Consider the following 72,089-nt stretch of genomic DNA (forward strand, 5'->3'; position numbering starts at 1 on the left):
CTCATCCCATATTGACGGGATTGTCAAACTGGGAACCGTTGTCTGTGATGATCGAGGCGAGGATGCTATGCTGTCAGATGATTGACTTGCATATGAAATTGGTCGCATTTGACTCTGTTATCTTTGAGAATGGTTCTGCTTCCACCCACTTGGTGAAGTAATCGATTGCCACAGTGGTGAAGACTCGGCCGCCATGGCCGATTGGAAGCTTTCTGATGATGTCGATGAGTTCGAGTCAAATAGGCCCGAGAACTACGGAAGATTGTGGAACGATCCATTTGTTGGAATCGATCTAGGGTTTAAGAAAATAATTAACGCTTCGGGAAGCGGCGGAATTTTAAAAATTTTCTTTTTCAAGTAAAAACAGTTTTTACTAACCTAGACAAGTGCAAGTACATGTAATTAAAAACTAATATGAGCTAAGAAGTTTACTAACCTTTCTTGAAGCTTGAATTTTGAGAAGCTTTTGGAAAGTTGCAACGCTCGTCTCCCTCGCAGCACGTCTCTCTTCCTTTCATCGGCACCTCAAGCAACCACGAAAGTTTCTATCACTAAATCACTCGAAATAAAGGAATTAGTGAGTGGGCACTTTTAAACACGACGACTCGAGAACAAGTCTCAGAGTCGAAGAGCTAAAACCACTAGGTCAAATGAGGACCTAGGTGCCAAAACAAAAACCGAAAATAACTAGAGGGAGAGAGAGAGGATCGGCCACAAGGTCTAGAGAGAGAAGCTCTCAATCTCTAACTTATGTGGGATGACTAGAATGAGAGGAATGAGGCCTCTATTTATAGGGGAGGCATGAGAAAATCTTATTTCCTCTTTTCTACCCATGTTGGACGTTCATGACATGTCATGCAAGTCCTTGGATTTGTTTCCTCATTTGTTCTCTCTTAGTTGGCCGAAAATGCACTTTCCTTCTAAAGGAAATTTGTTTCCTCTTTTTCTTTTGGCAAGTATCTTCATACATCAATGCACAAAATAAACTCTCTTTCCCACTATGGCATGAACAAAATTCAGCCTTATTTTCCTTGGGTTGGACGAAATTTGAGCTTCTAGAAGGAGCTTCTAGATGTTTCTTCAATTGTTCATGACAACATAAGAAAAGCCCATTAAGAATTTTCAAGTAAAATTCTATGAAATGAAATTAATCCTCAAGGCCCAATTACACTAATATGGCTGAGTAATATTTATTTCATTTGTCATCATATGACAATGTCAAAAATAATTTATTGACATTCATTTCGTCCTATGTCCAAAAAGACTAAAATACCCTTTTGACAATTTTCGTAAAACTTGTCTCGTTTTTGTTTTGACTTAGCTTCTAGTTTAACTATTCCTAATCGATGTGATTCGTGACAGTGACCTCATGGATCCAAATGAACAAAGCTTGAGCTAAACACTTGGACTCAAAAGTTCACAAACCTTTTCCAAGTTTAGCTTAATGCCAACTGACTCCACTAAAGAGTTGACACTGAAAATCTCTCGGTTCAAATGAATTTATTTTCTACTCAAGAATTCAACCAAATTATGATGAGCGGATCCACTGAATATTATCTATGTTTACCCTTCATGAATGTCATCAGCTAGTCGGAATTTACTAAATTACCATTTTACCCTTCTAGCTGTTATTTCCTCAACTCCTTTGTCGCTTGTGAATAAGTTAGAAACAATGTATTGACGAGGAGCTAACAAGTCACATTGTTTCATCCAAAAGAGTCAGGACTCAATTTGGACACTGGCCAGTTCATTTATTCACACTCCAAGGAACAAAGCATGAGGTGACATACATTGCATTTCAGCAATCTTGTACATGAATTCCATATCTATGAGAACTTCACAAAGTTACTCATGACAGACTCACAACTTAGTACTTCACCAATAGGCCTTGTTCGGAATCACATAGTGAGTCCGAACTTTGACTTTCTCAAATGAGAATACTAAGGTGTGAAATGGCATGTCTCATTTCAGGATTAAGGTAAGCATGATGCAATTCATACATAGTGACTTCGAGACATAAGAGGTTAAATGGTTTGTTCTTATATTGTCTCTAGAAGTGCACTGGTCAATTCAGTACCTTCGGAAGATACCTAGAAGAACTATAGAGTCCCCAACTCTCAATGCCTCATAACTAGACATCATAGATTCTTCTAACAATCGTACTGAGGTCAATAGTCCTTTGACCCTAAGATTGCGAATATATCGTTTTAAGCAAACTACGAAGAGTTTGTTCATGCAAATCTACATTTGTCTCTTCGTAAGTTGTTAAGTTTGTTTATGGACTAAAAGACTAAGGTTTTATCATAAAGCTTCAAACAAAGAAGATTGAATGAACGTTTCAACTTTTTATTAATGAATAAGCAATTACAAGCAAGAGTCTTCGTAAGACTATATGACATCAAATGTACATAAATAGACACTACTACTCTTCTTGTGGGCACCATTGACAACAAACTCCCACTTGACTCAAAGAAGATGTGAGTAGTCCTACATGCCTAATCCCTCTCGAAGTTGGTCGAAGACCATGTTCGCTAGGGCCTTGGTGAATGGATCTTCCAGAGATCTACTTCACCTCCACGTCTCCGCGTTGCGCGATCTCTCGAATCAAATGGTATTTCCTCTCAATATGTTTAGAGCGCTTATGGCTTCTAGGTTCCTTTGAGTTAGCGACAGCCCCACTATTATCACAATAAAGGGTCATGGGCTCGTCGACGTTTGGAACAACTTCCAAATACTTAAGGAACTTTCTAAGCCATACAGCCTCTTTGGATGCTTCACAAGCAGCCACATATTCTGCTTCCATTGTGGAGCCAGCAATGCAAGATTGCTTAATACTTCTCCACACAACAGCTCCACCATTAAGGATGAACACAGATCCCGAAGTGGATTTCCTGGAATCCTTATCCGCTTGAAAATCGGAGTCGGTATATCCCGTCATAGTCAGGTCAGTACCTGAGTATGTAAGCATCAAGTTCCTAGTTCTTCGAAGATACTTAAGAACATGCTTAACAGCAATCCAGTGCTCGGGTCCAGGGTTGGATTGGAAACGGCTAACTACGCCAACGGCGAAACATATATCAGGTCTAGTGCAAAGCATAGCATACATGAGGCTTCCTACGGCAGAGGCGTAAGGAATCTTCCTCATGTCTTCAATCTCTTGTGCAGTCTTGGGAGACTGGTCCTTAGAGAGTGAAACTCCATGCCTAAAGGGTGTTTGACCCCTCTTGCAGTCTTGCATCGAGAAGCGATCCATCACCTTATCAATATAAGATGCTTGAGAGAGCGACAGGGTCCGGTTTTTCCTATCTCGAAAGATTTGGATTCCCAGAATGTATGCGGCTTCTCCTAGATCCTTCATATCGAATTGCTTTGCTAGCCAGACCTTAACCTCAGATAACTTACCCACGTCATTACCAATGAGTAGTATATCATCGACATATAGTACCAAAAACACAACTTTGCCTTCGTGTATTAACTTGTAAACACAAGGCTCATCTATTGACTGTTCAAAGCCGAAGGTCTTTACAGATTCATCGAATCTAATATTCCATGACCTAGATGCTTGCTTTAGTCCATAAATGGATTTAAGCAACTCACAAACCTTGGTCTCTTGACCTTTATCCACGAAACCGTCTGGTTGAGCCATGTAAATGCGCTCGTCAAGATTGCCATTCAGAAAGGCTGTCTTGACATCCATTTGCCAGATCTCATAGTCGAGAGCTGCAACTATGGATAGGAGTATGCGGATGGATTTAAGCATCGCGACTGGCGAGAAGGTTTCTTCATAGTCAATCCCTTCTTGTTGGGTATAACCCTTCGCCACAAGTCGTGCTTTGAACGTCTCAACGTTCCCATCAGGACCCATTTTCTTCTTGTATATCCACTTACACCCTACGGGTTTAATCCCTTCAGGAAGGTCTACAAGTTTCCAGACTTTGTTGACGTACATCGAGTGCATTTCAACTTTCATGGCGTCAAGCCAAAGGTTTGATTCAGAACAAGCCATCGCTTGGCTATAGGAAACAGGGTCATCCATGTCGGAGACGGCTACGAGAGAGTCTCCATAAGACATGTACCTGTCAGGCTTTTGAGTAGCCCTCCCACTACGTCTAAGTACTACTTGACGAGATTCTGATGAGTTAGGTTGTGTTTCAGTTGGGGTAAGAACAGTTCTTACAGATGAGGTAGAAGCTTCCTCACCCAACTTTTCTTCAAGCACAATTTTGCTTCTAGGTTTCGCATCCTTCATGAAGTCCTCCTCAAGGAAACGAGCATTCGTGCTAACGAAAGTCTTATCGTCCTCGGGACTATAGAAAATGAAACCTTTGGTTTCCTTTGGATATCCCACAAACAGGCACAATTCTGACCTACTAGCCAACTTGCTAGTCTTTTGCCTTAGCACATGTGCAGGGCAACCCCAAATTCGGATGTGGCCCAAACTTACTTTACGGCCAGTCCATCTTTCATAAGGAGTACCAGGAACCGTTTTAGACGGAACTTGGTTCAGAATGTAAGCGGCTGTTTCGAGGGCATATCCCCAAAAGGAAAGCGGGAGTGATGAGTAACTCATCATCGATCTAACCATCTCCATAAGAGTTCGGTTTCTTCTCTCTGACACTCCGTTTTGTTGAGGTGTGCCAGGTGCGGTAAGCTGAGAAGCGATACCTTCTTCTTTAAGAAAGTCATCGAACTCTCCAGACATATACTCACCACCTCGATCAGATCGAAGGGTTTTGATCACTTTGCCAGTTTGCTTTTCCACTAAAGCCCTAAAGACCTTAAATACGTTAAAGGTCTGGGATTTGTGTTTGAGCAAATAGACAAACCCATATCGTGAGTAATCATCAGTGAAGGTAACGAAGTATTCGTATCCTCCACGTGCCTGTTGGCTGAGCGGACCACATACATCAGAATGTATTAGTTCCAGCAACTCAGTGGCTCTTCGACCTTTATCAGAGAAAGGTCCCTTAGTCATTTTTCCTTCTATGCAGGATTCACAAGTAGGTAGTGAACCTATTGCAGAGGCTTGGAGTGGACCATCCCTCACAAGTCTCTTAATACTTTCTAGACTGATATGACCAAGTCTTAAGTGCCATAGGTGTGTTGATTTTGTTAGATCGGAGGATTCAGAAAGTTTGATCCTCTTTGGCTCCCTAATTAGATCATTATCTATTTTGGTGTCTAAAAGAGAAGGTTGAGTGGGATAGATGTAGAAAAGAGCATTCTTCATACATGCATCAGTGACAAAAGAATTATCAGGAAACGAAATACGAATTCCATTCTTAATGAACTTTTAAACAATAATCTTGCTCACGAAGACGAGCAACGGATATTAAGTTCTTCCCAAAGGTAGGAACAAAATAAACATTATTCAAGTTTAAAGTGCGGTCTTCAAAAGACAGCGTCACGGATCCCACAGCCTTTGTAGACACCAGGCTCCCATCACCCCATTTGAAATAGAACTCGCCTTCCTCTAAGCTTTTGGTTTTCTTGAAACCATTCAAGGAACAACAAATATGGTTAGTAGCAGCGGAGTCAAGAATCCACGTTGATACATTATCAGCTACTAAGCATGCTTCGGTAACTAGTACAATACTATGTTCCTTTGCTTTGAGATTGGCAGGACAGTTCTTTTTATCGGCCTTGTAAGGTCTCTTCACAGTTCCAGAGGCAGAGGCTTTTTGCTCAGTAGCATGTGCCTCTCCTTGATTCCTCTTTCTCTTAGTGAAACCTACAGCAGTGTGAAGTTCCTCCATAAGCTTGGTAACAGTGTACTCTAGCTTGTTAATGGAGTAGTTTATCTTGAAGGTATCAAGAGATGCGGGGAGAGTTTCTAAGATCACATCTATGACATTCTTCCCATCAATCTCAGATCCTAGGATTTCCATTTTACTCAGATGACTAATGATCAATATCATAAAGTCTCCAATAGGAGTCCTAGCCTGCATATGACAGTTCATAAACTGTCGGACTGCTTGTAGCCTTATTTGACGCCTTTGCCCTCCAAACATCTCAAGGAGATTGTAGAGCATGTCAGCGGCAGTCTCGAAGTCATGATGTTGCTCTTTCAGCATATTGTTCCTAGATGCCAAGATATAGCACCTCACAATCTCATCGGATCGAAGCCAGGCCGCTAAGGCGTCATTGTCCTCTTCAGTTGAATCATTATTCGTCAGAGGAGGACATGGGATGGTGAGTACCCATTTGTGCTTGTTAACGGTAGGTATTATGTCTAGGTTACGTTTCGAGTCTATGTAGTTTTCGTTTTCGAGTTTGTTCGAGGAAAGAATGAAAGAGAGAGAGTTGGGAGACATATTGCCTAGAAAAGTTGAAACAAGTTTATGATTAGTCTTTGGTTTAGGATTTAAGTTTGTTTAAGACTTTATAAAATCCAAAGGTGTTATAAACCAAACGATAATTTACTCCTTCGAGGGAAGGCCGCAAAAAATCTCCATTTATAAGTAAATGACACATCATTAATGCTTAGCCAAGATGTCAATACATCAACATTGACTAGCCACCTTGTAAATTGGTTTGATCACTCACATCCTTTCGCAGGGCCTCGAGGGAGGATTACTAGGGATTGAGTCTAAGTGTGTAACCAACCACTTAGTCCAAGAGATCGACTTTGAAAAACAATCCACCGAGGGGAGGCCTTGCCATCATCGTCTCACTCTCGGACGTAGCTCATTGAGCAATGATCAGAGCAAAGCGCCCTTGAGTACTCTCATTTAAGAGAGGGCCACGAGGGTGACTCTTAGTCCGGCGACACTTGCACTTTTCATTAGTGTTGGGGATCGTGGGTTACAAACAACGAATATAACCCTCCCACTTAGTTTTTGGAGTTGGTTCATCGACTCTTATAAGTTCGGAAACAAATTTCCTAGTTAGAGAGCGACAGAGCGGACAACTAGAAGAGAATCATAGATCGACATGTTCAGAGCAGTATTAGTGCATAAAGGCACAAGGTACATACTCGATCTTTTCCTATTTTCTATTTTGGGAAAGTGCATGAGGGAAGCGTGAACTTCAACTCACTCGAACACTTGAAAGTTTGAGATTACACATCTTTTTATTTTTTGGCTTGTCTACAAGGAGACCTCCCACTCAAATTTTCAAGAGCATATAGATTTTGAACATATGTGATATAGATATAGTTTTGAAAACATTTTGAAAATTTATTTGATTTGGATGACAAAATATTTTCAAGTTTGAAAGTGAAAACGGTTTTTCAAAAATCAAACTAGTTTTGTAAAAATTCAATTTCAATTAAACTTTCAAAAATCAAAACATTTTAATCTTACACATCATGTTTATAATCATATGAAAAACATTTTTGCTCAAGAAAATTTTCTCATTAGAGTTCTATAACTCATGGTAGTGGGGTTTGAAAATCCGGATTTCTAAAAACTGGAGTTTCAGACAGCCGCGTACCTAGGAGTAAAATCGCCATATTTGGCGGCTCCGATGTCCTTTTCAGCCGAAATCGGTGGCATTGGACAGAGGACAGACAGAGCTTTAATTTGATTCAAGAATCATTAAATTTCGATTTCGGAGCAGAGAGTTATGCCACTTTTTATGCGGGTTTACTCCAGCTCGAAAAAAAGAAATAAATTAAAACTTTGGTCCTTTTTAGGTGCGAAAAAGAATCATGTGTAACGGAACGTTTTAAGATGTTGTTTAAAGCTTTTATTTGTGTTTTATTAGCAGGGTAATAACATAGAATAAAAGAAATAACAACAAGCATAAAACGATTCAAGTAAAAATAAGAAACCAGCAAGATATCAAAACTAGTCAGAAAATTTTACTCGAAATTTCTCAAACCTTTAAAACACGTTTTTCAATATAAAAAATTAAAAACTTTTAGAACTGATTCTAATGTGTTTTAAAAACATCCCAAACTCATAGAAAATCAACATGCTTTTTAATTTAAAGACAAGAGCATTAAATTAAAAAAAAATCTAAGATTACAATTCTAACTTGTCACAAAATTAGTAAACTTTCGAAAACGATTTTCAAGCTCATAATTTTAAAAACATGTACATGCTAATCTTTGACCATAGCTCTGATACCATTTGTTGGAATCGATCTAGGGTTTAAGAAAATAATTAACGCTTCGGGAAGCGGCGGAATTTTAAAAATTTTCTTTTTCAAGTAAAAACAGTTTTTACTAACCTAGACAAGTGCAAGTACATGTAATTAAAAACTAATATGAGCTAAGAAGTTTACTAACCTTTCTTGAAGCTTGAATTTTGAGAAGCTTTTGGAAAGTTGCAACGCTCGTCTCCCTCGCAGCACGTCTCTCTTCCTTTCATCGGCACCTCGAGCAACCACGAAAGTTTCTATCACTAAATCACTCGAAATAAAGGAATTAGTGAGTGGGCACTTTTAAACACGACGACTCGAGAACAAGTCTCAGAGTCGAAGAGCTAAAACCACTAGGTCAAATGAGGACCTAGGTGCCAAAACAAAAACCGAAAATAACTAGAGGGAGAGAGAGAGGATCGGCCACAAGGTCTAGAGAGAGAAGCTCTCAATCTCTAACTTATGTGGGATGACTAGAATGAGAGGAATGAGGCCTCTATTTATAGGGGAGGCATGAGCAAATCTTATTTCCTCTTTTCTACCCATGTTGGACGTTCATGACATGTCATGCAAGTCATTGGATTTGTTTCCTCATTTGTTCTCTCTTAGTTGGCCGAAAATGCACTTTCCATCTAAAGGAAATTTGTTTCCTCTTTTTCTTTTGGCAAGTATCTTCATACATCAATGCACAAAATAAACTCTCTTTCCCACTATGGCATGAACGAAATTCAGCCTTATTTTCCTTGGGTTGGACGAAATTTGAGCTTCTAGAAGGAGCTTCTAGATGTTTCTTCAATTGTTCATGACAACATAAGAAAAGCCCATTAAGAATTTTCAAGTAAAATTCTATGAAATGAAATTAATCCTCAAGGCCCAATTACACTAATATGGCTGAGTAATATTTATTTCATTTGTCATCATATGACAATGTCAAAAATAATTTATTGACATTCATTTCGTCCTATGTCCAAAAAGACTAAAATACCCTTTTGACAATTTTCGTAAAACTTGTCTCGTTTTTGTTTTGACTTAGCTTCTAGTTTAACTATTCCTAATCGATGTGATTCGTGACAGTGACCTCATGGATCCAAATGAACAAAGCTTGAGCTAAACACTTGGACTCAAAAGTTCACAAACCTTTTCCAAGTTTAGCTTAATGCCAACTGACTCCACTAAAGAGTTGACACTGAAAATCTCTCGGTTCAAATGAATTTATTTTCTACTCAAGAATTCAACCAAATTATGATGAGCGGATCCACTGAATATTATCTATGTTTACCCTTCATGAATGTCATCAGCTAGTCGGGATTTACTAAATTACCATTTTACCCTTCTAGCTGTTATTTCCTCAACTCCTTTGTCGCTTGTGAATAAGTTAGAAATAATGTATTGACGAGGAGCTAACAAGTCACATTGTTTCATCCAAAAGAGTCAGGACTCAATTTGGACACTGGCCAGTTCATTTATTCACACTCCAAGGAACAAAGCATGAGGTGACATACATTGCATTTCAGCAATCTTGTACATGAATTCCATATCTATGAGAACTTCACAAAGTTACTCATGACAGACTCACAACTTAGTACTTCACCAATAGGCCTTGTTCTGAATCACATAGTGAGTCCGAACTTTGACTTTCTCAAATGAGAATACTAAGGTGTGAAATGGCATGTCTCATTTCAGGATTAAGGTAAGCATGATGCAATTCATACATAGTGACTTCGAGACATAAGAGGTTAAATGGTTTGTTCTTATATTGTCTCTAGAAGTGCACTGGTCAATTCAGTACCTTCGGAAGATACCTAGAAGAACTATAGAGTCCCCAACTCTCAATGCCTCATAACCAGACATCATAGATTCTTCTAACAATCGTACTGAGGTCAATAGTCCTTTGACCCTAAGATTGCGAATATATCGTTTTAAGCTAACTACGAAGAGTTTGTTCATGCAAATCTACATTTGTCTCTTCGTAAGTTGTTAAGTTTGTTTATGGACTAAAAGACTAAGGTTTTATCATAAAGCTTCAAACAAAGAAGATTGAATGAACGTTTCAACTTTTTATTAATGAATAAGCAATTACAAGCAAGAGTCTTCGTAAGACTATATGACATCAAATGTACATAAATAGACACTACTACTCTTCTTGTGGGCACCATTGACAACACCATTCATAAGTCAAGAATGAACCCTATCAAGCAGAACCTCGAAGAGAAGAGACGATGATAGGTCAAAGACTAGTCAAAACAAAATAAACATGTGTAAAACCAAAGCAAAATGCATACCTCAACGGTTAAAGCCGAGAATCCGAGGAATAACCACCCACTACTAAGAGTAGCGACAACAGTTATTAAGAAACCGTCTAGATCGTGGGATTGATCACCATACGAACCTCGACACCATGACCACAGACACGGCACGAGACGCCTATAAATAAGAGGAAGATCAAACAGAAGCAGGCAGATTCACACACACAAGCTCTAACCGTAATCTTCACTTATCATTCACCACCCTCATTTATCATCTTTCTCCTACAAAATTAGTCTGTAATTAGAAAAAGTCTTGCCTAGACACTCGGAATCCTCTAGACTGTGTTCTCGTTACCTTGTGTCTTTCGTAAGATATTGTTGTACTAATTTTTTAGGTCAACAATTCCACAATCTTAGAAAACAAGTCATCAGCGGTATTATAATTAGAAAAATACCACAAATACGCATTAATTTTCTTAATAATATCCTTGTTTCATAAGCTACTCTTAAAAAGCATTAATTTATTTTAATAAAAGAAAGAAGAGCCAAACAAAACCTTAACTTTGTCCAAACCAACACAATATGTTTTCAACGTGTCTTCGTCTTTTTTTTTTCCTCTCTCTCTTTTTTTTTTTTTTTTTTCCTATCGTGTCTCAGATTTTATCTATATATAAGCCTCTCCAGTCCCTCTCGTACCTCTTAACCCTCTCTGAATAACCAATTTTCACTTCTCTTTTTTTTTTTTTTTTTCCTCAGTATACAAAGTTAAAGGAAAAAAAGAGAGAGAAAAATTCACTGCAATAATGGTGAAGTTTTCGAAAGAGCTCGAAGCTCAGTTAATCCCAGAATGGAAAGAAGCTTTCGTTAACTATTGGCAGCTCAAGAAGCAGATAAAAAAGATAAAAGTTTCGATGGCTCCAAAAGAGACTTCACGTAGTGACAAAGAGAGAGACTTTGGTCGTTCGATATTCGACCCAATTCGTTTTGCCGTCAAAAGAATCGTCTCCGGTGAAAACTTCTTCGACGCCGATAATAATCAAACCGAGCTTCTACAGGTAATATATTAATTAGTGATCACGAGATTATGAATTGGTTTCTATGGTTCTAAACGCTATGTAGTTAGAATAAACATTTAAAAGTGGGACATGAGGTTCTCTTATGTTAATTTTACGAAGAAGTTTCGGGTGATTTCTCTTAAGGCGTCATTTACGCACAAACTCTCTTGCCTTTTTTTTTAAAAAAAATTTATATATAAAAGAAGTCCATGTGATCTTATATTCATTTTTTTTTACTAATTATAACCGAATGTTTGTCGTGCATGAGAGAGGTTCAAATTTCTAAGTAGCTTTTTGCTCTTAATACTTCGGCACACAAACACAATCCGCTATGCCGTGTATTAAGCCCATTACAATTCATAGACGTGTTTGCGTGGATTCCATGAATTCGCCTTGTTTTAATTTTCTTATTTATTTTTAATTATTTTCCTACGAATTGTCGACCTTTATCTTTTATACATATGCATACACAAAATCTATTTATATGGTACCTGTAAATAAGCGTGCATTGAATATGTTTTTGCCACTTAGAGGTGAGAATTAAGAAGCTTCAAGTTCAATAGTCATATATCAAAATGGAAAGGCCACGATACACCTACTAGCTAGGTAGTTTATATGTATTATATTTATTTAAATTTAAATTTTTTAGCTACCCAGTTTCTTATTTCTCATTAGATGGTTAGTTTCTCCGTACCATATATAATTAATAAATTAAATTAAACTAGCTACTCATGATTAAGAACAGTGCTTTCATTTACTTATTTAATGATTATTTTTACTTAATACTTTTTGGGCTAGTTTTTCATTCTCACGAAAGACATATTCGAGACGGTTGTGTGCGCACTCAGAATCACGAACCTATCGTGACAAAAAATAAAAAATAAAAATTACCGTAAAACGAACTAACCCAATGAATATCACGCGGCATAAGAAAGGGGGAAATATCACATATAATACGTCAGTTAATTTTTCCTGTGTGTTTTCCGTAGGGTTTTTTTTTTTTTATTTGTACTTGATTTTCTTGTTTAGGTAAAGCGTAAACCTATGGAGAAAGGTGACGAAGACGAGGAGATTTACGAAACTGAGCTAGCTCAATTATTTTCCGAAGAAGATGAGGTAACATAATATGTCTATATAACATTAAAAAACAAATTACTTTGTATATCATAATTCGATTAACACGCATGAGAAATATATACGTACATAGGTGAAGGTGTTTTTTGAGAGATTGGATGGAGAACTAAACAAGGTAAATCAATTTTATGGCATGAGAGAAGGGGAGTTTATGGAGAGAGGAGAGATTTTGAACAAACAACTTCAGATTTTGGTTGACCTAAAGCAAATACTCAAGGATAGAAGAAGGAAGAATTCCTCTTCAAAGCTCAACTCTCCAAGCCTTCCTTCTTCTTGGCCGTCTTCGCCAAGTTCCGATTATTACACTGGTACATATTTCTATATATATATATATATATATATATGTTTTTTTCTAGCAAGTTTTAGTGTGACTTTTGTTGGAACTAATTAGTTGATGGAGTCCATTTTGAATAATTATGCATGTGATTACTTTTATTCGATGACATGTCATGATGTGATTGGTATTTGCAACGAGATCTGTGCATGTTTTTATCCGCGGACGCAAGGGGTTTTTTTTTTTTTTTCCTTTGTATATTTATTAATTGCATCAATACGTGATAGTCATTTCTTCTTTGACTAAAAGTCTAAAACTATATGTAAAATCTATCTCAATATATATATATATATATATATATATATATATATATATATATATATATATCTATATATATATATATATAGTAACAATAAAATATGCAACTTATCATTATAGAATTTTATAACGAAAAAGACCTGATTAACTAAATTGTGGTGACTGGGGATGCGGTAGAAAGTCACCCCTTTGGTACTAATCCTTCTATAATTTTTAATTAATAAAACTAGTTTACGTAACATGCCCTAACATTACCTATTAAGTTAGCTCTTAAGATAGCAAAATACTATTAAACTTGCTGATATATATAATCAAAATGAAAAAAAATAATTAATAATAAGTAAAACAAAATATATAGTAACGGTAGTAATATATATGTATATAGTATGACTAGTACATTACTCATGGCACACGCTAGGGTAGCTTAAGTTGGATGGAATCTTTTAAGAATCAATTTGTTCAAATCATCAATAAATACTATACCATAGATAAATGAATCTACCTCCTTAATAATAAATTTCTTCGCAAATTGTTGAGCCTATGAATCCTCAGTAATCTGAATTTTCGTGTGTTGTCAACGGTAAAAACATAATTAATTAACAAACCTAATATAGTCAACATATATTTTCGCACAAGACTCGGTTTTATATAGCCGTGTAATCACTGCACTAGCTTGCTACGCTTTGCGATATGCAAATTGGACACGAACACTAAGGTGTGTCTGTTACATCAATTTATTTCATGAAATATCCTCTCAGAATTTATTGCTAGAGGAAATTTTGATACCTATAAATTTTTATTTCGGGTTGATTAGAAAATTACTATAATTTAATTCTCTAGCGCGTTCCCCTATATCTATTTGATTTAGGAAGTTCCAAAATCACATTAGTATTGCAAATGTATATTAAAAAAAATAATTAAACTTCGCAATTTGAACTAGATATTGATATGACTATATTTAACTTAATTTGTAGATAGCATAGTCGATGACTCCAACGATATTGAATCTCCGAGAGAGGCTTCAGAGACCGAAGAAGCCATTGCGGCGCTTGAGAAAAATGGATTAAGCGTAATGAATAAAGAATTGAGGAACAAATCAAAAAAAGGGAAGCCTAAGATGGCGATGAGGATCGATATTCCGGCCACAACTCCAACAAAAACGATATCTGCGGTCACTTCAATGCTCTGGGAGGACTTGGTCAACAATCCCAAAAAGGAAGGTCACGGAGAGTATATCAACAGGAAGAAGATCCAATGTGCTGAGAAGATGATTAGAGGAGCTTTTGTTGAGCTCTATAGAGGTCTTAGTTTGCTTAAAAATTATAGGTATATTTTTCTCTAACTAAACATCTTATATTATATTTTTTTAGTCAATAAATTTTTATTATTATTGTTCTTCATTTAAGTAAAACGTATATAAGAATTATTTATATTACGAACGGGATTTATTACTAAAATATATTCTTAAACAAATAATGTGAATACATAATTTATATAAGTTGGTGATGGTTATTGGTTACACTCTCCTAATCCTACCCATTTTACGATGAAAATATGGAGCAGATAAATCCCACGGGAGTACATGAAAAGAAGGAACTTAAATTTAAATTATACTAGAAGTTTGTCGTAAGGTGTAGCAAAGTAATCATTTCTCTAGAACTATGTTGTGCACTTATACTCGTGGTATCGGAATTATATCTAGATGTTAAAACGTTGAAGCTATAATCGTGTACTTTGTTTATTTTATTCGGTGCTTTATTACAAAAAATTGTGCGCTTGATTAAACAACCTATAGTAGTAGTATTCGTATTATATCTATCTAACTATAGTAAAACTCAAATTAATGCAATAACTAATGTTTTATAATTAGAAGAAAGCTATTGAATTTTCACTAGGAAAAAATATTTTATTGAATTTAATTTTTATGCAGTTACTACACAAAACTGATTTATATATTAGAAAAGTAGAAGATCTCGATTCTTGATCTAAAACCATTTCTCATCATAATTTTTTGTGATATTTTTCAAATTTCTCTGATCAAATGTGTTTGATATTTTTTTTTCCAGCTCGTTGAATATGGTGGCTTTTGTCAAAATTCTCAAGAAATTTGACAAGGTAATGATTCCCAACGATCAGTCGATTTTCGGCTTTTCAACAATGTTGTTGGTTTTTTTTTTTTTGTTTTTTGTTTTTTTTTTTTTTTTGTCAACAACGAAATCCAAGTCATATATGCAACAGCATGAACTTCTAATAATTAAAATTTGACAATACAAAACTTAAATAAATTTCTTAGAATAAATATGATATTGTAAATTAATGACACCTTTTGCCTAGATCCATGGAACATAACTTTTGTCGTTCAATTATCAAGTCATGTGAAGCGTATGAAACTCTAACAAACTCTTTCTTTATTCTTTTTTTCTTCACAGTATTAAAGAGATTTAGTTCGTTATAATTTAGCTTCTCCAACGTCATTGTGTAAATTATAACTGATTTTTTTAGCTAAAAATAAACTTTTTTTTCTTCTTAATTATTGACTATTACTCTTATAAACATGTAATATTGCAATCTCAGGTTTCTAACCAACAAGCATCATCAAGTTATCTTAGGGCTGTGAAGAGGTCCTACTTCATTAGTTCTGACAAGGTATTGTTACCAAAATAATTCAAACTTATTTACGATATTATACAAAAAGAAAGAAAAGAAAAGAAAAAAAAAACGACTGCTTAAAAAGCATGGGTTATAAGGATTGTCAAATCCATTTATTTATTTATTTTTTATTCCATTTAATCTATTTTGGTAACACAGCCCAACTAGAAAAAATATTGTCTGCCACCAAAATATTTATATTTATATATATGTTGAGCACCGTATTTAGTGAGACTATATGTTTGTTAATTGTTTTGACTATAATCTAGCTTATTTTATTTTGCTCTTTTGATCAGGTTGTTAGACTAATGGACGAAGTGGAATGCATATTCATAAAGCACTTCGCTAACAACGACAGAAAAAAGGCAATGAAGTTCTTAAGGCCTCAACAAAATAAAGATTCACACATGGTCACTTTCTTTGTTGGTAAATATTTCCCTCTTTTCCAACCACAAATTAAATGTAAATTAAATTATGATGATATCATATCACATGTAACAATGTTAATTTAAAAGTACAATATATATTTCCATAGTCGACTAGACAAAGTAAAAAGATACAAAGGGACAATTTCCACTTGACATTGCCTAAAAAAAGTACATTATTAATAGACGTAATATATTTAAAATGTTGAAACGGCATTCCCACCATAATTAGTGTTTTGTCCAATTTAGAGGGCTTTAAAAGGACCCCATCAACAAGTAATGCTTAAAGCTGGTGGCCACTAATTTCGGCCACTTCCAAGTAGTGATTTTGAGGGGTTTTTTTTTTCAAACTTTTGTTTTATGCGTTTAGATTTTTTTTTTTTAAATAATAATCATTCTTCTTTACAGATTCTTTTTTTTTTTTTTTTTTTTTTTTTTTTTTGTGCAGGATTGTTCACCGGTTGTTTTGTATCATTGTTCTCTGTGTATGCAATACTGGCTCATCTTTCCGGTATTTTTTCACCACGAACCGAAAGTGCATACATGGAAACTGTCTACCCTGTTTTCAGGTGGTTTCTTTTTCCATCACCATTTTGTCACCATTAATGCAGTTTCACAATTCAAAAAAGGACTAAAATGCCCTTATAGAGTCTGTATAATATAGTAATGTAGGTATGATAAATACGTAAATGACCAAAATAAGATTCTCAATAATAATATCTCGGGTAAAAAAAATGAGGAAATTTTCAATACCGTGCTACTGGCGGAATCAAATTATCAGTACAACGTTGAGGAATTCGCCGCACTTAATTGAGAAAATTGTTTACATATTTTAGATCATTAGCTTAATTGCAAATTCGAATATGATGCATACAGCAAATGAAATGACTACGAATATTTTAATTACAATGGAAACGTATATGCAATGCTACTATGCGATATTAAATTATATCTCTGTCAAAATCATCTTACAAAATTGAAATTGGTTTCCTATGTAATGATTATTTTTGCTAATATGCAATAAAATTTAAATTTTTGCAGTGTGTTTGCGTTACTAAGCTTGCACTTGTTCGTATACGGTTGCAACCTGTTTATGTGGAAGAGCACAAGGATTAATTACAACTTCATATTCGAATTTGCACCGAGCAACGCTCTGAAATATCGCGACGCCTTTCTCATCTGCACCACTTTCATGACCGCTGTCGTCGGTGCCATGGTTGTCCACCTCATCTTGCGGGCCGGTGGTTTTTCCCCGACCCAAGTCGACACCATCCCCGGAATTCTTATTTTGGTAATTAGAAAAAACTAATAATAAATCAAATCATTAATTGTTTGTGCACTTTTGGCTTGTTTTTTTTTTATTATTTTTTTATTTTTTATCCTAAAATATTTATAAATCAGCCCCTCTGAACTTTTTTTTTTCGCATATCAGTCTTCCTAATTTAAATTACTTTGTCCCTGCATAGGAACCTGTAACTAAAAATCAATTTTTTTAACTAAATAAATTTTCCTTATGTTTTTTTTCTTTGTACAGATTTTTATAGCTTTGATGATATGCCCATTTGACATCTTGTACCGGCCAACTCGGTACTGCTTCATCCGTGTCATTCGCAATATAATTTGCTCGCCATTTTACAAGGTACATTATTGACTGCTATTATATGTCATTCTCTGTAATAATATTATTATTGAACCGTTTGAAATAATGGTCAAAGTTACATTAATGTGTGTGTAGGTTCTGCTGGTTGACTTTTTCATGGCTGACCAACTAACTAGCCAGGTATCACACTCTTTAATTTAAGCAGTGTTAATTTTAATACAAATTTGTTGGGTAATGACGTGAAAGATCTTTTAACTGGATTGTAATTTCAACAGATTCCTCTACTGAGACACATGGAATCTTCGGCCTGCTACTTCCTCGCCGCGAGCATGGGAAAAAGCCAATTTCAGACGTGCAAATCGGGAAGAATGTACAACGAGCTTGCCTACATCATCTCATTTCTGCCATATTACTGGCGCGCAATGCAGGTAATTACTTTCTCCTAATTAGATTATTTATTTGACCAAGTGAGGTACCTCAAGTGGTGATTATCTTCACGTACACAAATTTCCAGTCCGGGATCGGAGTTCGCTTTAAAAATGCATAGTTGCTACTCAGCGTATTTTTCTGATAATTTTTTTTCTTTTTGGGTACAAAAGTGTGCGCGAAGATGGTTCGACGAATCGGACCCGACTCATCTGTCAAACATGGGGAAGTATGTGTCGGCGATGGTGGCAGCAGGGGCGAGGATCACGTACGCGAGGCAACCCGACCATAACCACCTTTGGTTCTTCATAGTCATAGTCACCTCTGCCGCGGCCACTGTGTACCAGCTCTACTGGGATTTCGTCAAGGATTGGGGTCTCCTTGATCCCAAGTCTAGAAACCTCTGGCTCCGAGATGACTTGGTCCTCAAGAATAAGAACATCTACTATGCCTCTATTGTGAGCCCCTTTCACCAACCATGCTTGCTTGCTTATACCCTAGCCTTGAATTGATGAAAATGGACTTGCTTTTAATATTTTTTAGGCCTTGAACATTGTTCTCCGAGTGGCTTGGGTCGAAACTGTCATCGGCTTTCGTTTCGGAGAGGTCGGTTCGAGACTCTCTGACTTTGTTTTGGCTTCGTTGGAGGTTATACGGCGCGGCCACTGGAACTTCTACAGGTACTACTTACCATATATCCTATAATTGTATTTATTTAGGCCAGGAAAAGTGACTCGTAGTATAAAATGTATTGAGGTTTGTTTTTATAATTACTAGGTTGGAGAATGAGCACCTAAACAATGTTGGTAAGTACAGAGCTGTGAAGACCGTCCCTTTGCCGTTCCGAGAGACAGATTCGGATGGCTGAGATTGCTTCCTACTCTTGAGAGTGCACACAAGAATTTCCATGGAAAAAGCCGATACGCCAAGGCGAAGCCTAAAACAGCACTAAGCAAAGCAGAGGAGAGGAGAATTCACCCTCTTCTTTTTAATCCTTCAGGCGCCAAATGCAATTCAAAAATCAGGGTTGCAAAAAAGGCCCAGAGGACGAAATTGTCCCGGGTAGAACAATATCCTCGCTATTGCATATTCGATTTTTTGGCAAAGTTTTGAACATGGATTTTCTTCTAATGAAGATGTAGTTGATATTTGTAATGTTATGTTTCTTCTGTTCTTGTAATTTTCTTTTGATTTTTATGACTTTGATCTTGATCATCTGAGGAAGCCATAAAATTGTGTGTGCAACTCTGTTATTCCTCCCCCATGAAACAAAATAAAAATGTAAGAATAAGTAACATGAAATAACTTTAGTTCCAATCCAGAGCAAGTACAGAAATAAAAACTTAAACGAATTCTCACATTCTCTATAATAATTAACCCTTTATTTAAACTTAAAATCTTTGCAATAACTAAAAAGGACAGCCCTTTAATTTTTCCGAGATCAAAGAGGGCGATCTCTCAGAAACTCGGCGATCTTCTTCGAGAGGCAATACGCGGTGGCTTGGATAGTGATCATCGGATTAACCCCGACCGCGCTCGGCAAAACGCTGGCGTCGCACACAAACAAGCCCTCAGCCTCCCAACTCTCCCCGTTCGCATCCACCGCGCTCTCCGTCTCGTCGATTCCCATCCGGCAACTCCCGATCTGATGGGCCGACCCGTAATTGACCCAATGCTCCGACATCTCCATGGCCCCGCCAATGGCCCGAACCGAATCCACAAACTCCTCGATCTCTCCCTCGCTCGCTCCCTCGCAGCTCAGTCTCTGCCCGTCGCTGCGGTGGGTCCCGACCTCCTCCGCCCCGGCCGCAATCAGGATCCTCAGGGCCTGCCTGAGCCCCGCGGTCATGTTCTCCCGGTCCGTGTCGGTCAACTCGTAGCTGACGCGGCCCTCGGCCCGGACCTCCCCGCTCCCTTGGTCGCGGATGATGGTGATCAAGTGCGCGGTCCTTGAGTACTTCATCATCCGGTTCTTCATGTCGACACCGGAGGTCCACGGAAAGAGGGACGCGAACGATGCGGGCCCCAGAGCCGGGGTCTCGATGATCGCCCTAGTCACTCCCTCAGAGATCACCTTGTGGACGGAGGTTATGATCCCACCCTCGTAGCATTTTCCGGTGGCCTTGGGGAAGTAGCCCCAGGCCATCAGGACGGGGTGCATGTGGAGATTCCTTCCGATGTGCTTGTTCCTTAGACCGCTCGAAACCATCAGCGCCGGCGTGAAAAGCGCTCCGCACGCTGATATGGTCGCTCTCGCCCGGATCCTGACTCTCCACCGGACTCCTCCGTCCTCGCAACATCTCGCCATCACTCCGGTGCACCTCTTTTTATTCTTCTTCGTCTCGAATTCAAACTTCTCGGCCTTGCAGCCGCTGAGAATCACCGCTCCGTTCTCGACCGCATCCACGAGCCACGTCACGTCCGCGCTCTTCTTCTCTCCCGACCGGCACCCGAACCCGCACTCCCCGCAAAAGTGGCTCTCTGGCGAGTTTCTCGGCACCGTCTCGACTCTCAACCCCAAACGCTCGCAGCCATTCCTCAAAACCCGGTTCTGAAACCCCTCGCGCTCGCAGCTCTCCGTGACCCCGAGCCTCTTCCAAACCCTGTCCATGGCCGCCTCGTACTCCTCGCTTTGAAATAACGCCACGCCGCTCTTCACCGCCCATTCCTCGAGCACTGGCTTCGGCGTCCTTATTGACGCCGACCAGTTCACTGCCGAGCCTCCTCCAACGGCCGTCCCGGCCAAGATCGCCAGCTTCCCGCACGTGCTAGCAAACGTGCCACCACACTCATACAGCTCTTCAGTTGAAGGGCCTTCCAAAGAAGAATATTCCCACGGAGCGAAATAGTTTCCCTTCTCAAGCACGACCACTTTCTGTCCAGAGCTGGCGAGGACTGCGGCGGCCACTCCGCCGCCGCAGCCGGAGCCGACGACAACCGCGTCGCAGTGGATTGTCAATACCTCGTTCCGGTGGTCTTGCGTTACAGTAAGGCCTTTCTTCGACAGAGACTGAAGTAGTGTTGAGTCGTTTTCGTGCCCCGTTTCAATGATTCCCTTCTCGAGAGGCCTCTGTCTCGATGGTGTTTCGATGATTTCCTCGGTTTCTTTGATTGTGTAGTCGATGGCTTCGTACGTTGGGTTTTCTTCTTTCTCGCTCACCTTATTGGATATAAATGACACCAAGAGAAATATGGAAAAATTACTAATTTTAAAGAGCAACAATTTCAATTTTAAGATAGTGAGAGTTATAAATTTTATAAAAATTAGTATTTTTTTTATCATATACAATTAATTTTCGTACAAATAAAATATATGATTCTTACTATTAGTTTCAAAAAATCACAACTGTATTACATTTAATTGTGACGAGATATTTTGTGGTAACGTGAAAAGTATGCTGTAATCCGCTTAATGTGATAAAATGTTAGAAAACTTATTTATTAATTCTGTTGTTAAATGATGGATTTTTTTATTAATTGTTAACTGAATGAAAAAATAACGTGTGTTGTGAGCGAGAGAATTTAATAAATTATAAGAGTCTCACATAGAATAAACTATAAAAAAATATTAAATTATTTATATATGTTTCAGAAAATATCGGCATAAATACATGATGTTTGCGGGTTGTTGCACTTAGATACTTATTGTCTAAAAGTCGCGGGATAAATACTTAATGTTGACTTTTTGTATCTCCGTCACTACCAAGCCGTTAATTTTGGATGTCAATGCCACATGTCAAAATCTGGTAATTTTGATAATTAAAAAATACATAATTAATATATATTATTATTTTAATATATTAAAAAATTCAAAAAATCTATTCTCTATAACACACAAACAGATTAATTTTTTACTCAAGCGAAAGACATTACTAAAATAAAGTTTTCTTTTAAAATATTATTTTGGTTTTTAGTTCGGAATGATTAGCATTAATTGACTGTCAAATATCTTTAACATAATTTTAAAATTTTCAACTTTTGTAATTAACTATACATATATTGACTTAAATTTGTGCCCAAATCTCTGGATCCGTCACTGCTCATGGACCAATAGAAATTTTTTGAAAATAATGTATTTTAAAGAAAATTAGATTAATTCTAAAATATTTAGTAATGTCTTTCGTTTGAGTAAAAAATTAATCAGTTTGTGTGTGTAGAGAGAGAATGAATTTTTTTTATTTTGTAATATATTAAAATAATAATATAGATTAGTTATTTATTTTTTAATTATCAAAATTACCAGATTTTGACATGTGGCATTGACATCCAAAATTAACGGCTTGGTAGTGACGGAGATACAAAAAGTCAACATTAAGTATTTATCCCGCGACTTTTAAACAATAGGTATATAAGTGCAACAACCCGCAAACATCAGGTATTTATGCCGCCATTTTCTCTATATGTTTCAATTAATAATCATTATTAAATATTATGAAGTTTAAAGAGTGACATTTCTCACTTTCTCGTGCGTTGCTTGTGCAATCAAGTCGTCGGGTTCGGGCTCGAGCGTAAAGGGTTTAGTGGCTCGAGTGTAGAGGCTTTAGGCGCAATTAAGTACTTCATCGTGATGATTATCGCGGGCTCTCTCGCGGCGACTCTCGCCGTCGCGGTTACCGTACCAATGGTCGCGTCATCTGGCGTGGTGATTATTTTTTGCTATTTGTTTGAACGAACAATTGTGTCATTTGGAAACGAACGATTGTATAGCCAACGATCGTGTCGTTTGCGACTATAACTGTCGTTCAAACGAACATACATGGCTGTTCGTCGTTATCATTCGTGAACAGGTACGAATTCCTATATAAACCATAATGGGTTTTTGGAATTCGTCACTTTCGAACTTCTATTTCTCTCTCTAAAACACGTTCTCCAGAAAACGTTCTTGCTTACGTGTAAGATACCGACCTTTTTTTAACTAAATAATAAATAAAAAGGTTGACAACGGACGAAATTGAAATAAAAATGAGGAAAAGGGGTTAAAATATAAATAAGAGGATAAGCCTTATCTTGGCACGTCATCAAAGGAATAGAATCTTCTTCTAAGTGATTTGAATCACTTGGCCGACATGGGTAAAACGCAACCAGGAGAAAAAAAAAATGGGGGGTGGGGGGGGAGGGGGGGCTTCTTTGGCCAAAAATTGAATATGGAATTTGAATTTTTGTAAATGTTGAGATTGCCGAGTCTATGTTGATGGTGTTGGGTCACGTTGCCGGTTTTGTGTTTTTGGTCTCTTCTGGTTTGGTTTTGGCCGAGACTGTTGGTGTTGTGTATTGGCTGAAAGTTGTTAAGCGTTTTGTTGTGTATTTTGGGTTGAAATGATATGAGTTTATTGTTTTGGCCGTGGTTTGAAATCAAGAATCTGAGAAGTCATGGTAATGAGTTAGGAAATTGACATTATTTTTTTAGATTCGTTATATAATTATTAAGCCTTGTTTTGTTGCGAGTTGGTGGTCGAGAGTTAGGCTCGGATTAGATGGGCTGCACAGGGCTCGGGGCAGCGCGTTCGGGACGGCGAGGACGCTGTCCGAGGAATGGCGGAGCTGCCACGCGTACGTCGAAGAGGTGAGGCCGGACCAAGCCGAGAGTAGACCGGAAAAGAAAGGCCTTTCAGCTTTGGCTCGGAGGCTCGCGAAATATTTGTTAGTGTGTAGCGAGTCGAGAAATTCCCGAGTCTCGACTCGGATTAAATTACGAACCGTTAATTATTTTGTACGAGTCATTTCATAAATTATTAATTATGGTACTATTATGTTTTTCAACGACTAAGTGTTTTAATTTTCAAGTTTTATTGGATATGAATTATTAGAAAATACTATGTTATTATTAAAACTCGTTGATTATTCGATTTATAATTAATACCCTTACTTTAAATTATGTATTAAAACCGAGTTCGACTATAAGTTCGACACTTTTGAATCGAAAAAGAATATCAACGAGAAATATTTTAACTACGCAAGAAATGAAAGAAAAGTTCGAATACGAACCAAGGGCTCGATTATTTTGTAAACGTTTTATTAAGTCGAACCCAACATCTATTTATAATATGGTTGAATATTTAAAATAAATGACTTTGTTTATTTTAAATAAAGAATTTTTTACGCTATTTATTAATGTTGTCAATAGTTATAACTTGTCAATAAAAAGAAAGACAAGTCAAAAAAATATCTTTCAAAGGTTATTTGGGAATGAGTTTCGAAAGTCAATGTATTTTTCGAAACCCGAAACTAATGGTTTATGTTTAGTTTATGGGTCGTGTGTAATTTATGATGTTTTGAGTAGGGGTGACAATTTGGTCCGGACACGAAATATTAAACGGTTACGACACGATTTAAAGCGGATTTGGATCTCAATAAATGGGTCGGTTCTTAATTGGATCGAACACGCTAACACGATTAAATAATAGTTCAAAACGACACGATTACGGTAACATGATAAAAAGCCGATTAACACGATTATTAAATGGTCGACACGAAACACGATTACGACCCGCACATATATGATCCAATTAACACGATTACGAATAATAGCACGATTACGATCCATTTAAACACGATTAATATTATATATGTAAAATTATAGATTTATAACTATAAACATAAAATTATAATTATAAACATAAAATTGATATTAGAAAACATGATGTAATAAATAAAGCATATTCGTATAAATATCAATTCACGTATGATAACATATATTCAATAGTATACCAATTGACTTAACGGGAGCAATAAGAATCTCAATTCATTTCTAACAATCACAATTACTATAGTCTCATAATCACGTATCATATTCAATTTTTTTATATTTCAATTCATATCGGACAATTTTCATTCGCAATCACAATAAAAATCATCTCATAATAGCGTATCATATTCAATTTTATTGGATTTCAATTAAATTCATATTGAAAAATCACAATTTGAAATTGACAGTCACAATAACTATACTCTCATAATACCATATCACATTCAATTTTATTTTATTTCAATTCAATTCAATTCATATCAACAATTACAATTTACAATCACAATAACTATCATATTATAATAACGTATCATATTCAATTTTATGTGATTTTAATTCAATTAAATTCTCAATCACAATAACTATCGTCTCATAATAACGTATCGTATTCAATTTTGTTTGATTTCAATTCAATTAAATTCATATTGATAAATCATAATTTATAATTGACATTCACAATAACTATAATCTCATTATAATGTATCATATTCAGTTTCTTTAAATCGTATGAGTATTGGTTAGAGAGTCACTCGTAGTGTATTTGTTGAATATGTGAATGTGAATTTGTGTATTAATTATGTACTTGTTGAACTTTTGATTTTCGGTATTGTTGAACTTCTGGTCTTGGGCATTGTTGAACTTCTTATTTTTGCTTGAGTTCAAAGTGTGTTTGTTTTTGGTGTTTTTTTTTACAGGCTATAAATGGATTGTGATTCTAAATCAGTTGAACAAACAGTGTCGATGTATCGGAAGTTAGTACAAAAAGAAAGATGACAATTATATTCTTATGATTGTTATGCTTTTTATAAGTATATAGCAACTAATTGAGTCCAAATGTCTAAACACGGTTAAAAACGGTTAAATACCCATTTAACACGACTATTAAACGGTTTAATTTACACGGTTATGGATCTGTAAAAAAAATAAATGGTCGGATTTCGATCTAGATTTCAAACACGATTAATAAATAGTCGGATTTAGTTCTAGAAATTATTACAAACACGATTAACACGACACGATTACGACACGAACACGAAATTGTCATCCCTAGTTTTGAGGGTGTTTCTTGAGTTATTTTTGAATGATTCATTTTAACTATAAATTTTTAGTTAGCGTTTCTTTTCATGCTCGATTCTTTAGTTTCGACTCTCGGGAATCTATTCTGAACTATGGGACTTGCTCAATTATAAAGAATAGATGGTCGAATGATATAGGACGTTCTTAAGTTTGTTTCCTATGTTTATGTTTGATTCGAATGTTTTATATGCTGTTATTCGAGAAGCTAGGAGTAACGCAACTAGGAGGACGTTTTGAATACGTTTCTAGTGGGTTTTTATGTAGTAAGAATTTGTTCGTTAGTATGTCGATGGACGACATACTAAGTACGCTCGACGTTCGATCTTTCTCTTCTATAGATTAGTCCAGACTGCTACAAGGATAGGACCGAGCATAAGGATATTACGTTGACGAAGTTACATGAAGTAAAGAAAGGACTCTTTTTGTTTGGAAGAGAAGGATTTGAGATTCGAAAGAATCGTATCAAGGTAAGTAGAAACATTCCAACTGTATCACAAAAAACAATGTGTTGTGTGTGTGTGTTGCTTATGTGCTTCCATTTACATGATATGGTATGTGATGATTGGATTTATTGCATTTGCATTCATGTGCATCTCATCTAAAAATGGAAAAGAGTTTTACGAGAAACGAGGTTTTTTGAAAGAAGGATGTGTGTTGTGGATCGTCCATGAATGGTTGGCTAACTCCTAGGATCGGGGAGTTAGCTACAACTTCACGAGATAGGATCGGTCTCACGAAGGGTCGGGTCATTTGAATAGTTCTGGGAACCTTATGACTTCGAAGATCGGACCCCATATGTAGTACTGGGTACCTTATGGTCACGTCGGACCATTTGAATAGTGTTGGACACCTTATGGTTGCGACCTCCGGGCTGTATGTCATAGTGCTTGGCACCTTACAGCTGCGGCGTTACTCATACATGTATGCGAGAGGACCTGAGTGAAATTTTTACAACACACACCTTGCACACAATTAAGAAGAGATTTAAAAAGAGGAAAGATGAGAAAAACTTGCTGGAGTTTTGAGGTAAAAATCATATCATATGCATTGTTTCTACTTACTGGACGTTAGCTCATTCATTTTTGTGATACAGGTGAGGGATGTGAATAAAAGAATGTATATACAGTAGCGGGTTGATTGGCGAGCGCTTCCATGTAGACGAGACTTTGTATATGGACGATGTTGACCTGAAGGGCTTTCTTTTGAACAATGTTTTGTGAAATGTTTGTGTTTTGTGAAATCTGTCTAAGACCTAGAGATCAAGTAGATTGTTTTTTTTTCACTATGTCGTTTATGCATGTAGACTTTAAATCAATACGTTGGTGTTGTGTGTAGATACGAAAGGTTTGTCATGACGTCGTGTCGTTTATGTCTATGTTAAAAAAAATAACAAGTTTTCATACAAAATAAACGACTCGTCGTGGTGTGACATTACGTTTGGATTTCACTGTGCTGTAGAATTCAGGCTTTTCGTATCATGCGCTATTCTTGTATGTGACCTTCAAGAAATTTTTGAGTTGCAAGATATACTATAAGGAAAGCTCATCTCATGCGTGATTTAAGCCCAGACATTTTCAATGTCGATGAATTTCACAACAATCTTATAGTAGCTTCTGCGATGGCGACCAGGGTGTCTATTACAAGCTTGCAAGTGATGAACCAGGACTTCGTCAAGTTGTACTGCTGGTAAGACAAGATGCGGTTCTTCCTCACTACCATGAAGATCTTCTACGTGCTGGACCCTGCAATGGAGCCCATCCTGGAGCCGACAGACAAATATTATGAAGAACTCAAGGCAAACTGGAAGAAGTGTCAAGAGGACTAATTGACCTGTCATGGTCACATCATGAACACCTTCTCCGATCGGCCCTACGATCTCTACACCGATAATCCATCTATGACGGAGATTTGAAAACGCTCGAGTACAAGTTCAAAGCAGAGGAAGAAGGTACCAAAAAGTTCCTTATGTAGAGTTATTTCTATTTCAAGATGTTTGATGATAAGCCTATTCTTGCTCAAATGCATGAAATGCACGTTATTGTCGACAAATTAACAGTTTCCAAGTTGGCGCAATTATTGCTAAGTTTCCCAATTCATGGAAAGGCAGTCGGAAGAAACTTCTTCACAACATCGAGGACTCTTTCTTTTTTTTTCTTCCCTGATTTTCTTCTTCTTTCTTCTTTCCCGTTTTTCCTTCTTCTGCGTTTTTCTTCTTTGTTTTTTTTCGTACTTATCAGCTAAAGAGAGAGAGAAAGACCGACTTTACTAAGTGATAAGGCTTAGAATTTTCTCGAAATTGCCCTTAAACCCTTTTCAATTTCCATTTCCTCCAATTTCCTCCACAACCCAACTTTTCTTTTCTTTTATTGGGACAAATGGATCCTTTTTTATTTCTTGCCTCGGGAGATGGAAAACGTGATATGAAAATTAATTAAATAATTTTCTATCCTATATTATTTTACGTATAATTTATTTAAGATCGTCGGAATTTATTTTCACATTCGTGGTCCTTCACAAATTCTTGAAAAAATTCCAAAACCTTGTCGATCTTAAATATCCTTAATTTCCATTCTCGGTTTTATTCACGTCCTTTAAACTTAATGTGCATCATTAATCTTAAAATTTCGAGTTGCTACAATAAGCCTGAAATCATTTTGTCAACCCCATTAAATATAGCATTAAGGGCACGAGAATTACCCAAGGCTGCTTCATCTTCTGTGGGACTCTAGTCCTTCTCAAGTTTGGGACTGATCACTAGTCCTTTATCATCAACAGTTACAGGGGCTTCCCAACCATTGATCACACCCTTCCAGGTCTTATTGTCGAGGTTTTTTATAAAGGCGCTCATACGAGATTTCCAATAACCATAGTTGATTCCATCAAGAACTGGAGGGCGATTCACGGACCCTCCTTCTCTGGAACTATCCATCTCTGGTAAATAGAATAAAATACCCAGGACACCACCCAAAGATCTAGGGGCCTGCTCTGGTACCAATTGAAATTCTGTTTAGTCACCAAGAGAAGATGTCGCACACAATGTATTGACAATGTGTCCGACAACTTGCTTAAACACAGATAATAGATAATAAATAAGAAGTGCGATAAAAGAAAGACACACAATATGGTTACCCAGTTCGGTGCAACATCACCTACATCCGGGGGCTCTCGGCCAGTGGAAAGGATTTCACCATATAGTAGTCAATAGTAAAAGTAAGGTCTTATAAGATTACATCAACAAATCAAAGCCATGGAAACTATTACCACGAGTGAATACCAAGACCAGGGACTCTCTCTGAATTTGAAAACGCTCTCAATTCCACTCTTCGAGCACTCGCCTATGCTTGATCGACTTCGGTCTTCAACGCACGTGAAAATCCAATCACGTAAACACAGAACCCAAATCTCACAAACGCTCAGTCTTCAGGAATAGTGTTTGAGAAATCACACCACTCTTATCATTACACAAAGTCTCCCAGTCCGCCAGTCGAGCACGTCTAGGAACCCTAAGTATTTGATAAAGCGTCAAGGCTGCTAAGGGTGGAGCACTCGGCTTTTATCTGGAAGTGAATCTAGGGTTTCCTTACCCATACTCGCAAGAATATAACTCAATAAAGTCACCAGTGAGGCAATCTTGTAAAATCGAAAACTTGCCAAAAAAACAAACTGCGCACAAGAGGAAGGACGTCTTAACTGAAGATGTAACATGGTGACCGACATCTTTCCTCATAACTTGCGCTAAAAAATAAAGCCAACTTATGACGTAGCAACAACCATAAAGAAAAAAAAAATCAAGCATATAAGCATAAGGGGAAATTTCATTAATAACATTGTCAATGATAACAAGTTTGACCATCCCTTTACTAGAACAACTATTGCCAACAAATACACCACTACAGATCATGATAAGCTTGCCAAACTCATACACAAATTCGATCTCTGGTTTGCCTGATAGATCACTACTAACAAGGTTTCTCCTCATTTTAGAGACATGGAGAACATTGGTCAAAGTGACCGTCTTCTCGGAAGTGAAGTTGAGTTCCATGCTTCCGATGTCGACGACCTTTGAGCGATGCGCGTTTCCCATATAAACTTCTTGGCCACCGTTGAATTCATAGTAGGTGTTGAAGTCAACCTTATTGTAAGTAATGTGGATGGTAGAGCATGTGTCGTACCACAACCCTTGAACCTTGCCCTTGACTGTCATTAGTTCGTTCACCGTAGCGACTATGTATCCATCAACCATAGTGGTCTCGACTTCTTTCTCAACTTTCTTGCGGTATCGACAATCTCGAGTATGATGATTGGGTTTTCCACACACGTAGCATCCCCCTTGGACGCAGACTTGCTGCCGGGTGCGGACTTGCCAGAATGCTTGAATTTCTTCGTTGCCTTTTTTTAGCATGAAAAACTTTCTTTGTCATTGGCTTTGAAAGTTTCGGTATCCGTCGTCTTCTCTCTCATCCTCAATTCCTCCTTGATTCATTTGGTTCCAATTATGAAATCAATATAGGTTGATTTATAGGGTTTGATTGAGAAATTTGGGGGTTTTGATTCTGGACGTGTTTGAATGTTCTTGAATTAATTTTATGCTCGGATTTGTGATTGTTATGGATTTTTGGACGAATTTGCTATGAATTCTTGGATTTTTTTGACAATTTTAGCCGTGGGTTTTGGTTTGGTCGTGAGTCTTGTGGCTGGTGGTGGGATGTTAAGGTTGAAAATCTGATTTTGAGTTAGTAATGTTTTGAGAAGGATTGTTATGAATTTTAGAGTCAGAAAATTTCTGGTTCGTTAATGTTCAACGATGTTTCAGAATATTTTGCGACATGTTGATATGTTTGGTTTGTGTGTGAGTTGTTGTCGAGAGTCTAGTCTCGATTACTGTTCGGGACTTCGAAGACGTGGCCAAAGAATAACGGAGCTATCGCGCGAGCATCGACGAGGCGAGACCGGACAAGATCGAGAGGAGGCCAACGTTTCGGTTTTGGCTCGTAGACTCGCGAGTGTCCGTTTAGAGTTTTGCGAGTCGAGAATTTTTGAGATATTGTGACGCTTAAGTTATTTTGTATGAGTTATTTCAGTTTGGCACGTTATTAAATTTTATTCTTTAAGTCAGTATCGATGTATGTTTCAGAATATTTTGCGACATGTTGATATGTTTGGTTTGTGTGTGAGTTGTTGTCGAGAGTCTAGTCTCGATTACTGTTCGGGACTTCGAAGACGTGGCCAAAGAATAACGGAGCTATCGCGCGAGCATCGACGAGGCGAGACCGGACAAGATCGAGAGGAGGCCAACGTTTCGGTTTTGGCTCGTAGACTCGCGAGTGTCCGTTTAGAGTTTTGCGAGTCGAGAATTTTTGAGATATTGTGACGCTTAAGTTATTTTGTATGAGTTATTTCAGTTTGGCACGTTATTAAATTTTATTCTTTAAGTCAGTATCGATGTATGTCGTAAAAGAAAAGAATGATAAATTATTATATTATTATTATCAAGCTCATTTATGGATTTCTCGATTACTCGAGCTTAGTAATAATAAGATTGGATATTTCCTTTGGAATTCGGAGAAGAAAAGAACGAGGCTTGCATATTAGATTTACTTCTCGGATTTTTCAGTTTGATCGTGGATTCTTTCGTTCGAGTTTACATGTTCTCATATCGTTTGGATTTTATTCTGAGGACTTAGATTTTTACGGTTAGATATGTCTTTGGATCCTACGATTTTTAAATCGTACGTTTGAGTTTGAGTACTGTGGATTACTTATAGGATTCTGATTCAGAGTCGATTTGATTTATCGTGATAGAACTCGAGATTGAAAGTCGTTTAGAGGGTTCACGGTGTAAGTGAACGTCTGGATTCTCGGTTTTAGTGAACGTTCGGGTTCACGGAACGAGCGAACGTCTCGTGGAGGAGCGACATAGACGTTTAATCTCGAGGTAGGTTATTATAACCCTTCTCTCATGTATATTATTTTTTAAATGAAAATTGTTGCGAATGTGCCACGAAACCTAAACCGTTTTTAGAAAATGTGGCGGAACATCAACTCGGGATATCCGTTTATGAAATTGTGAATATTTTCGATATTATACATATATCCCGTATTTGCGAAATAAAATGTTTTGTATATCTTGATAGAGCCAAAAACATATATATGAATCAGAGAGTGCAATCGTATATATATATATATATATATATATATATATATATACTCGTATATATATATATATATATATATATATATATATATATATATATATATGAGGGTATGGAGAGTGCACCATTCTGATCAGAGAACTGCCACGGGTTATGTTGGCAGGGGCTCAGGAAATAGTACACGTTTAAATGGGCTTAGAGGCACATTTAAACTTGTTTGCATTTCTTGCATTTACATTTCTAGCATCAGCATTCTGTCATTTACATTCATGCAATTTACATTCCTCTGCAAGTTATACTTGTACGTGTATGGTGATTTATACGTATAAGAATATTATTATACTTGTAATGTATGGTGATTTACGTGTGACAATAATATTATTATTATAATAAAGTAAGTATTATTTTCGAAAATATTTTTACTCAAACCATTACTATAGCACCTACTGGGCCTTAGGCTCATCCCTATTTCTTCAAATATTTCTTATCATCAGGAAGTGAGAAGGAGAAGAGTTAGAAACACCTCAGGGTTAAGTGTGGTCGAGAGTTTGAAGGTTTCGCTGGATAGACTATCAAGTGTCGAAGGTTTATTTTATTTTCGTTTCCTTTCTTTTATCTTTGGACTTGTAAAGTAAATAACTGAGTATGCACCGTGGGTTAGTTTTCTGAAGTTAACGTTTGAAAGTTCAGTTTTACTTTTATAATCACATTATTAGTCTTTGATTTTATTCAATAATCACACCCCATTTTCCCGGGGCATGACACTTATAAACACATGCACGAGCTCCAAAGATGCTTGGGAAATCCTTGTTGTTGCCTATGAGGGAACCACTAAAGTGCACGAGCAGAAGCTTCTGTACATCACTACGAATTTCGAAGCGCTCACCATGTTTGAAGATGAATCTGTTACTGACTTCAACGTGTGTATTCGAGATCTCGCCAAGGAGTCCTACACTCTCGGCAAACCTATGACAGATGAAAACCTAGTAAAAAAAAGGATGAGTACATTAAGCCCAAGATTCAAGATGAAGATCACTGCCATAGAGGAGGTCCATAACCTTAAGACATTGAAGTTTGATGAACTTATGGGATCCCTCATGACCTTCGAGCGATCTCTTACAGAAATTGAGAAGAAACACAAAGGAATGGCCCTCAAAATCTCTATCCATGATCAGAAGGAACATATATACTCTGACTCGGATAATGAAATTGGAGATTCAGCCAGATGACCGGGAAGAATGTCCCTCAAGATGTCAAAGACAACTTTCAGTAAAAGGTTCTGAAGAAAGGAAATTTTCATAGAAATGGCAAAGATGGTGAACGCTCTTATAATATTGCTGGAAAAGGGAAAGGTATAAAGTGCCATGAGTGTGAAGGCTTTGGGCATATTCAGAATGAGTGTCCTAATTCCTGAAAAAGCAGAAAAAGGGTTACAATGCCACTATTTCTAATGAGGAAGAAGAAGAGAGTGACTCTGACCAGATAAGCAATTTTGTTGCTTTCACAGCTTCTATTCCGACTCATGACTTTGATTCTATTGATTATATTGTTGATTCCTTAAAGAAAATTGTTTCTGATGATACTATGAATGATGCTTATAACGTATTACATAGGTAATGAGTTGAAGAGTCTCAGGTTCTTGACAAGCAAAGTGCTCTCATCCTAGTTCTTACTATAAGACAAGGCTCTTAGAAACCATTGTTTATCTAAAGCGTGAAGTCAGCCACTTAAATGGGGAACTTGAGCAGATGACTAAATCTATTAGGATGTTGAACTCTGGCACTGACACCCTTGATAAAATTCTCACAGTTGGAAAGCCTGCGAAGAACATGAAGGGGCTTGGGTATACTCATGGTCCTTCCACATCTCAGACTACTTTTGTCCCTCAAAAGTCTGTTGGCCATATGCCACACAATATATCTCAGACATCTGGTCATGACAAGTTCCAGAATCAGCACCAGCAATATCCTTATAGACCAACCAGGTCTCTTGTCAACTGACCTCGTTGGGTCTGCCATCACTGTGGACTAGGGTCACATTCCTCCTTTTTATATTGCATGTATGGAAGGAATCTTCATCAGCATCAATCCTCCCTCAGGCAAGCTCAACCAAGTCGTTCCCCCTCTTCTTGCATGGAATGGAGAGTGAAAAATGTGTCCTATCGCGCCAACATTGCTTACACCTCCTTGCGTACCACCACTGGTAACGTTTGGTATTTTGACAGTGGTTGTTCTTGTCACATGACAGGTGTTCATGCCTTTTTACCTAACATAAAACCTTACTCTAATTGCCATATTACTTTTGGCGATGGAGTGAAGGCCAAGATTATTGGTAAAGGTCAACTTAATTATCCTGGCTTGTCTTGCTTAACAGAGGCTTTGTTGGTTGAAGGCCTAACTGCTAATCTTGATAGTATTAGCCAACTCTATGACTTGAACTTATGTGTTAATTTACTCGCGATGAATGTGTTGTGACAAATGAGGAACATGATGAGCTTATGAAAAGAACCAGGTATCAAGACAACTGTTACATGTGGTCTCCGGTCAAAGACTCTCAAATCACCAAGTGTCTCCTGTCGAAGTTTGATGAAGCTAAGCTATAGCATCAAAAACTCGGCCATCTGAACCTCAGAAGTATGCACAAGATTGTCTCTGAGAATGCTATAGTCGGTCTTCCTAAGCTAGAGATTGTTGAAGGAAAAATCTGTGGTGATTTTCAAGTTGGAAAACAAGTTAAAAAGTCGCACAAGATGGTGCAACATCTTACTACCTCACGGGTTTTAGAACTTCTACACATGGACTTGATGGGGCCGATGTAGGTAAAGAGCCTTGGTGGAAAGAGATACGTGTTTATGTGTGTTGATGACTTCTCCAGGTATACTTGGGTTGATTTTATTCGTGAGAAATCTGACACTTTTGCTGTGTTTGAAGATTTATGCAAGCAAGTGCAAAGAGAAAAGGGAGAAAGCATAGGCAAAGTTGTCGGAATCCGAAGTGACCATGGGAGGGAATTTGAAAACATGAGTTTTACTAACTTTTGTATTGCAAAGGGAATAGCTCATGAATTTTCTGCCCTCATCACCCCGCAGGCAATGGCATTCTTCAGGAAATGGCTCGAGTGATGATGCTTGCCAAAGACATTCCTCTTCACTTCTGGGCTAAAGCTCTCAACACGGCCTACCATATTCATAACAGAGTTACCATTCGTCTGGGTACTACTGTCACTCATTATGAAATATGGAGGGGGAGAAAGCCAAATGTCAAGTACTTCCATGTCTTTGGCTTGGTGTGTTACATCCTTGCTGATCGGGATCCTCGCCAAAAGTTTGATCCCAAAAGTGATGAAGGTATCTCTCTCGGGTATTCCAGAAACAATAGTGCCTATTGTGTCTATAATAAACGCACTAAGTCTATGTTGAAATCTATAAATGTGGTTGTTAATGACAATTCTGATGATTCTAAAAGTGCTGATGATGAGGATGAAGTTTTTCCTAGTAACACAGATGTCAGGACAGATGTTGGTAACAAAGTGGATGACATTGTGCCCGATGAAAGCAGAAAGAAGAGTCCCCTCCAGGAGAGTTCATAAAAATCATCCTGTTGAGGAGGTGATTGGTCATATTAGAGATGGTATACGCACTCGCCCATAAGCTCTAGTAAACTACCGAGATATGATTGGTAATATGTGCTTTGTTTCTAAAATTGAACCTAAAAATGTCAATGAGGCAATTGATGATGAATACTGGATTAGTGCTATGCAAGAGGAACTTGTTCAGTTTGAAAGAAGTGAAGTCTGGGAGTTAGTTCCTAAACCAGATGATGTTAATGCTATTGGAACTAAGTGGATTTTTAAAAATAAATTTGATGAGCATGGCAATATAACTCTAAACAAAGCTAGACTTGTGGCACAGGGTTACACACAGGTGGAAGGTGTGGATTTCGATGAAACCTTTGCACCTGTTGCTAGTCTTGAAACCATCAGACTCTTACTTGGCATCTCTTATCATCTCCACTTCAAACTCTTCCAAATGGATGTTAAAAGTGCTTTCCTCAATGGTACTTGAATGAAGAGGTCCATGTTGCCCAGCCTAAAGGTTTTGTAGATCCTAGCTCGCCCTAACATGTCTACAAGCTTCGAAAGGCTCTCTACGGTCTTAAGCAGCACCTCGAGCATGGTATGAAAGACTAACTCAATTTCTTGAGCAAAATGGTTATACCAGAGGAAGAGTTGATAACACCTTGTTCATAAAGAAGGAGGAAGGAAACCTCATGATTGCTCAAATCTATGTTGATGACATTGTCTTTGTAGGAATGTCAGACAAGATGGTGAACCTTTTTGTGCGACAAATGCAATCTTAATTCAAAATGAGTATTGTTGGTGAGCTTAATTTTTCTTAGGTTTTCAGATCAAACAAATGGATGATGGTATTTTCATTTCTCAAAGTAAATATGCTAAAAACATTGTGAAGAAGTTTGGTTCAAAAAAGTCATCTCATAAGCGAACCCCCACCGCTACTCATGTTAAACTCACTAAGGATGAGCTTGGTGAATCTATTGATCAAAGTCTTTACAGAAGCATCATTGGTAGTCTTTTCTACCTTACTGTCAGTCGTCCTGACATAGCCTATTCTATTGGGGTTTGTGCTCGCTACCAGGCTAATCCCAAAGCTAGTCATCTGAATCTAGCCAAGCATATTGTGAGGTACATAACGGGAACTGATGACTTTTATCTTCTATACACTTTTGATACCTCTTCTACTCTTGTGGGATATTGTGATGCTGACGGGCAGGTAGCACCGTTGATAGAAAAAGTACATCTGGTGGATGTTTCTATCTGGGAAATAACCTCATTTCGTGGTTTAGGAAGAAGCAAAAACTGCATTTCCCTGCCCACAGCTGAGTCTGAATACATTGATGCTTGAAGCAGTTGTACTCAGTTACTATGGATGAAACAGATGCTTGCTAAATATGGTGTCGGTCAAGATGTCATGACATTGTTCTGTGACAACATCAGTTCCATTAATATTTTAAAAAATCCGGTCCAACATAATAAGACAAAGCACATTGAAATCAGGAACCACTTTATTCGGGATCTTGTGGAAGATAAGAAGATCAAACTTGAATATATCCATACTGAGAAACAACTTGCAGACATCTTTACCAAAACCTTGGATGCAAGAAATTTTCAAATTCTCAGATCCTCCTTGGGATTATGCGTTATCGACCAATAGCAATTACACAGATTTGGAGAGTTGATTGTTTGTGAGTTTCCTCTCCTTATTAAAAATTATCTCTGTTTTATGCTACTGTTTACTACATAAGTGTATGTTCATGGCCCTTTTATCTGGTTGGCCCATTCGACTTATTTACCGAGCTAAAATGCAACTTATCATGTGTTTGGGCTAGAGCTGGACCAAGGCCCATTTCATATCACGACACCGTTTTGTTTTTCGCCAGCTTCCTCCACATGCAGACGGTTTGGTTTTCAAGGAAGTTAGAGAAGTTACTTGTTTTGAAATCTTTCTGAAAATCCATTCCCAAAATTCTTTGTATTTCACTTTCAAAATTCCCCATTCTTGTATAACCGTCTCATGTGACAGTTATCTGTACAAGGTGGTTATTAAGAATTTCCTCATAATGGTTGGAACAAGGAGTGGGAATTGTACAACTGGGTCGAACAAGAAAGATAAAACAAAGATGAAGGCGAAAATTGTCAAAAAAAAGGGTTAAAGCCTGAGAGTAACAGGCACGGTGTTCGGGTAAAGGGAATGCAACCCAGTAAACGTGCTGATGGTGAGTCCGGAGGTGTGATTACTGGATCATCGATTCCCCATCCTGACCCTTCTATCACCGCCTTTAGGGAGGCTCTGATGAAGAAAGCCGCTTTGTCAATTATCGACATCACCGTGGACGTTAGTTCCATCAGTTCCTCTGAAGAAAGAGAGGATGCTCAGAATGTCATCGAGGAAGAAACCCACACCATCATCTCTCCTCTCGAAAGCCCCAACAAATTGGTCCAAGGTAATCTTGAACCGCCTACTCATACTGCTGATGTCGAAAAGAGTCCTAAGAACAATGATCATCTGGAGTCTCGTAGTGAAAATCAAGATTTCCCGCACGAAGATGTGATTAGGGGAATTCTGGGGTTAGGTCAAGATGTTGAGAAGAATGCCCCGACATCCTCTGGTCCTAAGCATGAGGAAAGTGCTGCGAAGAGACAGGCTGTTGAAGAGGTTCTCCTTTCCTTTTTTAAGGAGAAAGTTGCAAACGATGATGATGTATGCATTGCTACTCTTCTGCCAGAGAAAAAGAAGAGGAAAAGAAAAATTCATGAGGCAACCGTGCCTGTTGTCATAGTTTCGGAAAAGAAGAAGAAGAAGAAACCTATGAAGTTGGGTTTAAATAAGAAATAGTTGAAGGCGAAACCTGTTGAGCAGGATGTCCCTTATATTATGAGATATATGGAGGATGACGAGGAAGAACCTGCTCATCTAGAGAGCCTGTCCCTTGCTTCCAGGAAATCAGTTGGGGGTCAAAAACTTCCAAAATATGTTCCCCCTGCTCCTCTGGATAATGTCTCTTTCCATGAGGAAGATCGTGTCAGAAAATGGAGGTATGTGTATCACAGAACTGTGTTTCCCGAGAAGGAGCTGTCTAAGGAAGCTCTGAAAATTGATGTCATCGTGGAACTCTTGCACGATGCCTAACTCGTCAAGACTGTTTCTGGGATCGGCCCATATTTTCCCATAGTGGTGAAATAGTTCATTGTGAATCTATCTGCTGCAATCGACCAGCCCCATCACCCAACTTTGGCAAAGTCTTTATTCGTGGTCACTATTTTTATGTCTCCTCCTCTGCGATCAATGATTACTTGGGACGAGGAAGAATTATCAACGTTGATCGCCTTCCCTCCATGGATGTTATTGCCAAAGAGCTTTCCAACAATGAGAAGAAGACATGGCCTACTAAGGGATCTCTCTATTCTTCTGATCTCTCGGCAAAATATTCTGTTCTGTACAGGATTGGGGTTGCTAACTGGGATCCCTCCTCTCATGGTTCGAGCATCAAGGCTGACCTAGCATGCCTCATTTACCAGATAGGTACACGTGCTGCCTTTGATTTTGGGGAATTTGTTTTTAGCCACTTGGTCAAGCATGCTAAGTCCTATGATGTGAAGCTCCCGATTGGCTTTCCCTCTCTTATATCTGGAATGATGCTGGCTCAAAAGAGAGACTTGCTTAGGGCCGATGACATTGCAGGAAAACCTCCTAGTGAACTCTCCTTCAGTCACAAGTTATTTGAGGGAAAACAAGCCAGAGATCTTGTCACGCCTTCTGTCGCCACATCTGTCGCTTCTGGTAGTACTCTAAAGGTTGCTCCCCTTTCTGAACAAGTTCATAGTAACATTCTAAGTTGCTAGATCTTATATACTCGTACATATGTGAATTTAATGGCATGTTAACCCGTGGGGAAAATAGGTACTTTTTTTTTTTACCTTTATCGATGATTAATCTAGATTTACATATGTTTATATTTGTTGAAACATAAAGATGAGGCTTTTAATACTTTTAATGTGTGTAAAGCTGAAATAGAAAATCAATTATGAATTAATATTTAAAGTCCTTAGAATTGATAAGGGTGGAGAATATTTTCCTAATGATTTTAATGTGTTTTGTGAAGATTGTGGTATTGTTCATGAATGTTCCGCACCACGTACACCACAACAAAACGATTTAGCCGGACATAAAAATATGACACTTTAAGAAGTGATAAATGCTATGTAAATGCATTTTGAATTGCCTTTTAGTTTGTGGGGTGAAGCTTTACTTTCAACATGTCATATTTTAAACCGAATTCCTTTAAAGAAAACTCAAGTATCTCCGTACGATGTACAGAAAGGACGAAAGTCGAATATTGGGTATTTCAAAGTGTGGGGGTGCCTAGCCTACTACGAAAACATGGATCCTAAAAGACCAAGTGCGGTCCTCCGGGATAACAAGTGCTTTTGTTGGCTATGCTCTAAATAACAACGCTTATAATCTTCTAAATTTACAGTCTAATGTCATAGTAGAATCTCAAGATGTGGAATTATTTGAGAACCTTAACTCGAAAGAAAAGAAATCTCAAAATTCCACGAGTGAAGAACCTCGAGAGGAGAGTTCTTCTAGGGTTGTTGTAGAACAACCCGAACTTCGGATAAGCAAGAGAGTCTGTAAGACTAAGGATCTAAGACTTGACGAAATAGATTCTCAACTTATTTCCTTTTACCTAGTAGAGAGAAATAAAGAGAATTTTACTTGAAAGATTTCCATTGTTCTTCTCGTTGAAGAAGATCCTAAGACTTATAAGGAAGCCGTAGCTTCTCGAGGATCTTCTTTTTGGAAGGATGCTATCAAAGATAAGATTCTATTATGTCTAGCCACATTTAGGAGATTGTCAATTTTACCCAAAGGTCGAGAGCTATTAGCTGTAAGTGGGCGTTCCAAAAGAAGTATTATAGAGATGGTCCTCTTAACGCCTATAAGGGTAGATTGGTAGCCAAAGGTTTTTGACAATGGGAAATAATTTATTATTTTGACACATATGCACTAGTAGCAAGGGCAACAACAATCAAAGTGTTGTTTGCCTTCGCTTCTTTGCATAACCTTTATGTTCATCAGATGGATGTAAAAACGGGATTCTTAAATGGAGATCTCGATGAGACAATTTATATGGAACAATCGGAAGGTTTTATGCTTCCAGGTAATGAACAAAAGGCTTGCATGATTGTCCAATCATTATACAGAATAAAACAAGCACCCAAACAATGGCATAAAATGTTTGACTCGGTCATACTTTCGAATGGATTTTTCCCCAACATTTGTCATACTTTCGCATCTTTGTACACAAAGGTGTGCGGTAACATTGTGATTTTCCTATATCTGTATGTTGATGATATGTTGATCAATAGCAACGAGATGAAAAGAATATTAGAAACAAAGAGGTTTCTATCTTTCAATTTTAAAATGAAAGATCTTGGACATACTATTTGGGGTATCAAGGTATGTTGAACCAGTGGGGATTATGAACTTCGTCAATCGCACTATTTCGGAAAAGTGCTTGAAAAGTTCAAACATTTAGAGTTCAAGGAAGCGAACACCCATTTTGATCCAAGGGCCGTAGCTCAATTGAAATATGCTAGTGTTGTTGGTTGTCTAATGTGCTAGATGCAGTGTACTCGACCATGTATAGCATTTGTTATTAGTAAAATGAGCAGATTTACTAGTAATCCAAGTGTTGAGCGTTGGAAGACTATAAGAAGAATTCTTGATTTTCTTTTGAAGACCAAGACTCTTGGCTGCTAATACGGAGAGTTCCCTGTCGTATTAGAAGGATATACCGACGCGAGTTAGATATTGAGTGTCGGAGATAACAAATCTACAACATGATCCGTGTTTACACTTGCCGGAGGTGCAATTTCTGGGAAATCCAAGAAACAAACGTGTATTACTCATTCGACCATGGAATCGTAGTTCGTGGGTCTAGCTTCCACAGGTCAAGAGGTTGAGTGGTTGAGGTATCTTCTATTAGAAGTTCCGTTGGCTAAAGACAATGTATATTAAGGTCAGTACATTGTGACGCGAGAGCATACATTGAAGTGTATAATGAGAAGTCTAGACAAATTAGTCTAAGACATGACTATGTGAGGAAATTGATCAATGATGGAATCATTTCACTCACATATGTGCGTTCGAGCTATAACATAGCAGATCTTTTCTAAATCTCTTACAAGAGATTTGGTGAAATCGACCTCCTGAGGTATGGGACTTAAACTCATTGAGTAGTAATTCGACGATGATGGCAACCCAACCTAATGTTAGGAAATAGATAACATAAGGTTTAATAAGAACAAGTCATTGATTTGGATATATGCAATATTATACAATAATGTTGGTTGTTACAATTAGAGGTTGAGTTTTCTTAACTCTTAATGAAGTTCAATCTTAAGAACAAGTAATTATAAGTAACAGAGGTATTGTAAAAACTTCACTTACGTGAGTTTTGGGATAGTGCCGTACCAAATTGAGAGTCAGAGTTTCTCTTATAAAAATTCACGAGACATGATGAACACATGATCATTAATGATGCTAATAAATATATCAAAAGCTTACTTGAAAACCTATTATTTTCTAGTGCGACGTAGCCCAATCAAAATTTACCTGGAAAAATGGCCAAACATATAAAATAACAAAAAAAAAAAAGACTCAAATATTCCCAATTAATTATAGCTGATTTTTTTCCTTTTTCTTTTAAAAAAAATTGTTAGCGGTAAGAAATTCGAGAATTTTAATTTATCTATGTTAGTTTTTATAAATTTGTGTTAATTTCATGTTTGTGTTAATTCGAGAATATTATGTTAATGTCAAACTTGTTACTGTCTCTATATATGGGTTTATTTCCTTCGTCGTGTAGTTCGGGAAATTTTTTATCGATTCTTCCTAAAGGTCGGTTGGCGTGTTTTTTTATATTCTTTTTTATTTTTATATATATGTAAATGTATGTGTATTTGAGTATTTTTACTTGCGCTCAAAGTTTTTGAATTTTAAACGAAATCGGTTTGTAATATTGTTAAAACAATTAAAACATCTTTTATTGTAAACAGAATCAATGTATTTAATTTCGTAATCAAATAAATATTCCCTTGTTATTTTGGTATTTTTTTTATTTTTTTAAAACGAAAAATAAATATGGTTAAAACGGGAATTAAAATTTAACTAATATGCCACATCACTAAATTTGACGATTTTGCTAAAGATATGAAAATGTTACTATTTTACCATCTCAATATTTCGCGTAGCCTGGACCGAATTATTTTTGTATTTTATAAAGTTGTCAAAATTCTGTTTGCTTAAGGGCGCTCAAAGGGTTCTGCCAGTGCTCAACCAACTACAACGTATTGAAAAAAAAATTCCCATTTGTCGGACCACAGACGTTGAAATCCGATTTTTCCGATCGCAGACTTTTGAAACTTCCTGGCTTGACAACCAGGAGTACTGATTACAATTAATATTCCCACCACACCATATTAAGGCCAAGGAGTGGGACAACAGTATGTCGGTTTCATCTAACTTATTTTATAGCAGCAGTTAAGTTCTTTGAAATGGGCACCACTGGGATTCTTTTTAAAGGATAAAAATATGTTGTTGAAGTTAGGTAACTAATTAATGGCAGAGCATGTAAGGGTGATGGTGTTAACCATGTTCTTTTGGAAACGAATATGCTCTGGAAAATAGTTTGATTAAAACAATGAAAACGTTAGGATATGCTATTTTTTATCTGCTTGTGAGTTACGTTCTATTATAACCAAGGCCAATGTTATTCTTTTAATTCCTTTTTTTCTTCACTTTTGAAAATGATGATTTTTGAAATGTTGCAATGTTGACATATCTATCCACTCATTTTTATGTTACTTTTAGTACTTCCAAGGAAAAAGAATAGCCACATGGAACATGCTCGTGAGAAACTTACAGGACTGATTGTTAGCAGATATAGAGGGGGAAAAAAAACAAAATAACAAGAAACTCGCCATGACATTATTGTTCTTTTATTGCTTCCTACAAAAATATGGAAATGAAAGTATCGTGTGGAAACAGATAGGATATTAGGTCGATAAAACAGTTGAATTTCTCTGCTTTCCACCTAATTTTCTTATGCGTATGATCCTACTTAGATCTTGACGATTGAATTTGATAATATCAGTCTTCGTAAAAGTTTCTATACTGTTGTTTGTTATGCGAAATGGTTTGCACTCGCTGTGGATACACATGTAATCATATTAGCAATAATTTTTTTTTATTAAAGTTCATTCTTTATTCCGCCCAGGAGTAGTAAAAGAGCCAGACTCCAAATTTAAGAAGAGCTGAAGTGAAAAACAAATTCAAAGAGGGCTAATTTATAAATTTTTAAGGTATAAATGAAAGGAAATAAAATTAAATTTGAGTAAAAATTGTAAAAAAAAAAATTGAGGGGGAGCTTAAACTCCCTCTGGACCTGAGCTGACTTTGTCTCTGATTCCAAGTAAGATGTTTTCTCCGACTTGGTTTTACTCGGTATATAGTTCCTCAAAGATGTATATTGTATCTTTTATGATTATTTCAACTTTATATGTTGTTTTCGTATTTTTCGATCTGGAAAACAACGATCACTATTTGTTCCAATTTCGAAATTTCATTTTCCTCTCTTTAGGTTTGCTTTTTCTTTTTCTTTTTTTCTCTTTCTTTTTTGGGTTAAGAATTTTTCATCTAAATATGAGATATTTTGTTTCATGCTTTAATCGTTCTAAGAATGCTCTATAATCTTTTTCTTAAGGAAAAATGCTCTAAAATTCTAATAGCCTAATTAAATGTGTGTATTATGTGTTTTTGTTAACACTAAAGTTTTGTGAAATTTTATGTTTTTAATAAATGTGAGTTACGCATATAGCTCATTTAAAGCATCTAGGTTTAAATTCTAATCGAATTATATATAAATTAAGAAAATATTTTAAATTAAAGAAAGACGCATGCTACAGACACATATGTAAGCATGAGTTGAGCTATTTCTTTCATATTTGAATACTTAGACTATAATTTTAATATTTTCTTTAATAAATGACTTATTTGGACACGTCGTTTTTTAGTTTTATCTGCTTAACAAGTTTTGTTACTCGTTTAATTATTTGATTTAAAATTATAGACAACTTTTCATGATTTCATAGTCATATATCAAGCCTTTTCCCTTATAAAATGATATTCCATTAATCCTTGTGTTTATTCGGTCACCAATTAGAGTCATACTTCTATAAAATTATATATGGTGTGGATACACTTTGTTTTCGTCCAGAAATTGACGGAAGTTAGTAATAGGAGTGGCACATGCCAAGTTTTCAAAGATCTTTTAGATGCCAAAAGAAATAATGGGGGCCAAAGAGAAATAATGGGGGGTCAATCTATCAGAGACGATAAAATTCAAGGACCACGAGTGCAAATAAACTCTACTAAATTGAATTATAATATTATAGCGATAACTTTAAATTTTAATTACATATCTTAGATTGATTCAAAGGTAGGAGATATATAATCATCTTTTTCATTTTTAACAATATTGTATCAAATACATTTATATATGCATAATGCCGTCATATATATATATATATATATATATATATATATATATATATCCCCCTACTAATTAAGATATTTAATCAAATAAATCTTCTATTAAAGAGTGGAAAAGATGAAAAAGATGGAGAATTAAATGCATACCCGGGAAAAGTAGGTGTGGAAGCAAAGGACTTTGATGTAGAGGAAGGCGAGCCTAAGAGGAGTGAAGTACTTGTGTCTTAACCACTTTTGCACCACTTTTTCTCTATTGTCCAAGGACATACGTGAGAAGTTGTAAATGAAAGGCCATTTCTCACCTAAACAAAGCGACCCACAAACCATTAATGTCCCAACGCGAGTTCCCAATAACAACAGCAGAACTCTCACTATTAAGAATCCTTCTGTGATCGCCCTCTTCTTTAATAATTCTGCTATCTGTCCCAATCACCACAAACAATCAAATCAAATTATAATTATATCATTCGTTTACTGGAAAGTATTATCAAGCCGATAACATTTTCCAATTATGATAAATAAATATAAAAATATTTCTAGAATTCTAACGTTTACGTTATTACAGGATAAATATTACTCATTACCAAAAGGGCACGAAACTATATAAGTGTTGTTCCCCTCCTTATTTCTTACCTATTTTATCTTCCATGATGACTATATATATATATATAAAAAGAAATTGTCTCATTTGTCACCAATTTCATAACATTTTCTCATTTTCCACAAAAAAACTAATTTAGCCCAAAATGTCAATAATGCCGACATCTAATAGTGAAAGACAAAAATAAATATCAACATTGTTGACATAGATGGTGACATTTTGGGTCAAATTAGTATTTTAATGAAAAGTTGGAAAATGTTATGAAATTGGTAACAAATGAGGTAATTTCTCTATATATAATCCATATTACACAGGGAGAGATATTATATTGTTTCAATTATTACTATATTTATTAGTATGATACAAGGGAAAGAAAAGGGCAATTTGGGTACCTTTTGGGGAAATGGATATTTAGAGGCAGAAGAAGTAAAATATGATCGAACAGCTTTGCTTGGAGGCTCGTCCTTACTTTCCAATAAATTCAAAGGCAAAGAAGGAACAAAAACTTCACATATGCTCGCCAGTGATTCCTCTTCCATAGAAGTGAATCCACGACTGCCTTTGTATGCCCTCACTCCAAGAATTCCACTTGCCCTTAGCAAAGGATGACAATCTTTTCCCATCTCTCTCTCTCTTTCTCTCTCTCTCTCTCTCTCTCTCAAAATTAAATAGGAAGCCTTGCTATTGGACTCTCCTTTTATAGAGGAGGTTAGGAAGTGAAACGAAAGTTTCGTTTTAGCCAATCATTCTCAATCTACACGTCTCATTCATATAAGAAAATAAATAAATAAATAACCGAAAAGACTTTAGTAACCTCTATGCGTATCTTATAGGTTAGTTTAACGTACGTACTATTACAAACTACGATGAGAAAATGACATAAGAATAACTGTGAATATGGCCTTGCAAACAAAAATGTGCTAGTCTTTTTTTATTTTTTGTTTTTATATCATGCCAAAGTGAACTGTTATTTGTTAAAAGCGTGGACCAAAATGACAACAAAAAAAACATAAATGGGTATTTGTGGGGAGAAAAAAACTTAATAATACAAAGGAATAAGGGTGTCAACTCACTTACCTGAATAATGATAATTTTACTAAACTAGATGAATACGCATTACTTGGAAATTGACCGATAATTATCATCCCTTAAAATAAACCCATCTAAATATTTTATTATATTCCATTCTAAACAAAGAAAATCAAACAAAACCCTAAATTTCGTGTTCTAAACAAAGAAAATCAAACAAAACCCTAAATTTGTGAATTAAGAAAATCAAACAGCATGCAATTTGGGAAAACGAAATGAAATCCATATCAACAACACGAAATCCATATCAACAACATGAAATTAAAGCAATAACCACCTTAAAAAATTTTAGAAAATCATACCTTACAATGTTTAAAAGAGAGAGGTGGCTAGAGAGAGGCGCGGGAGAGAGGGGCGGCGAGGACGTGGCGAGAGAGAGGGATGACGAGATTTTGGGGTGGCGAGGACGTGGCGAGGGCTTTTGGAAGGAAAAATCTAGACGGAATCGACCGAAAATGGTTGTCTCACGTGTGGGTTTTGAAAAAAAAAGAGAAAAAAAAAAACTAAAAATGGCCTTTTATAGTGAAAACCTAAACACGTCGTCGCGGCGAGAATCATTCTTCGCCGCAGCGAGATCTCCTACAACGGTTATAATATCCATCGTATGAGCTTCTCGCCGCGGCGAATCCTTCATCACTGCGGTGAGGCAGCTTCGCTTGAAAACTTCTTGGCCACGGTATCCGTCTCACTGCGGCAGAGGATATTTCTAGCCGCGGCGAGATAATCTCGCCGCTGCTTCAAGTGAACTTCACCACGGTGAAGGTCTTCTACAACGCTTATTTTAAGCGTTGTAGAAGGTCTCGCCGCGGCGAGGTCCATTTTTCTACAACGCTATGATAATGCATTGTAGAAATTTCTCGCCGCGGCATAAAACACGTGGCGCCGCGGCGAGGATTCTACAACGGATAGTCTAAGGATTGTGGGAAATCCGAAATATATAAAATTCTACAACGCTTAATCACAAGCGTTGTAGAAACACCAAATTTCTACGTTAAGCGTTGTAGAATCCCTAGTTTCTACAACACTTTTTAAGCGTTGTAGAAAGTGAGTTTTATAATCCAACATTTGTACTAGTGAGAGCTGCGTCTTCAAGCTTTCAGATCCTCGTAATCCTCTTGATGACACCATAGTCTTCCGAGACGTAATCTCCGGACGAATAAAGAAAGATGGCGTGGGACCATACTCTATAATCTCACTCGATTTAGAAACAATGTTGTTTCAAGATCTCACTCTTATTTTTCTAAGAACGGAATTGAGTAATACCAAGGGGAAAGAGAGAGAGAGAGAGAGAGAGAGAGAGAGAGAGGGAGCTCGGCCATCACAGAGGAATGGGAAATTTTTTTATTGTCGCACGAAAATGAACAACTATTAAAAGCTTCGGGCGGTTCGACCAAAGGCCAGACCAAGTGGCCGCATCCAAGCCAAAGGTGCGAACTCAAAAGTCTCGAGCTAGGTTTCCTCCAGTAGCATGGTTTCTCTGAGGAGAGAACGGGTGAAGAGGGGGAGTGACCGCGCCTTTTTGTGTAGGCTGCCTACGTACTCTTTGTTGGAATTGCGGCATAATTTAAAAAATTTCTTTTAAACAAGTAAAACGATTTTACTAACCTAGATAAAGAGCAAGCACATGTTTATATTTAAAACTATCTAAAAGGAATACTCGTTTACTAACCTTTGTGAAGCTTTAACGTTGAGAAGCCTTAGAAAGGTTGAAACGTTCGTCTCCCCACGCAGCTCGTCTTTCTTCATTATTCGGGAAACTCGAGTGACCACGAAAGTTTCTATCACAAGAATCACTCGAGAAAGAAAGGAATTATGTGTGGGCACTTTTAAACACGACGATTCAAGAATAAGTCTAAGAGACGAAGAGCTAAAACACTAGGTCAAATATGGATCTAGGTGCCAAAACAAAGACGAAAAAGAACTTAGAGAGAGAGAGAGGGAGTTGGGTGGCCAAGCTAGAGAGAGAAGCTCTCAATCTCTAACACTTTGGAATGAATAAAATGAGAGGAATGAGGGCTCTATTTACACGAGAGGAATTACCTTCAACAAGGTAGTTTCCTCTTCTATAGAATATATCATATTCATGAGCAAATATTGCCCTTATATTCCTTAAGTCACACGGCAAAGAGGGGGCTTCTAAAAGCCTTGGATTTGTTTCCTCTTTTGTTCTCCCTTAGCCTTGGCCGAATTCTCCTCTTCCTTGTAGAGAAAATTTGTTTCCTCTTTTTCTTTTGGCAAGTATCGTCATACATCAATGCACAAAATAAACTCTCTTTCTCTCTTGATGGGCGGTTTGGACCTTCTAGAACATGCTTCTAGATGTTTCTTTATTTGTTCATGACAATATAAGAAAAGCCCATGTAGAATATTCACATAAAATTCCATGAAATTAAATTCAATCCTCAAGGCCCAATACACTAATCTCCCTTTTTTCTTATTTGGATGGCCAAGACACCTTCTAGAAGGTGTTTCTAGATTTTTCTTCACTTGTTCATGACAACATTGTTGGAATCGATCTAGGGTTTAAGAAAAACTTTAACGCTTCGTTAAGCGGCGGAATTTTAAAAATTTTCTTTTTAAGTAAAACTAGTTTTTACTAACCTAGACAAGAGCATGTACATGTAAATAAAAACTAATATGAGCTATTAAAGTTACTAACCTTTCTTGAAGCTTGAACCTTGTAGAAGCTTTTGGAAAGTTGCAACGCTCGTCTCCCCTCGCAGCACGTCTCTCTTTCTTTCCTCGGCACCTCGAGCAACCACGAAAGTTTCTATCACTAAATCACTCGAAAAGAAGGAATCAGTGAGTGGGCACTTTTAAACACTACGACTTAAGAACGAGTCTCAAAGTCGCAGAGCTAAAGACTAGGTCGAGTGAGGACCTAGGTGCCAAGACAAGAAAAATCGAAAATAGAAACTAGAAAGAGAGAGAAGAGGGGCGGCCAACAATGTCTAGAGAGAGAGTCTCTCAATCTCTAACTTATGTTGAATGAATAGAATGAGAGGAATGAGGGTCCTATTTATAGGAGAAGGGTTGGCCTTGGAAAGAAGTAGTTTCCTCTTATTTTCCAAGCCTTTATGAGGAAATCTTATTTCCTCTTTTTCCCTTACTTTGCACGTCCAACATGTGCTTCAATAAGCCTTGGATTTGTTTCCTCATTTAGTTTGTCTCTCTCTTTCCCTTGTGTTGGCCGAACTTATGCTTTCCTCATAGAGGAAATTTGTTTCCTCTTTTTCTTTTGGCAAGTATCTTGATACATTTATGCACAAAATAATTTCTCTTTCCCTTGGGTATTTGGGCGCCCATTTCACATCTAGAAGGAGCTTCTAGAAGCTTCTTCATTTGTTCATGACAACATGTGAAAGGCCCATTAAGAATTTTCAATAAAATTCTTATGAAATGAAATTAATTCACAAGGCCCAATTAATCATATTATGGCCGAGTGACATTAAGTCATCAAATGAACTTGTCAAAATTTATTGACATCCATTTCATCCTTATGTCTCAAAAGACAAAAATACCCTTTCGACAATTTTCGTTCTTGTTTTGACTTAGCTTCCAGTTTAACTATTCCTATCGATGTGATTCGTGACAGTGACCTCATGGACCCAAATGAACAAAGCTTGAGCTAAACACTTGGACTCAAAAGTTCACAAACCTTTTCCAAGTTTAGCTTAATGCCAACTGACTCCACTAAAGAGTTGACACTGAAAATCTCTCGGTTCAAATGAATTTATTTTCTACTCAAGAATTCGACCTAATTATGATGAGCGGATCCACTGAATATTATCTATGTTTACCCTTCATGAATGTCATCAGCTAGTCGGGATTTACTAAATTACCATTTTACCCTTCTAGCTGTTATTTCCTCAACTCCTTTGTCGCTTGTGAATAAGTTAGAAACAATGTATTGACGAGGAGCTAACAAGTCACATTGTTTCATCCAAAAGAGTCAGGACTCAATTTGGACACTGGCCAGTTCATTTATTCACACTCCAAGGAACAAAGCATGAGGTGACATACATTGCATTTCAGCAATCTTGTACATGAATTCCAAATGTATGAGAACTTCACAAAGTTACTCATGACATTCTCACAACATAGTACTTCACCAATAGGCCTTGTTCGGAATCACATAGTGAGTCCGAACTCTGAATTTCTCAAATGAGAATACTAAGGTGTGAAATGGCATGTCTCATTTCAGGATTAAGGTAAACATGATGCAATTCATACATAGTGACTTCGAGACATAAGAGGTTAAATGGTTTGTTCTTATATTGTCTCTAGAAGTGCACTGGTCAATTCAGTACCTTCGGAAGATACCTAGAAGAACTATAGAGTCCCCAACTCTCAATGCCTCATAACCAGACATCATAGATTCTTCTAACAATCATACTGAGGTCAATAGTCCTTTGACCCTAAGATTGCGAATATATCGTTTTAAGCAAACTACGAAGAGTTTGTTCAGGCAAATCTACATTTGTCTCTTCGTAAGTTGTTAAGTTTGTTTATGGACTAAAAGACTAAGGTTTTATCATAAAGCTTCAAACAAAGAAGATTGAATGAACGTTTCAACTTTTTATTAATGAATAAGCAATTACAAGCAAGAGTCTTCGTAAGACTATATGACATCAAATGCACATAAATAGACACTACTACTCTTCTTGTGGGCACCATTGACAACAAACTCCCACTTGACTCAAAGAAGATGTGAGTAGTCCTACATGCCTAATCCCTCTCGAAGTTGGTCGAAGACCATGTTCGCTAGGGCCTTGGTGAATGGATCTTCCAGAGATCTACTTCACCTCCACGTCTCCGCGTTGCGCGATCTCTCGAATCAAATGGTATTTCCTCTCAATATGTTTAGAGCGCTTATGGCTTCTAGGTTCCTTTGAGTTAGCGACAGCCCCACTATTATCACAATAAAGGGTCATGGGCTCGTCGACGTTTGGAACAACTTCCAAATACTTAAGGAATTTTCTAAGCCATACAGCCTCTTTGGATGCTTCACAAGCAGCCACATATTCTGCTTCCATTGTGGAGTCAGCAATGCAAGATTGCTTAATACTTCTCCACACAACAGCTCCACCATTATGGATGAACACAGATCCCGAAGTGGATTTCCTGGAATCCTTATCCGCTTGAAAATCGGAGTCGGTATATCCCGTCATAGTCAGGTCAGTACCTGAGTATGTAAGCATCAAGTTCCTAGTTCTTCGAAGATACTTAAGAACATGCTTAACAGCAATCCAGTGCTCGGGTCCAGGGTTGGATTGGAAACGACTAACTACGCCAACGGCGAAACATATATCAGGTCTTGTGCAAAGCATAACATACATGAGGCTTCCTACGGCAGAGGCGTAAGGAATTTTCCTCATGTCTTCAATCTCTTGTGCAGTTTTGGGAGACTGGTCCTTAGAGAGTGAAACTCCATGCCTAAAGGGTGTTTTGCCCTTCTTGGAGTCTTGCATCGAGAAGTGATCCATTATCTTATCAATATAAGATGCTTGAGAGAGCGACAGGGTCCGGTTTTTCCTATCTCGAAAGATTTGGATCCCCAGAATGTACGCGGCTTCTCCTAGATCCTTCATATCGAATTGCTTTGCTAGCCAGACCTTAACCTCAGATAACTTACCCACGTCATTACCAATGAGTAGTATATCATCGACATATAGTACCAGAAACACAACTTTGCCTTCGTGTATTAACTTGTAAACACAAGGCTCATCTATTGACTGTTCAAAGCCGAAGCTCTTTACAGTTTCATCGAATCTAATATTCCATGACCTAGATGCTTGCTTTAGTCCATAAATGGATTTAAGCAACTCACAAACCTTGGTCTCTTGACCTTTATCCACGAAACCGTCTGGTTGAGCCATGTAAATGCGCTCGTCAAGATTGCCATTCAGAAAGGCTGTCTTGACATCCATTTGCCAGATCTCATAGTCGAGAGCTGCAGCTATGGATAGGAGTATGCGGATGGATTTAAGCATCGCGACTGGCGAGAAGGTTTCTTCATAGTCAATCCCTTCTTGTTGGGTATAACCCTTTGCCACAAGTCGTGCTTTGAACGTCTCGACGTTCCCATCAGGACCCCTTTTCTTCTTGTATATCCACTTACACCCTACGGGTTTAATCCCTTCAGGAAGGTCTACAAGTTTCCAGACTTTGTTGACATACATCGAGTGCATTTCAACTTTCATGGCGTCAAGCCAAAGGTTTGATTCAGAACAAGCCATCGCTTGGCTATAGGAAACAGGATCATCCATGTCGGAGACGGCTACAAGAGAGTCTCCATAAGACATGTACCTGTCAGGCTTTTGAACAGCCCTCCCACTACGTCGAAGTACTACTTGACGAGATTCTGTTGAGTTAGGTTGTGTTTCAGTTGGGGTAAGAACAGTTCTTACAGACGAGGTAGAAGCTTCCTCACCCAACTTTTCTTCAAGCACAATTTTGCTTCTAGGTTTTGCATCCTTCATAAAGTCCTCCTCAAGGAAACGAGCATTCGTGCTAACGAAAGTCTTATCGTCCTCGGGACTATAGAAAGTAAAACCTTTGGTTTCCTTCGGATATCCTACAAACAGGCACAATTCTGACCTACTAGCCAACTTGCTAGTCTTTTGCCTCAGCACGTGTGCAGGGCAACCCCAAATTCGGATGCGGCCAAGATTCACTTTACGGCCAGTCCATCGTTCATAAGGAGTACCAGGAACCGTCTTGGACGGAACTTGGTTCAGAATGTAGGCGGCTGTTTCGAGGGCATATCCCCAAAAGGAAAGCGGGAGTGATGAGTAACTCATCATTGATCTAACCATATCCATTAGAGTTCGGTTCCTTCTCTCTGACACTCCGTTTTGTTGAGGTGTGCCAGGTGCGGTAAGCTGAGAAGCGATACCTTCTTCTTTAAGAAAGTCATCGAACTCTCCAGACATATACTCACCACCTCGATCGGATCGAAGGGTTTTGATCACTTTGCCAGTTTGCTTTTCCACTAAAGCCCTAAAGACCTTAAATACGTTAAAGGTCTCGGATTTGTGTTTGAGCAAATAGACAAACCCATATCTTGAGTAATCATCAGTGAAGGTAACAAAGTATTCGTATCCTCCACGTGCCTGTTGGTTGAGCGGACCACATACATCAGAATGTATTAGTTCCAGCAACTCAGTGGCTCTTCGACCCTTATCGGAGAAAGGTCGCTTAGTCATTTTTCCTTCTATACAGGATTCACAAGTAGGTAGTGAACCTATTGCAGAGGCTTGGAGTGGACCATCCCTCACAAGTCTCTTAATCCTATCTAGACTGATATGACCAAGTCTTAAGTGCCAGAGGTATGTTGATTTTGTTAGATCGGAGGATTCAGAAAGTTTGATCCTCTTCGGCTCCCTAATTAGATCGTTATCTATTTCGGTGTCTAAAAGAGAAGGTTGAGTGGGATAGATGTAAAAAAAAGACCATTCTTCATACATGCATCAGTGACGAAAGAATTAGCAGGAAACGAAATACGAATTCCATTCTTAATGAACTTTAAACAATAACCTTGCTCAAGAAGACGAGCAACGGATATTAAGTTCTTCCCAAAGGTAGGAACAAAATAAACATTATTCAAGTTTAAAGTGTGGTCTTCAAAAGACAGCGTCACGGATCCCACAGCCTTCGCAGACACCAGGCTCCCATCACCCCATTTGAAACAGAACTCGCCTTCCTCTAAAATTTTGGTTTTCTTGAAACCATTCAAGGAACAACAAATATGGTTAGTAGCAGCGGAGTCAAGAATCCACGTTGATACATTATCAGCTACTAAGCATGCTTCGGTAACTAGTACAATACTATGTTCCTTTGCTTTGAGATTGGCAGGACAGTTCTTCTTATCGGCCTTGTGAGGTCTCTTCACAGTTCCAGAGGCGGAGGCTTTTTGCTCAGTAGCATATGCCTCTCCTTGATTCCTCTTTCTCTTATTGAGACCTACAGCAGTGTGAAATTCCTCCATAAGCTTGGTAACAGTGTACTCCAGCTTGTTAATGGAGTAGTTCATCATGGAGGTATCAAGAGATGCGGGGAGAGTTTCTAAGATCATGTCTATGATATTCTTCCCATCAATCTCAGATCCTAGGATTTCCATTTTATTTAGAAAACTAATGATCAGTATCATAAAGTCTCTAACAGGAGTCCTAGCCTTCATATGACAGTTCATAAACTGTCGGACTGCTTGTTGCCTTGCTTGACGCCTTTGCCCTCCAAACATCTCAAGGAGATTGTAGAGCATGTCAGCGGCAGTCTCGAAGTCACGATGTTGCTCTTTCAGCATATTGTTCATAGATGCCAAGATATAGCACCTCACAATCTCATCGGATCGAAGCCAGGCCGCTAAGGCGTCATTGTCCTCTTGAGTTGAATCATCATTCGTCAGAGGAGGACACGGGGTGGTGAGTACCCATTTGTGCTTGTTAACGGTAGGTATTATGTCGAGGTTACGTTTTGAATCTACGTAGTTTTCGTTTTCGAGTTTGATCGAGGAAAGAAAGATTGAGAGATGTTTGAGAGACATATTGCCTATTTAAGTTGAAACAAGTTTATGATTAGTCTTTGGTTTAGGATTTAAGTTTCATTAAGACTTTTGTAAAATCCAAAGGTGTTATAAACCAAACGATAATTTACTCCCTCAAGAGAAGGCCGCAAAAAATCTCCATTTATAAGTAAATGACACATCATTAATGCTAAGCCAAGATGTCTATACATCTATTTTGACTAGCCACCTTGTAAATTGGTTTAATCACTCACATCCTTTCGCAGAGCCTTAAGGAAGGATACTAGGGATTGAGCCTAAGTGTGCAACCAACCACTTAGTACAAAAGATCAGCTTTGAAAAACAATCCCCCAAGGGGAGGCCTTGCCATCATTGCATCACTCTCGGACGTAGCTCATTGAGCAATGATCGAAGCAATAACGCCTTGGAGTACTCACATTTAAGTGAGGGTCGCAAGAGCGGCTCTTAGTCCCACGTTATTGCATCTTTCACTAGTGTTGGGGATCGCGGGTTACAAACAACGAATATAACCCTCCCACTTAGTTTTTGGAGTTGGTTCATCGACTCTTATAAGTTCGGAAACAGATTTCCTAGTTAAAGAGCGATAGAGCGGACAACTAGAAGAGAATCCTAGATCGACATGTTCAGAGCAGTATTAGTGCATAAAGGCACAAGGGACATACTCGATCTTTTCCTATTTTCTATTTCGGGAAAGTGCGTGAGGGAAGTGTGAACTTCAACTCACTCGAACACTTGAAAGTTTGAGATAAGACATCCTTTTATTTTTCGGCTTGTCTACAAGGAGACCTCCCACTCAAATTTTCAAGAGCATATAGATTTTGAACATATGTGATATAGATATAGTTTTGAAAACATTTTGAAAACTTATTTGATTTGGATGACAAAATATTTTCAAGTTTGAAAGTGAAAACGGTTTTTCAAAATTCAAACTAGTTTTGTAAAAATTCAATTTCAATTAATCTTTCAAAAATCAAAACTTTTAATCTTTATACATCATGTTTATAATCATATGAAAAACATTTTTGCTCAAGAAAATTTTCTCATTAGAGTTCTATAACTCATGGTAGTGGGGTTTGAAAATCCGGATTTCTAAAAACTGGAGTTTCAGACAGCCGCGCACCTCGGAGTAAAATCGCCATATCTGGCGGCTCCGATGTCCTTTTCAGCGGAAACCGGTGGCATTGGACAGAGGACAGACAGAGCTTTAATTTGATTCAAGAATCATTAAATTTCGATTTCTGAGCAGAGAGTTATGCCGCTTTTAATGCGGGTTTACATTCCAGCTCGAAGAAAAAGAAATAAATTAAAGCTTCGTCCTTTTAGGTGCGAAAAAGAATCGAGTGTAACGGAACGTTTTAAGATATTGTTTAAAGCTTTTATTTGTGTTTTATTAGCAGGGTAATAACATAGAATAAAAGAAATAACAACATGCATAAAACGATTCAAGTAAATAAACGAAACTAGCAAGAAAATAAAACTAGTCACAAAATTTACTCGAAAATTCTCAAACCTTTAAAACACGTTTTTCAATATAAAAAATTAAAAACTTTTAGAACTGATTCTAATGTGATTTAACATCATCCCAAACTCATAGAAAATCAACATGGTTTTTAATTTAAAGGCATGAGCAATAAATTAAAAAAAATCTAAGATTACAATTCTAACTTGTCACAAAATTAGTAAACTTTCGAAAACGATTTTCAAGCTCATAATTTAAAAACATGCACATGCATTCCTTTGACCATAGCTCTGATACCATTTGTTGGAATCGATCTAGGGTTTAAGAAAAAGTTTAACGCTTCGTTAAGCGGCGGAATTTTAAAAATTTTCTTTTTAAGTAAAACTAGTTTTTACTAACCTAGACAAGAGCATGTACATGTAAATAAAAACTAATATGAGCTATTAAAGTTACTAACCTTTCTTGAAGCTTGAACCTTGTAGAAGCTTTTGGAAAGTTGCAACGCTCGTCTCCCCTCGCAGCACGTCTCTCTTTCTTTCCTCGGCACCTCGAGCAACCACGAAAGTTTCTATCACTAAATCACTCGAAAAGAAGGAATCAGTGAGTGGGCACTTTTAAACACTACGACTTAAGAACGAGTCTCAAAGTCGCAGAGCTAAAGACTAGGTCGAGTGAGGACCTAGGTGCCAAGACAAGAAAAATCGAAAATAGAAACTAGAAAGAGAGAGAAGAGGGGCGGCCAACAATGTCTAGAGAGAGAGTCTCTCAATCTCTAACTTATGTTGAATGAATAGAATGAGAGGAATGAGGGTCCTATTTATAGGAGAAGGGTTGGCCTTGGAAAGAAGTAGTTTCCTCTTATTTTCCAAGCCTTTATGAGGAAATCTTATTTCCTCTTTTTCCCTTACTTTGCACGTCCAACATGTGCTTCAATAAGCCTTGGATTTGTTTCCTCATTTAGTTTGTCTCTCTCTTTCCCTTGTGTTGGCCGAACTTATGCTTTCCTCATAGAGGAAATTTGTTTCCTCTTTTTTTTTTGGCAAGTATCTTGATACATTTATGCACAAAATAATTTCTCTTTCCCTTGGGTATTTGGGCGCCCATTTCACATCTAGAAGGAGCTTCTAGAAGCTTCTTCATTTGTTCATGACAACATGTGAAAGGCCCATTAAGAATTTTCAATAAAATTCTTATGAAATGAAATTAATTCACAAGGCCCAATTAATCATATTATGGCCGAGTGACATTAAGTCATCAAATGAACTTGTCAAAATTTATTGACATCCATTTCATCCTTATGTCTCAAAAGACAAAAATACCCTTTCGACAATTTTCGTTCTTGTTTTGACTTAGCTTCCAGTTTAACTATTCCTATCGATGTGATTCGTGACAGTGACCTCATGGACCCAAATGAACAAAGCTTGAGCTAAACACTTGGACTCAAAAGTTCACAAACCTTTTCCAAGTTTAGCTTAATGCCAACTGACTCCACTAAAGAGTTGACACTGAAAATCTCTCGGTTCAAATGAATTTATTTTCTACTCAAGAATTCGACCTAATTATGATGAGCGGATCCACTGAATATTATCTATGTTTACCCTTCCTGAATGTCATCAGCTAGTCGGGATTTACTAAATTACCATTTTACCCTTCTAGCTGTTATTTCCTCAACTCCTTTGTCGCTTGTGAATAAGTTAGAAACAATGTATTGACGAGGAGCTAACAAGTCACATTGTTTCATCCAAAAGAGTCAGGACTCAATTTGGACACTGGCCAGTTCATTTATTCACACTCCAAGGAACAAAGCATGAGGTGACATACATTGCATTTCAGCAATCTTGTACATGAATTCCAAATGTATGAGAACTTCACAAAGTTACTCATGACATTCTCACAACATAGTACTTCACCAATAGGCCTTGTTCGGAATCACATAGTGAGTCCGAACTCTGAATTTCTCAAATGAGAATACTAAGGTGTGAAATGGCATGTCTCATTTCAGGATTAAGGTAAACATGATGCAATTCATACATAGTGACTTCGAGACATAAGAGGTTAAATGGTTTGTTCTTATATTGTCTCTAGAAGTGCACTGGTCAATTCAGTACCTTCGGAAGATACCTAGAAGAACTATAGAGTCTCCAACTCTCAATGCCTCATAACCAGACATCATAGATTCTTCTAACAATCATACTGAGGTCAATAGTCCTTTGACCCTAAGATTGCGAATATATCGTTTTAAGCAAACTACGAAGAGTTTGTTCATGCAAATCTACATTTGTCTCTTCGTAAGTTGTTAAGTTTGTTTATGGACTAAAAGACTAAGGTTTTATCATAAAGCTTCAAACAAAGAAGATTGAATGAACGTTTCAACTTTTTATTAATGAATAAGCAATTACAAGCAAGAGTCTTCGTAAGACTATATGACATCAAATGCACATAAATAGACACTACTACTCTTCTTGTGGGCACCATTGACAACAAACTCCCACTTGACTCAAAGAAGATGTGAGTAGTCCTACATGCCTAATCCCTCTCGAAGTTGGTCGAAGACCATGTTCGCTAGGGCCTTGGTGAATGGATCTTCCAGAGATCTACTTCACCTCCACGTCTCCGCGTTGCGCGATCTCTCGAATCAAATGGTATTTCCTCTCAATATGTTTAGAGCGCTTATGGCTTCTAGGTTCCTTTGAGTTAGCGACAGCCCCACTATTATCACAATAAAGGGTCATGGGCTCGTCGACGTTTGGAACAACTTCCAAATACTTAAGGAATTTTCTAAGCCATACAGCCTCTTTGGATGCTTCACAAGCAGCCACATATTCTGCTTCCATTGTGGAGTCAGCAATGCAAGATTGCTTAATACTTCTCCACACAACAGCTCCACCATTATGGATGAACACAGATCCCGAAGTGGATTTCCTGGAATCCTTATCCGCTTGAAAATCGGAGTCGGTATATCCCGTCATAGTCAGGTCAGTACCTGAGTATGTAAGCATCAAGTTCCTAGTTCTTCGAAGATACTTAAGAACATGCTTAACAGCAATCCAGTGCTCGGGTCCAGGGTTGGATTGGAAACGACTAACTACGCCAACGGCGAAACATATATCAGGTCTTGTGCAAAGCATAACATACATGAGGCTTCCTACGGCAGAGGCGTAAGGAATTTTCCTCATGTCTTCAATCTCTTGTGCAGTTTTGGGAGACTGGTCCTTAGAGAGTGAAACTCCATGCCTAAAGGGTGTTTTGCCCTTCTTGGAGTCTTGCATCGAGAAGTGATCCATTATCTTATCAATATAAGATGCTTGAGAGAGCGACAGGGTCCGGTTTTTCCTATCTCGAAAGATTTGGATCCCCAGAATGTACGCGGCTTCTCCTAGATCCTTCATATCGAATTGCTTTGCTAGCCAGACCTTAACCTCAGATAACTTACCCACGTCATTACCAATGAGTAGTATATCATCGACATATAGTACCAGAAACACAACTTTGCCTTCGTGTATTAACTTGTAAACACAAGGCTCATCTATTGACTGTTCAAAGCCGAAGCTCTTTACAGTTTCATCGAATCTAATATTCCATGACCTAGATGCTTGCTTTAGTCCATAAATGGATTTAAGCAACTCACAAACCTTGGTCTCTTGACCTTTATCCACGAAACCGTCTGGTTGAGCCATGTAAATGCGCTCGTCAAGATTGCCATTCAGAAAGGCTGTCTTGACATCCATTTGCCAGATCTCATAGTCGAGAGCTGCAGCTATGGATAGGAGTATGCGGATGGATTTAAGCATCGCGACTGGCGAGAAGGTTTCTTCATAGTCAATCCCTTCTTGTTGGGTATAACCCTTTGCCACAAGTCGTGCTTTGAACGTCTCGACGTTCCCATCAGGACCCCTTTTCTTCTTGTATATCCACTTACACCCTACGGGTTTAATCCCTTCAGGAAGGTCTACAAGTTTCCAGACTTTGTTGACATACATCGAGTGCATTTCAACTTTCATGGCGTCAAGCCAAAGGTTTGATTCAGAACAAGCCATCGCTTGGCTATAGGAAACAGGATCATCCATGTCGGAGACGGCTACAAGAGAGTCTCCATAAGACATGTACCTGTCAGGCTTTTGAACAGCCCTCCCACTACGTCGAAGTACTACTTGACGAGATTCTGTTGAGTTAGGTTGTGTTTCAGTTGGGGTAAGAACAGTTCTTACAGACGAGGTAGAAGCTTCCTCACCCAACTTTTCTTCAAGCACAATTTTGCTTCTAGGTTTTGCATCCTTCATAAAGTCCTCCTCAAGGAAACGAGCATTCGTGCTAACGAAAGTCTTATCGTCCTCGGGACTATAGAAAGTAAAACCTTTGGTTTCCTTCGGATATCCTACAAACAGGCACAATTCTGACCTACTAGCCAACTTGCTAGTCTTTTGCCTCAGCACGTGTGCAGGGCAACCCCAAATTCGGATGCGGCCAAGATTCACTTTACGGCCAGTCCATCGTTCATAAGGAGTACCAGGAACCGTCTTGGACGGAACTTGGTTCAGAATGTAGGCGGCTGTTTCGAGGGCATATCCCCAAAAGGAAAGCGGGAGTGATGAGTAACTCATCATTGATCTAACCATATCCATTAGAGTTCGGTTCCTTCTCTCTGACACTCCGTTTTGTTGAGGTGTACCAGGTGCGGTAAGCTGAGAAGCGATACCTTCTTCTTTAAGAAAGTCATCGAACTCTCCAGACATATACTCACCACCTCGATCGGATCGAAGGGTTTTGATCACTTTGCCAGTTTGCTTTTCCACTAAAGCCCTAAAGACCTTAAATACGTTAAAGGTCTCGGATTTGTGTTTGAGCAAATAGACAAACCCATATCTTGAGTAATCATCAGTGAAGGTAACAAAGTATTCGTATCCTCCACGTGCCTGTTGGTTGAGCGGACCACATACATCAGAATGTATTAGTTCCAGCAACTCAGTGGCTCTTCGACCCTTATCGGAGAAAGGTCGCTTAGTCATTTTTCCTTCTATACAGGATTCACAAGTAGGTAGTGAACCTATTGCAGAGGCTTGGAGTGGACCATCCCTCACAAGTCTCTTAATCCTATCTAGACTGATATGACCAAGTCTTAAGTGCCAGAGGTATGTTGATTTTGTTAGATCGGAGGATTCAGAAAGTTTGATCCTCTTCGGCTCCCTAATTAGATCGTTATCTATTTCGGTGTCTAAAAGAGAAGGTTGAGTGGGATAGATGTAAAAAAAAGACCATTCTTCATACATGCATCAGTGACGAAAGAATTAGCAGGAAACGAAATACGAATTCCATTCTTAATGAACTTTAAACAATAACCTTGCTCAAGAAGACGAGCAACGGATATTAAGTTCTTCCCAAAGGTAGGAACAAAATAAACATTATTCAAGTTTAAAGTGTGGTCTTCAAAAGACAGCGTCACGGATCCCACAGCCTTCGCAGACACCAGGCTCCCATCACCCCATTTGAAACAGAACTCGCCTTCCTCTAAAATTTTGGTTTTCTTGAAACCATTCAAGGAACAACAAATATGGTTAGTAGCAGCGGAGTCAAGAATCCACGTTGATACATTATCAGCTACTAAGCATGCTTCGGTAACTAGTACAATACTATGTTCCTTTGCTTTGAGATTGGCAGGACAGTTCTTCTTATCGGCCTTGTGAGGTCTCTTCACAGTTCCAGAGGCGGAGGCTTTTTGCTCAGTAGCATATGCCTCTCCTTGATTCCTCTTTCTCTTATTGAGACCTACAGCAGTGTGAAATTCCTCCATAAGCTTGGTAACAGTGTACTCCAGCTTGTTAATGGAGTAGTTCATCATGGAGGTATCAAGAGATGCGGGGAGAGTTTCTAAGATCATGTCTATGATATTCTTCCCATCAATCTCAGATCCTAGGATTTCCATTTTATTTAGAAAACTAATGATCAGTATCATAAAGTCTCTAACAGGAGTCCTAGCCTTCATATGACAGTTCATAAACTGTCGGACTGCTTGTTGCCTTGCTTGACGCCTTTGCCCTCCAAACATCTCAAGGAGATTGTAGAGCATGTCAGCGGCAGTCTCGAAGTCACGATGTTGCTCTTTCAGCATATTGTTCATAGATGCCAAGATATAGCACCTCACAATCTCATCGGATCGAAGCCAGGCCGCTAAGGCGTCATTGTCCTCTTGAGTTGAATCATCATTCGTCAGAGGAGGACACGGGGTGGTGAGTACCCATTTGTGCTTGTTAACGGTAGGTATTATGTCGAGGTTACGTTTTGAATCTACGTAGTTTTCGTTTTCGAGTTTGATCGAGGAAAGAAAGATTGAGAGATGTTTGAGAGACATATTGCCTATTTAAGTTGAAACAAGTTTATGATTAGTCTTTGGTTTAGGATTTAAGTTTCATTAAGACTTTTGTAAAATCCAAAGGTGTTATAAACCAAACGATAATTTACTCCCTCAAGAGAAGGCCGCAAAAAATCTCCATTTATAAGTAAATGACACATCATTAATGCTAAGCCAAGATGTCTATACATCTATTTTGACTAGCCACCTTGTAAATTGGTTTGATCACTCACATCCTTTCGCAGAGCCTTAAGGAAGGATACTAGGGATTGAGCCTAAGTGTGCAACCAACCACTTAGTACAAAAGATCAGCTTTGAAAAACAATCCCCCAAGGGGAGGCCTTGCCATCATTGCATCACTCTCGGACGTAGCTCATTGAGCAATGATCGAAGCAATAACGCCTTGGAGTACTCACATTTAAGTGAGGGTCGCAAGAGCGGCTCTTAGTCCCACGTTATTGCATCTTTCACTAGTGTTGGGGATCGCGGGTTACAAACAACGAATATAACCCTCCCACTTAGTTTTTGGAGTTGGTTCATCGACTCTTATAAGTTCGGAAACAGATTTCCTAGTTAAAGAGCGATAGAGCGGACAACTAGAAGAGAATCCTAGATCGACATGTTCAGAGCAGTATTAGTGCATAAAGGCACAAGGGACATACTCGATCTTTTCCTATTTTCTATTTCGGGAAAGTGCGTGAGGGAAGTGTGAACTTCAACTCACTCGAACACTTGAAAGTTTGAGATAAGACATCCTTTTATTTTTCGGCTTGTCTACAAGGAGACCTCCCACTCAAATTTTCAAGAGCATATAGATTTTGAACATATGTGATATAGATATAGTTTTGAAAACATTTTGAAAACTTATTTGATTTGGATGACAAAATATTTTCAAGTTTGAAAGTGAAAACGGTTTTTCAAAATTCAAACTAGTTTTGTAAAAATTCAATTTCAATTAATCTTTCAAAAATCAAAACTTTTAATCTTTATACATCATGTTTATAATCATATGAAAAACATTTTTGCTCAAGAAAATTTTCTCATTAGAGTTCTATAACTCATGGTAGTGGGGTTTGAAAATCCGGATTTCTAAAAACTGGAGTTTCAGACAGCCGCGCACCTCGGAGTAAAATCGCCATATCTGGCGGCTCCGATGTCCTTTTCAGCGGAAACCGGTGGCATTGGACAGAGGACAGACAGAGCTTTAATTTGATTCAAGAATCATTAAATTTCGATTTCTGAGCAGAGAGTTATGCCGCTTTTAATGCGGGTTTACATTCCAGCTCGAAGAAAAAGAAATAAATTAAAGCTTCGTCCTTTTAGGTGCGAAAAAGAATCGAGTGTAACGGAACGTTTTAAGATATTGTTTAAAGCTTTTATTTGTGTTTTATTAGCAGGGTAATAACATAGAATAAAAGAAATAACAACATGCATAAAACGATTCAAGTAAATAAACGAAACTAGCAAGAAAATAAAACTAGTCACAAAATTTACTCGAAAATTCTCAAACCTTTAAAACACGTTTTTCAATATAAAAAATTAAAAACTTTTAGAACTGATTCTAATGTGATTTAACATCATCCCAAACTCATAGAAAATCAACATGGTTTTTAATTTAAAGGCATGAGCAATAAATTAAAAAAAATCTAAGATTACAATTCTAACTTGTCACAAAATTAGTAAACTTTCGAAAACGATTTTCAAGCTCATAATTTAAAAACATGCACATGCATTCCTTTGACCATAGCTCTGATACCATTTGTTGGAATCGATCTAGGGTTTAAGAAAAAGTTTAACGCTTCGTTAAGCGGCGGAATTTTAAAAATTTTCTTTTTAAGTAAAACTAGTTTTTACTAACCTAGACAAGAGCATGTACATGTAAATAAAAACTAATATGAGCTATTAAAGTTACTAACCTTTCTTGAAGCTTGAACCTTGTAGAAGCTTTTGGAAAGTTGCAACGCTCGTCTCCCCTCGCAGCACGTCTCTCTTTCTTTCCTCGGCACCTCGAGCAACCACGAAAGTTTCTATCACTAAATCACTCGAAAAGAAGGAATCAGTGAGTGGGCACTTTTAAACACTACGACTTAAGAACGAGTCTCAAAGTCGCAGAGCTAAAGACTAGGTCGAGTGAGGACCTAGGTGCCAAGACAAGAAAAATCGAAAATAGAAACTAGAAAGAGAGAGAAGAGGGGCGGCCAACAATGTCTAGAGAGAGAGTCTCTCAATCTCTAACTTATGTTGAATGAATAGAATGAGAGGAATGAGGGTCCTATTTATAGGAGAAGGGTTGGCCTTGGAAAGAAGTAGTTTCCTCTTATTTTCCAAGCCTTTATGAGGAAATCTTATTTCCTCTTTTTCCCTTACTTTGCACGTCCAACATGTGCTTCAATAAGCCTTGGATTTGTTTCCTCATTTAGTTTGTCTCTCTCTTTCCCTTGTGTTGGCCGAACTTATGCTTTCCTCATAGAGGAAATTTGTTTCCTCTTTTTTTTTGGCAAGTATCTTGATACATTTATGCACAAAATAATTTCTCTTTCCCTTGGGTATTTGGGCGCCCATTTCACATCTAGAAGGAGCTTCTAGAAGCTTCTTCATTTGTTCATGACAACATGTGAAAGGCCCATTAAGAATTTTCAATAAAATTCTTATGAAATGAAATTAATTCACAAGGCCCAATTAATCATATTATGGCCGAGTGACATTAAGTCATCAAATGAACTTGTCAAAATTTATTGACATCCATTTCATCCTTATGTCTCAAAAGACAAAAATACCCTTTCGACAATTTTCGTTCTTGTTTTGACTTAGCTTCCAGTTTAACTATTCCTATCGATGTGATTCGTGACAGTGACCTCATGGACCCAAATGAACAAAGCTTGAGCTAAACACTTGGACTCAAAAGTTCACAAACCTTTTCCAAGTTTAGCTTAATGCCAACTGACTCCACTAAAGAGTTGACACTGAAAATCTCTCGGTTCAAATGAATTTATTTTCTACTCAAGAATTCGACCTAATTATGATGAGCGGATCCACTGAATATTATCTATGTTTACCCTTCCTGAATGTCATCAGCTAGTCGGGATTTACTAAATTACCATTTTACCCTTCTAGCTGTTATTTCCTCAACTCCTTTGTCGCTTGTGAATAAGTTAGAAACAATGTATTGACGAGGAGCTAACAAGTCACATTGTTTCATCCAAAAGAGTCAGGACTCAATTTGGACACTGGCCAGTTCATTTATTCACACTCCAAGGAACAAAGCATGAGGTGACATACATTGCATTTCAGCAATCTTGTACATGAATTCCAAATGTATGAGAACTTCACAAAGTTACTCATGACATTCTCACAACATAGTACTTCACCAATAGGCCTTGTTCGGAATCACATAGTGAGTCCGAACTCTGAATTTCTCAAATGAGAATACTAAGGTGTGAAATGGCATGTCTCATTTCAGGATTAAGGTAAACATGATGCAATTCATACATAGTGACTTCGAGACATAAGAGGTTAAATGGTTTGTTCTTATATTGTCTCTAGAAGTGCACTGGTCAATTCAGTACCTTCGGAAGATACCTAGAAGAACTATAGAGTCTCCAACTCTCAATGCCTCATAACCAGACATCATAGATTCTTCTAACAATCATACTGAGGTCAATAGTCCTTTGACCCTAAGATTGCGAATATATCGTTTTAAGCAAACTACGAAGAGTTTGTTCATGCAAATCTACATTTGTCTCTTCGTAAGTTGTTAAGTTTGTTTATGGACTAAAAGACTAAGGTTTTATCATAAAGCTTCAAACAAAGAAGATTGAATGAACGTTTCAACTTTTTATTAATGAATAAGCAATTACAAGCAAGAGTCTTCGTAAGACTATATGACATCAAATGCACATAAATAGACACTACTACTCTTCTTGTGGGCACCATTGACAACAAACTCCCACTTGACTCAAAGAAGATGTGAGTAGTCCTACATGCCTAATCCCTCTCGAAGTTGGTCGAAGACCATGTTCGCTAGGGCCTTGGTGAATGGATCTTCCAGAGATCTACTTCACCTCCACGTCTCCGCGTTGCGCGATCTCTCGAATCAAATGGTATTTCCTCTCAATATGTTTAGAGCGCTTATGGCTTCTAGGTTCCTTTGAGTTAGCGACAGCCCCACTATTATCACAATAAAGGGTCATGGGCTCGTCGACGTTTGGAACAACTTCCAAATACTTAAGGAATTTTCTAAGCCATACAGCCTCTTTGGATGCTTCACAAGCAGCCACATATTCTGCTTCCATTGTGGAGTCAGCAATGCAAGATTGCTTAATACTTCTCCACACAACAGCTCCACCATTATGGATGAACACAGATCCCGAAGTGGATTTCCTGGAATCCTTATCCGCTTGAAAATCGGAGTCGGTATATCCCGTCATAGTCAGGTCAGTACCTGAGTATGTAAGCATCAAGTTCCTAGTTCTTCGAAGATACTTAAGAACATGCTTAACAGCAATCCAGTGCTCGGGTCCAGGGTTGGATTGGAAACGACTAACTACGCCAACGGCGAAACATATATCAGGTCTTGTGCAAAGCATAACATACATGAGGCTTCCTACGGCAGAGGCGTAAGGAATTTTCCTCATGTCTTCAATCTCTTGTGCAGTTTTGGGAGACTGGTCCTTAGAGAGTGAAACTCCATGCCTAAAGGGTGTTTTGCCCTTCTTGGAGTCTTGCATCGAGAAGTGATCCATTATCTTATCAATATAAGATGCTTGAGAGAGCGACAGGGTCCGGTTTTTCCTATCTCGAAAGATTTGGATCCCCAGAATGTACGCGGCTTCTCCTAGATCCTTCATATCGAATTGCTTTGCTAGCCAGACCTTAACCTCAGATAACTTACCCACGTCATTACCAATGAGTAGTATATCATCGACATATAGTACCAGAAACACAACTTTGCCTTCGTGTATTAACTTGTAAACACAAGGCTCATCTATTGACTGTTCAAAGCCGAAGCTCTTTACAGTTTCATCGAATCTAATATTCCATGACCTAGATGCTTGCTTTAGTCCATAAATGGATTTAAGCAACTCACAAACCTTGGTCTCTTGACCTTTATCCACGAAACCGTCTGGTTGAGCCATGTAAATGCGCTCGTCAAGATTGCCATTCAGAAAGGCTGTCTTGACATCCATTTGCCAGATCTCATAGTCGAGAGCTGCAGCTATGGATAGGAGTATGCGGATGGATTTAAGCATCGCGACTGGCGAGAAGGTTTCTTCATAGTCAATCCCTTCTTGTTGGGTATAACCCTTTGCCACAAGTCGTGCTTTGAACGTCTCGACGTTCCCATCAGGACCCCTTTTCTTCTTGTATATCCACTTACACCCTACGGGTTTAATCCCTTCAGGAAGGTCTACAAGTTTCCAGACTTTGTTGACATACATCGAGTGCATTTCAACTTTCATGGCGTCAAGCCAAAGGTTTGATTCAGAACAAGCCATCGCTTGGCTATAGGAAACAGGATCATCCATGTCGGAGACGGCTACAAGAGAGTCTCCATAAGACATGTACCTGTCAGGCTTTTGAACAGCCCTCCCACTACGTCGAAGTACTACTTGACGAGATTCTGTTGAGTTAGGTTGTGTTTCAGTTGGGGTAAGAACAGTTCTTACAGACGAGGTAGAAGCTTCCTCACCCAACTTTTCTTCAAGCACAATTTTGCTTCTAGGTTTTGCATCCTTCATAAAGTCCTCCTCAAGGAAACGAGCATTCGTGCTAACGAAAGTCTTATCGTCCTCGGGACTATAGAAAGTAAAACCTTTGGTTTCCTTCGGATATCCTACAAACAGGCACAATTCTGACCTACTAGCCAACTTGCTAGTCTTTTGCCTCAGCACGTGTGCAGGGCAACCCCAAATTCGGATGCGGCCAAGATTCACTTTACGGCCAGTCCATCGTTCATAAGGAGTACCAGGAACCGTCTTGGACGGAACTTGGTTCAGAATGTAGGCGGCTGTTTCGAGGGCATATCCCCAAAAGGAAAGCGGGAGTGATGAGTAACTCATCATTGATCTAACCATATCCATTAGAGTTCGGTTCCTTCTCTCTGACACTCCGTTTTGTTGAGGTGTGCCAGGTGCGGTAAGCTGAGAAGCGATACCTTCTTCTTTAAGAAAGTCATCGAACTCTCCAGACATATACTCACCACCTCGATCGGATCGAAGGGTTTTGATCACTTTGCCAGTTTGCTTTTCCACTAAAGCCCTAAAGACCTTAAATACGTTAAAGGTCTCGGATTTGTGTTTGAGCAAATAGACAAACCCATATCTTGAGTAATCATCAGTGAAGGTAACAAAGTATTCGTATCCTCCACGTGCCTGTTGGTTGAGCGGACCACATACATCAGAATGTATTAGTTCCAGCAACTCAGTGGCTCTTCGACCCTTATCGGAGAAAGGTCGCTTAGTCATTTTTCCTTCTATACAGGATTCACAAGTAGGTAGTGAACCTATTGCAGAGGCTTGGAGTGGACCATCCCTCACAAGTCTCTTAATCCTATCTAGACTGATATGACCAAGTCTTAAGTGCCAGAGGTATGTTGATTTTGTTAGATCGGAGGATTCAGAAAGTTTGATCCTCTTCGGCTCCCTAATTAGATCGTTATCTATTTCGGTGTCTAAAAGAGAAGGTTGAGTGGGATAGATGTAAAAAAAAGACCATTCTTCATACATGCATCAGTGACGAAAGAATTAGCAGGAAACGAAATACGAATTCCATTCTTAATGAACTTTAAACAATAACCTTGCTCAAGAAGACGAGCAACGGATATTAAGTTCTTCCCAAAGGTAGGAACAAAATAAACATTATTCAAGTTTAAAGTGTGGTCTTCAAAAGACAGCGTCACGGATCCCACAGCCTTCGCAGACACCAGGCTCCCATCACCCCATTTGAAACAGAACTCGCCTTCCTCTAAAATTTTGGTTTTCTTGAAACCATTCAAGGAACAACAAATATGGTTAGTAGCAGCGGAGTCAAGAATCCACGTTGATACATTATCAGCTACTAAGCATGCTTCGGTAACTAGTACAATACTATGTTCCTTTGCTTTGAGATTGGCAGGACAGTTCTTCTTATCGGCCTTGTGAGGTCTCTTCACAGTTCCAGAGGCGGAGGCTTTTTGCTCAGTAGCATATGCCTCTCCTTGATTCCTCTTTCTCTTATTGAGACCTACAGCAGTGTGAAATTCCTCCATAAGCTTGGTAACAGTGTACTCCAGCTTGTTAATGGAGTAGTTCATCATGGAGGTATCAAGAGATGCGGGGAGAGTTTCTAAGATCATGTCTATGATATTCTTCCCATCAATCTCAGATCCTAGGATTTCCATTTTATTTAGAAAACTAATGATCAGTATCATAAAGTCTCTAACAGGAGTCCTAGCCTTCATATGACAGTTCATAAACTGTCGGACTGCTTGTTGCCTTGCTTGACGCCTTTGCCCTCCAAACATCTCAAGGAGATTGTAGAGCATGTCAGCGGCAGTCTCGAAGTCACGATGTTGCTCTTTCAGCATATTGTTCATAGATGCCAAGATATAGCACCTCACAATCTCATCGGATCGAAGCCAGGCCGCTAAGGCGTCATTGTCCTCTTGAGTTGAATCATCATTCGTCAGAGGAGGACACGGGGTGGTGAGTACCCATTTGTGCTTGTTAACGGTAGGTATTATGTCGAGGTTACGTTTTGAATCTACGTAGTTTTCGTTTTCGAGTTTGATCGAGGAAAGAAAGATTGAGAGATGTTTGAGAGACATATTGCCTATTTAAGTTGAAACAAGTTTATGATTAGTCTTTGGTTTAGGATTTAAGTTTCATTAAGACTTTTGTAAAATCCAAAGGTGTTATAAACCAAACGATAATTTACTCCCTCAAGAGAAGGCCGCAAAAAATCTCCATTTATAAGTAAATGACACATCATTAATGCTAAGCCAAGATGTCTATACATCTATTTTGACTAGCCACCTTGTAAATTGGTTTGATCACTCACATCCTTTCGCAGAGCCTTAAGGAAGGATACTAGGGATTGAGCCTAAGTGTGCAACCAACCACTTAGTACAAAAGATCAGCTTTGAAAAACAATCCCCCAAGGGGAGGCCTTGCCATCATTGCATCACTCTCGGACGTAGCTCATTGAGCAATGATCGAAGCAATAACGCCTTGGAGTACTCACATTTAAGTGAGGGTCGCAAGAGCGGCTCTTAGTCCCACGTTATTGCATCTTTCACTAGTGTTGGGGATCGCGGGTTACAAACAACGAATATAACCCTCCCACTTAGTTTTTGGAGTTGGTTCATCGACTCTTATAAGTTCGGAAACAGATTTCCTAGTTAAAGAGCGATAGAGCGGACAACTAGAAGAGAATCCTAGATCGACATGTTCAGAGCAGTATTAGTGCATAAAGGCACAAGGGACATACTCGATCTTTTCCTATTTTCTATTTCGGGAAAGTGCGTGAGGGAAGTGTGAACTTCAACTCACTCGAACACTTGAAAGTTTGAGATAAGACATCCTTTTATTTTTCGGCTTGTCTACAAGGAGACCTCCCACTCAAATTTTCAAGAGCATATAGATTTTGAACATATGTGATATAGATATAGTTTTGAAAACATTTTGAAAACTTATTTGATTTGGATGACAAAATATTTTCAAGTTTGAAAGTGAAAACGGTTTTTCAA

At 38.0% G+C, this 72,089-nt stretch overlaps 2 protein-coding genes across 3 annotated transcripts; one reads left to right on the forward strand and one right to left on the reverse strand.

Moving 5' to 3' along the window:
* The first annotated feature begins 11,034 nt into the window (after positions 1-11,034).
* On the forward strand, positions 11,035-19,385 carry PHO1 (phosphate 1). Its single transcript, XM_089616908.1, has 15 exons — positions 11,035-11,386; positions 12,416-12,502; positions 12,594-12,828; positions 14,087-14,438; positions 15,179-15,227; positions 15,687-15,758; positions 16,058-16,187; positions 16,635-16,755; positions 17,228-17,477; positions 17,721-17,825; positions 17,922-17,966; positions 18,062-18,214; positions 18,386-18,670; positions 18,756-18,892; positions 18,990-19,385. The coding sequence occupies exons 1-15, from the start codon at positions 11,135-11,137 to the stop codon at positions 19,078-19,080; spliced, it is 2,364 nt and encodes a 787-aa protein (XP_089473034.1). The 5' UTR covers positions 11,035-11,134; the 3' UTR covers positions 19,081-19,385.
* A 119-nt stretch (positions 19,386-19,504) lies between these two features.
* FAO3 (fatty alcohol oxidase 3) lies at positions 19,505-46,655 on the reverse strand. 2 transcript variants are annotated; one of them, XM_089616910.1, is made up of 4 exons: positions 46,315-46,462; positions 45,694-45,741; positions 45,469-45,623; positions 19,505-21,372 (listed from the first exon to the last, which is right to left on the reverse strand). In XM_089616910.1, the coding sequence occupies exons 3-4, from the start codon at positions 45,586-45,588 to the stop codon at positions 19,654-19,656; spliced, it is 1,839 nt and encodes a 612-aa protein (XP_089473036.1). In that variant the 5' UTR covers positions 45,589-45,623; positions 45,694-45,741; positions 46,315-46,462; the 3' UTR covers positions 19,505-19,653. The 2 variants fall into 2 exon arrangements, with proteins under 2 accessions (XP_089473036.1, XP_089473035.1); XM_089616909.1 differs by having other exon boundaries at positions 45,469-45,741; positions 46,315-46,655.
* Positions 46,656-72,089: the final 25,434 nt, after the last annotated feature.

Source organism: Urtica dioica, chromosome 6 (genome assembly GCF_054948205.1).
Source record: "Urtica dioica subsp. dioica isolate 48M chromosome 6, U.dioica_male_clone48M_v1_H2, whole genome shotgun sequence".
Classification (NCBI taxonomy): Eukaryota; Viridiplantae; Streptophyta; class Magnoliopsida; order Rosales; family Urticaceae; genus Urtica; species Urtica dioica.

What these genes read in the sequence shown, in the direction of transcription:
- PHO1 (XM_089616908.1), top strand. Translation starts at nt 11,135, where the DNA reads ATGGTGAAGTTTTCGAAAGAGCTCGAAGCTCAGTTAATCCCAGAATGG. An exon ending in AGTTTGCTTAAAAATTATAG is followed by an intron (nt 14,439 to 15,178) that starts GTATATTTTTCT and finishes TTTTTTTTCCAG; the next exon opens with CTCGTTGAATATGGTGGCTT. An exon ending in TTCTCAAGAAATTTGACAAG is followed by an intron (nt 15,228 to 15,686) that starts GTAATGATTCCC and finishes TTGCAATCTCAG; the next exon opens with GTTTCTAACCAACAAGCATC.
- FAO3 (XM_089616909.1), bottom strand. Translation starts at nt 46,545, where the DNA reads ATGGGAAAAGATTGTCATCCTTTGCTAAGGGCAAGTGGAATTCTTGGA. An exon ending in AATATCCATTTCCCCAAAAG is followed by an intron (nt 45,742 to 46,314) that starts GTACCCAAATTG and finishes TGATTGGGACAG; the next exon opens with ATAGCAGAATTATTAAAGAA. An exon ending in TCCACACCTACTTTTCCCGG is followed by an intron (nt 21,373 to 45,468) that starts GTATGCATTTAA and finishes ATATCCAATAAG; the next exon opens with GTGAGCGAGAAAGAAGAAAA.